The 72089-nt window shown below is 44.9% G+C and overlaps 1 pseudogene; it reads right to left on the bottom strand.

The window, feature by feature from the left end:
* Window positions 1-45372: 45372 nt before the first annotated feature.
* Window positions 45373-47784, bottom strand: LOC127677919 (60S ribosomal protein L19-like; annotated as a pseudogene).
* Window positions 47785-72089: the final 24305 nt, after the last annotated feature.

Genomic DNA, 72089 nt, shown 5'->3' with positions numbered 1-72089 from the left:
CTTGCACACACTGAACTAAGTAAACAAGCGTGCAAATTTCCAGCACTAGTTCACATGTTGGAGCCTTCCATGATCTGCACAAAAGAAGGAAAACACACATGCTCACATGTGTCTGCCATGCACAGCCATAAACCAGCTCACATGGACACAATACTGAACAAGGGATTTTCCTAGGAAAGGGGAAAATCCATGCCAGAGCCTTGGAGACTTACAGCATGGTAATTTTTCTCTAAGTCATATCCAACATCCAGTCTAGAACAATCTAGACCCAGAAGTGGGCCATGGGTCTTCTTTCAAAATGTGATGTCAGATGCCAGGGAGCTGAAGACATAGGACAACACCCCAGAGCCCCTGCACATTCACTGCACATTCACCCCAGCAAAGTCTGTGTACCATTTATAGATGTAACTCAGTCTGTCTCAGAGAAGGAGGGAAGGCACCTGTTTGAGAAAATTGCTTGTCACCAAATGATACAAACAATGACTGTTCCATCTGCTCTGGTCAATACAACTGATTTCATTCTACCAAAGAGGATTTCTCACAAAAGACTTGCCTATCAAAACTGTGAAATGCACCTGCCGTTGCCAACTCCTCTTGGTAGTCTGCTCACGTCACTACACACAACCGAAGTGGTGTGTAGCCACTTGCTGTAAGTGCCACTGTATCAGATGCCGCAATCAGGACAATAATGCGATCCGCTCCAGACTTAACCCACCCATGGGAAACCTGTCCTCACCCAGCAGTGGGAGGATGAGGAACTGGGCAGAGGTGTTGTGGAGATGAGGTGGGCACCTCCTGACATCAAACTGCATCCCTCATGATCCTCATGGAAAACATTGAGTTTAAAGAATACAATGTGCCGGGAACCCCTGCTGTGTGAAATGCAAAATGTTGTTGATATGTATCAGAATCCAGGGCTAGAAGATTGGGTCAGTTTCACAACTACTTGGCCATCTAAAAATTTCAATAATTTAATATTTTTTCCAAAGCAAACACCTTGTTAGGTTTGCATTCCTATAAAGCAACAGTGGCCCCAGTGCCTTCTATCTATTTATTGCTCTATAGCAAAAATACTGCCATATTAGGGGTTTAGAAAAATTTATTGTTATATTCTACAGTTTGAACATCCCCTCCAGAGCATTACTGAAATTCAATTGCTATTGACAACTATTCAGTCATAACATTATTTAAAGGTGGGACTTTAGGAAGAGACTGGGTGATGTGGGAGGGGCTATCCCAGTAGGAGTGGCTTGTTGCAAGAACAAACTAAGTCCCTCCATGTTCTCTTGCTCCCGCCCTCTCTTTTGAGCACATGCTATCTGGCCCTGACACACCAAATCATAATGCAGCAAGAAGGAAGGAGGGCTGCAGATTCAGTCCTGTGATGTTGGCTTCCACAGCACTAAGACACCAGTGCTGCCTCTTCCTGAATGACCCAATCTGTGGTATTTGGTAACAGCAGCAGAATGAAGGCTAAGACGAGATATTTCCTGTTTCTGAAGGTTTACTGGGCTCTGTTGAGCTTTTCTTTGCTAGGGATCTTGTATTAGTCAGGATTCTCCAGTCAGATAGAATAAGTTTGCACGGGAGCATATGTGAGCTTCAGGTGCCCTGTGATGGTTAGTGTTCTAGATCAATGGATGAGTCATGATGACTAGATTCCCAAATCAAACTGTCCCCAAAGTGACTGGTTCCCTACCGTGGCGGACCTCTGGTAGCTGTTGGCATTCTGTAGTGTGGTCACCTGTCCCTATGGTCACGTCATTGCCTTTTCTGCATGTGCTTTATCTCATTTATTAAAACATAAGCCCAGGAGCATCGTCCCATATTCAAACCATTATTACATTACTGCCAGAGCGAGCTTTCAATTGCAGTGATAAAAGACCATGGCCAAAACAACGTCAAGAGGAGAAGATTTGTTTTAGCTTGTATGTCTTGATCACAGTCCTTCACAAAGGGAAGCTGGGATAGAAAGCTAGAGACTGGAACCAGAGCAGAGGGTGTATACTGGCTTACTGCCTGCTTTCTAACAGAACCCAGGACCACCAGTCCAGAGGCGACACCATCCACATTGGTCTGGGCCCTTCCCCATAAATCACTGATTAAAAACAAATACCCTACAGGCCTGCCTACATCCCCATCTTATGGTTGCATTTTCTCAAATGAAGTTTCCTCCTCTCAGATGACTCTAGCTGTGTCAAAGTGACATAAAACTATCTAGCACAATTACACCTGCAAGGGACTAAAATGCACCTACCTTGGGGGAAGAGTCATCTTAGGCAAATACAATAAGTGTAGCACAAATTTATTTATTCTAACTACCATCACATTAAGACATTATGCTATCTCTAGGCATGGTTCTCATTTTCTCTGTTTTCTTTCCTCTAGCATACTTATTCATAATTTCTCTCTACTACATCCCTGCTTTCTATTGGTGAGATCAAATTTTCTTTTGCTAATGTAATGTTTACAAATGCTATCCTTAGTTTTATAGTGCTTGCCTTGGGTCTCTCATCATTAGAGCTAATAAGATCTCAGGTCTTAGGAACAAGCTAACCCTAAGCACAACAACAGCTCATAATCTGCAAAAGTCCTGCCTGTCAGAGTCCCCAGCCCCCTTCCTACCTTGTTTCCTCCTGGAGTAAATCCCATTTGAGCTGTGTTAGGCAGCAGGCATCTTGCTAGGCTATAACTTCATAAGTCCCTGCATAGATTTGAATGTCCTCTGTCTTTAAGTAAGGAAATTAAGGATTCAAAAAGATTGAACTTGGCCCAGATTACAGAATTCTGTACATATACATATACATACATTTAAATTGTAGTATTGGACTTCCAGCTGCTAGACAGCCCTCAGCTTTTTTCAAGTGTGTTGTTGTGACAGTGTGAGATGGGACTGTGCACAAAGCCACTCTGAAGAGTAGCTTGCTTCTTTCACTCACGTATCTTGTCTTCAAATAACAACATGCACCCTGTTCAAAGATGCCTGAAACAGTCTAATTGACTTTTCCAAACTTACTTACGATAGTGTATTACTCAGTGTTTTCAAGAGGAACAGAACAAAATGTGTGTGTATACATACATACACATACACAAACACATACATTGCACATACACATACACCTACTCTACATATACATACACATACACATACACATACATACATTTAATGTATTAAACTGCCTATGGTCTATGTCCTAACAGAAAGGCCAAGAATATGGTACAAAGCTGGATGTCTCAGCTGTTCTTCAGTCTGTTTTGGAATCCCAATGAGGACAAAGCTTCCTTTTTCCCTTCACATAAGCTGCCACCAGAAGGTATGGTCCAGATTTAGTAGTGTGGGCCTTCCTACTTTCAAGATCCAAGTTTATGGTGGGTGCCCACCTCTAATGATCTGATCAAGAAAATCCCCTACAAATGTGCCCAGCTGCTTGAGTTTTAGTTGATTCCAAATGTGGTCAAGTTGACCAGATTAGCCATCACAAGTAAAGATGTCATACATTTCAGAATCAAATACCTAAATATAATCTCAGCTCTGTCACTTCTTAGAGAATTAATTTAATACTAGTCACATGATTCTCCTAAGCCTTATTTTCTGTTCTGTACAATGAGGATAGCAAGAGCACATCAGTTACTTTGTGTCTCTGTGATAAAATGTCTGCCAGGAACTACTTAAGAGAAGGAGAATCTACTTCACCCCACCACTTTAGAGAATTCAGCACATGATCTCATGCATGTGGGTATGACATCTGGTGGCAAGAATACATGGCAGGGGAAATCTGTTTACTTCCTAGCTAAGCAGGAAGAGACTAGGGATATGACTTAGTGAGCGTTCATTGCTGTGAAGAGACACCATGACTACAGCAGGTCTTATAAAGCCGAACATTTAATTTGGGGTTAGCTTACAGTTTTAGAGGTTTGGTCCATTATCATCCTGGTGGCAAGCCCGGCAGTGTGCAGGCAGATTTAGTGCTGGGGGAGTCGGAGTCAAGAGTTCTAAGACTTAATCTGCAGGCAGCAGGAGGAGACTGTGCCACACTGGGCATGGCTTGAGCATAGGAGATCTCAAAGCCCGCCCCCATAGTGACACACTTCCTCCCACAAGGCCACACCTAATAGTCCCACTTCTACGGGCTAAGCATTCAAACACATACATCTGTGGGGGCCATTCCTATTCAAGGGACCACAGGATAGTTTATCTCCAAAGCCCTGCCCATGGTGCCTGCTTCCTCCAGCTGGGACTTGGCTGCTGAAGTAAAGACGAACTCCCAAAATAGCCTCCCCAGCTAGGACCAAGCATTTAAATTTAAAGCCTGTGGCAGACACTTCAGACTTAAAGTAATATCTACCTCACGGAGGTTTAATGGACATATTTATAACCATGCTTTCAGAACTGGATATATGTATTTAAATGTTGACTGTCTGTTAATAAGTACAATGAAGAATCACTGGTGTACATGGTAATCCCTGGGGAACCTTGATAGTTTAACAATTAGGAGACTGTGCTGTTTAAAGGTATCTTTTGCCACGATGTCCACCCCACTCAAAAGTGGGGGCTAAAATGATCTGTGCGGCGCCTTCCTGCTCTCACCTTGGGGTCTATGTGCATGGATCGCCTTGCAGTAGGACCTGCTTTGCAGGCCCTGTTTTGCTTTAGTGCTGCAAAAGAGAGAATATTTATGAAGATGAATAAAAGCAGTGATAGACTGTGTTTTTCATGTTCTTCTTAATATTGGAATGATGCCCAGAATGAGATATTATATTAAGCTTTATTGTCAGGACACTGCCCATTGATCAGAAAGTCAGCCCTGAGCTCACGTCTGTGGAAACGTTAGCTGTAGCTCAGCTAAACAAGGCAAGTAGAAACATCTTATTAAGTTTTCATTGGAGTAGACTGTGTGTGTCCCTGTTCATTCAGCTGCAATGAGGCCTTCAGTTAAGGGTCCAAATCATAATCTTCGGGACTGGGTCAAGAAGTGCATTCAGTATTTCAACATAACTGAAGTCTAACAAAATGGTTTCTGCTCTTATGGTACAAAAAATTCTGTGTGGCTGGTAAAAGGTGGTTCATATGTCATTCAGGGATGTAGGAAGAAGCGAGTCTTATGGTTATTAAGGAACACAAATTTATAGGGTTGAGGGATACTGCTTTGGAGAAATAAAATAAGCAATTCAGTTAAATGTTTTGACTCGGTGAGATTCCATCCAACTACCAATCCAAAACAATAAAAATTAGTACACACTGAATGTGCACAGCATTCAAGAGGGGCACTTCAAGCCAGAAACATGCCTCGAAACCTCAGGAGTTGACTGATGGATCAAAGGACTTCAGCACTAACAATCCTTACCTGTTCCAGAACCATGATACCCAGCACATTTGTGATTTCCTGGGTGGAAAAGTTTATTTCCAATGTCCCCTTTCTTCTGACATTCTGAAAAACATTGCCTTAAAACAGCCACTTATAAAATCTATGGCAAAAAAAAAAAATCAACCATTGAAACAAAAGATGTTCCTGGCTCTCAGAAAATCCCCAAAGATTCAAGAGCATTGGGTAGATGCTATCACCTATCACTCAAGAAATTTCAGAAGACTGAGACCTGAATTTTAAGAATGGAGTGAACAAAAACCAAAATCATATTCCTTAAAGGCGGGGCATACGGGCTGGCTCACAATGTAACTCTACTCTGGAGCTAACTTCTCTGGAAATGGCACAGCCACTGCAATCAGCAGCTGTGGTTACATGCCCTGGTCCTGTCAACAAGGACAGACAGGGGAGGGACCTGCTGATCTATGGAAAGAGTCTGGGAGAGGAAGAATTGTTGTCATCAGATGACAATCCCCCGGGAGTGTCCACAAAACTCCAAAGGACAGTTCTGAGCCCATAGTTACACACAGATGACCCTGCTTAAATTCAATGGGCCAGAAAATAAAAGAAGCTATTAATGGGAAAAAGGACCAGTAAGGAAGAAGAGGGTTGGACAGGAATGGGAGAGAGAGGAAGGAGGGTGAGTGTGAGAATTAGAATGTAATATGTATATCTATGAAATTGTCAGATTACACTTAACTAAAAACAGCAGAACGGGAGGGGTCTGTGCAATTAGTTGCAGATGCAATTGTAAAAATATGTTTTTACCAGCCATGGCTGATTGACTCCTCAGACTCGGGAACCAGCAGTTAGAGAAGGCTCACTGTATTCCCTCTTAAAAGTGTTTTGTATTCTCTAAAGGTAGCAACCTTCCCTGTTACTTGACAGCATCTATAAAAAGTAGTCCTTGAAGGGACTTTGGCCATCTCCAGCACAGCAAGCGTGGCCCTTGTTGGGGTTTTGTCTAAGCTCCACCCCACACCTACCTGGCAATAGCCAGGTATGCCCCGCCCCAGAGATCTGACCCACTATAAGAGGGGCTACTTGCCCCTCCTCTCTCTCTTTGCTCTCCGCTCTCCCACATACTCTCACCTCTCTGCCCGTGGTCATGGCCGGCCTCCACTCTCTCTCTCTCCTCTCTCTCTCTCTCTCTACCTCTCTCTCTCTACCACTAACTCCCATCCCCTATTCTGAATAAACTCTATTCTATACCATGTCTGTGTGTGTGTGTGGGTCCTTCAGGGACAGAGGTGCCCAGGCAAGGGCCCGCCTGGACACCTTCCCCCACACCGCCTAGCCACACTCACCTAACCCCCTATATTACCCCCTTTAAGCCCCCTCATCATCCTGCTGACTCCTTCAGCCCTGGCAGGCCTTGCCCTTCCCCCATTCCCTCTGCCTCGCTAAAACCCTTTAGATTACATTTCTAAGGGAACACCAAGGTCTGCTCCCTTATTTGGCCACTTCCTCCTCCTGAGGCTGACTACCAAATCCCATTATCAAAGTATTGAAGTCCAGCAATCAAAAGCCCCCTTTAGCTCACCTAATTACCATGCCCAATCAAAGCAAACCAGCGCATCCTAACATGGGGGTCTCCCCTTTCCCTTTATAAACTGCCATTTTCCTGTGGGCCACATCTGTCTCCTCTATCCAGAGGCAATCCTGGGTGTTGGTATCAGGATCTGCTCGGAACCCAATAACATCACATCTAGGCGAAAGAGACCCCCACAACTGTAGCTATGGCAACCGACACACATTCCCAGAATCTACTTGGTTCACCTCCCACCTTTACCTCCAAGCAGCACTGGCTCTTGTCTCTCTCTCTCTCTCTCTCTCTCTCTCTCTCTCTCTCTCTCTCTCCTCTCCTCTCCTCTCCTCTCCTCTCCTCTCCCTCCCTGCCCTTTGGCCTGTCCAAACATGAACCGTGGGCACTGTGCCTCTAACACAACACAGGACAAATACCCCTTCTCCTCTCTCTGTTCCCTTCCCTTCTCCCTTGTTCCCTTCCCCCTCTCCCTGTTCCCTTCTTCCTCCCTGATCCCTTCCCCCTCTCCCTGGTCCCTTCTCCTCTTCCTGTTCCCTTACCCCTCTCCCTCTTCCTCCACCTCCTGTTTTTGTCTGTTCTCCACCCTTTCTCCCTCTGGACCAAATACATCTCCTTTCTGTTGAGAACTTGGTCTTGGGTGCCTTGTGCCAACACTGGTCCTTTCACCTGGGTCTTTTAGTTTAACGCCAGTCTGTCCCACACAGCCCAGAAGTTCCTCAAGTATATGGATCGATCCTATCTGTTTATCCACTGCTGTCTAATGCCTGCCACAGTGCTGAGCCCTCGTAACCATCTGTGGAGTGAATGCATGAGCTAGAGATACAGAAGCTGCTGTGTGTGTGATACTTCGATCCAGGAGTCACATGAGCCGTGTCTCCAGGCACCCAATCTGTATAAAGTAGCTCAAACAGCAAACTGCTATTCAAGCATCTGGATTCAGACTGAATGTGGCTAACGACTTATTTAATCTTAGTTTCAGAGTGTTCAACTGTAAAAATTAATGTTGTTTGAATTTTCATTGCAATAATAAAATAAAAATAAGTAATAACAGCCTGGTACTACTAGAATAGCAAAAGTTATTTTTTCTATCTTATTCTTAAATCTTATGTTTAGATCAGGTCAATTGACAGTACTTTCTTGAAGTGCTAGCCTGAGGATGGTAGGGTTCTACTCAGGTTCATTGAAAGCTTAGCAACATCTGCCAAGGGCAAATAAAACAGGGAGATGTGTGTTCTGTATGTAACAGCTGGGGACAGACAGTTGGCAGACATTTAATAATTGTTATGTTTCTTCACTACTACAAGTTCTAAGTAAACCTAAAATGATGATTATCATAAAATATTTCAAAAATCTAAAGCAAAGAAAAAAGTGCTTAGGTAGTAGTAGTTGTTGTGGTTGTGTTTATAAAAAGATAAAGAGAGGGGGGATATGTTCTATGGAGATGTGGTAAGGTGTGGGGGAAGGGGGTACCTCAGGGGACCCATGCTGAGGCATCCCTTCCCCCTGAGGGACCAGCCACAGGACGATGGTATAGTATAGAACAGAGTTTACTCAGGGAATGGGGAGGGGAGTTAAGAGGGAAGTGGAGGCAGAGAAAGGGGGACACAGAGAGAATGAGAGTAGAGAAGTAGAGGAGTAGAGGAGCAGAGACTGGCCATGAGCACATGGAGAGAGAAGGGGGAGGGAATGGGGAGAGAGGAGGGAGGGGGAGAGCAAGAGAGAGAGGAGAGGGCAGGGCAAGCAACTGTGGGGCGGAGCTTAGACAAAATGCTATCTGTAGTAACAGTATTTATTACTACTACTACTACCATTAAGGCAAAATGAAAAAAATGCCTTGTGAAGACAGAGCTGCTTGTGAATTCAAACAACATGAATTTGTGGAAGTGCAGGTAGGGCACAGGCCAGGATGCCTGGATCCCTGGGACTGCTCTGTGGACTGCTTCAAATGACTCACAAGCAGCTCCACCCTCACTGTAAACAGCATCAATCTGGGCAGATGTCTTGTGACAAATAGAGCACAAAATCCCAAGGCTTTTAGGGATTCTGCCTCCATGAAGATAAGTGATGCGTTGTCCTCGGTAGGTTAGTAAGCAGCACGTCTGACCGTGGCACGGGTGTTCTCATGCAAGGGTAGTGATGAGCAGAAGGTAGGGTTGAAAGAAAGGTACCTTTAGAAGTGTTCTCAGAGGCTTCAACAAAGCGCCAACAGGAGGTAACAGGATGGAAGAGTGAAAGCTCAGTGGGAGCCACAATGCTTGGCTTTCAGTGTGTTTAACACTTTTACTAAGTATGCACTGCTGAAAATTCAGTGTGAGAGCAGAGGATTTTATTTGTCTCCCCTGGATCTTTCTGAGTATTTCCCAGGGTTAGTCACTAAGAAGCTGTAAGACCATGGAGACAATCATGGGATTGTCTCATTCAGCGGGGACAGCAGTATGCACCTACCCAACGGCTCAGGCCACCCCATCTCATCCAGGCAGCCCCGCCACCCTGTCTCTGTCCCAACACCAACCGCCTAGTCTAGGAAGCTGTTCTGGTGACTTTGTGCTGCCCTTGACAGCAGGGCCAACATAGCAGTTCAGTGCTATTGGTGACATTCCGATAGTGGAAAGTGTAAGACATGATCTGAGGGAAAGTTAGTGAGTGGCAGCACACCCATAAGCTGCTGGCCTCCACTTGGTGAACGCATGAGGTCCCCATTCAGAAAATCCAAGCTTTTCTCCACACCAAAATTCTAGCTAGCTATGACTGAGTTCCTGGGGAAGATGTAAGCAAGCATTTGTTCACCCTGCAGAAAGCACCAAGGACAGACAAGAAATGGTTCCACCAGCTTGGCTTGGTGGACCAATGAGTTTACTGGAGTTAGTTACTGGAAGGGATCACCTTTTTTTTAGCCACATATGGGCAGATACACCATGGAAGAAAATGTGTCCTTCTAGAAGTGGTGATAGCTTGTGTCTCCTCGGGGAGGGATGGTCTCACGTGATACATTGTGACTCTCATTCCCTCCACAAAACAATGTTCATGGGCCACTCTTATGAAGCTGTTCTTAGGGTAGTCGGGGCCACTGTTATTTCAAGATAGTATTAGCCAGACCATGCCAGAGGAACAGATTTCCACAACTGACCGCAGCACGAGTGATGCCCCACCCCTTCTCCCTGCCCGCCACAATCGAGTTAGAAGGAGCAGTTAGCCTGGGGCTTCACAGGAGCCACCTGCCTTTCCAGCCGAGAGCTGCGGCTGTCTAGACTGTGCTCACTAGTGGCTTCATCTCTCTGGTTAATGAAAAGGTTAGGACAAGCTAATGTCCTAATGTCCCCCTGAAATGAGACACTCTCTATTCTATGAAGATTGATCCAGGTCTTCTGTTTCTTCCCTAACCTTTGAAGAGATCCCCAGCTTTCAGGAACTCCAGTATTCTGCTATATCTCTTCCTTAAAGACCACCCTGACATGCCCCTAAAGAGGCCCCTTGGAAAACAACTCTAGTTTTCTGGGGTTTTTTTGTTTTTGTTTGTTTGATTGTTTGTTTTTGGTTTTAATTCACATCACTATAAACATGTCAGCTTCTTCCAGAACTTTATGGAACTGATCAGTAATACATGGAGAGTGCCTCACAGAGCCTCAGCTGCAGCACACGTCCCAGGGTCCCTGCCTTTGTACCTGTACAATATGAGGTCTTCACATTGGACGTGCTCTTTAAGTTCCTAATCATGCAGGGTTGCTGTCTTGTTCAATAATGCCACTGAAAGGTCTTCCTAAATGTCCTTTTGGGTTCAGAAACTCATTACACTTTATGAAGGGTTCTACATTGCATCAGTGACTCAAGGTAGTGAAATCTTAGTCCCAAAGAAAGCTATGGTCTTAATGGGTGTGTGATCCACAGTCCCGTCCATTAACTCAATGGAAAGTCACATGAGGGAACTTCATGTGCTGAGTCCAGTTCCTAAGTGGCATCATGTTCATACAATGCATGTGTCAAGTATACTTTGATATAACCTTGCACCTTCCAACACACAGGAAGCAAATTAGAGCACCCTTCAATTCCAAGATGGACAGAATTAGAAATTAGTACATTTATTTCACTTGCAATTGTGGCCAAGCATGGTGAGCTGCTTAAAATTTGATGCCATTCCTGTTTCCAGAAAGATGATGCACTAAGAAATGCTTTCACATCCTATCCCCAAATGTCCCAAGATACATGAACACTGACTCCCCACATCTGCCTGCAGGCAGAGGAAGCACAACACAACCCTGAGCTAGAGGAAGGCAGCAGCTCCCAGCAGCTGTGAGTCCAGTGGTGTAAACAACTTGAAGAAGGAAAGATGGTAGCCAATCAACAGTACTTTCACAAGACAGTCATTCCTTGGATGGGGCCAGGTTACAGCATGTTGTATATTATATGATGTCCTCATTCAATGGAAGATAAAGATTTTCTCAACTGCCAAAGAGCTGTGCTGACTTCATCATGGGCTTTGTTGAATCTGCACACAGGCAAGGGTTGTGGCTGAACACCCCATTTTCAGGGTCTCTAGGAAGAGAAGTAGCAGTTGGTGGGAATGAAGATCTATGCACCCAAACACCATCACGATCTGGTGATAAAAGGTTTCACCTTGGCTATTGGTTCATCTCCCTTTACTCGGATGACTCCTAAATCTTTGTTGTATCCACATTTGTCGTGTTCTAGGTCATTAGCTTGCTGGGCTTTGCCACGTGTCCTACTGTCTCACTGAAGCAGAATCCTCTCTCCTAACCTCACTCTACCCCCTGTACTGATCACCATGACTTGTGGCATCGTGACTAGACAGCTCAGCTCCCCCTCTCTTCTGCTGTCACATCCAGTGAGTCACTAAACCTGCAATCTGTCTCCAGTGTCTCATCCAGTCACTCCGCCCAGCCATCCCTTCGGCAGCTGCATGCGTCCAAATCGTGTTCTTGCCTCTGATATTATCTTCCTACTTCTTAGCTCATCTCTATTCCAGGATGACCTTTCTGAAGTGCAGGTCTAATTCAGCACTCCCCTGCTAGAAAATCCTCCCTGGTGGTCCGCGTTGGATTAGCTCAACAATATTGATCTTGTCTATTACTGACTCCTTGTGACATCTCCTCCTCCCACAAACTGTGTTAGTCTAGACAGTGAATGGCTTCTCTTGACATATCCCCCCACAAACAAGTGGAAGAATTGATCCAGAGTTGCAATATTGCAGGCAATCTAAGAGGCTGGCGGTGCTGGGTCTCAAAGCCCCAAATAGCATCTTTTAGGCTCTTCTCCTACCACTGGCCAGTGATGCTCAGTCAGTCTTCAGCTCTGCGAACCAAGGTCATTCTATCCTGTCCTCTAAGTGTCCTGGGGAACTTCCCAGCTAGGAAGAGCAGAATAAATGGAGCTGGGCTTGGAGGTCGCAGGCTGTGAAGGGTAGGAAGCTCTCATTACTGGGTGAAATCTCAAATAGCGGCAACTGAACAGGAGGGGTTTGCTCAATACTTATTCTTTAATGCTAACCTTCATTGGCCTCATGCCCATTTGTCTCTGTCTTACCATGTATTTCCTGTTTCCCTACTCTAGACTCCAAAAAGAATATCTGGAATCTCCATGTTTGGGACTGTCCTATACAATTACGAATTGTTCACATGTTGACACTTAAAGAAGGATATATATTTCAGGGGACCAGATGGCTCCCTCTGAGTCCTTGGGGAAAGTGGAGCGTGCACACTGTAGGCTAGCCAAATTTTCTAGTGGCCATTCTGAATCTGAGACTCATACAGCTGCTGGTTAGAAAAGGGGCTTAGGAAGGCCAGAGTAGCCTGTTAGTCTCTCCCCAGACATGACCAACTGATTATTCACTTCATTTAAAAAAAAAAACTACAAATGGAGGCCAGGCTCAGGGTCAGCCCTTGTGACTGTGCACATGGCCAGACCTGACAGGGTCCATTTGCTAATACCACACAGCTACTATTTTGTTTCATCAGAGTTTGAACTCGAGAATCAAAAGCTAGGCCATTAGTCATCTGGGAATATAAATGGAATTTCATGTTCCTATCACTGATTGGTCTTAATTTATGAAAAAAATAAGGACTCTGTAAGGACAAACAACAAGAATCAAATATATACCCTAGCCAGGGCTCATAAAATGGGCTGTAATTGGCCCGGGCCTCTGCTCTTTTGGTGCTCTGAGCAATCTTAATATCTTTAAGAAACTAAAAGCTAGCTTCTTTTCTAACCTGTTTGGCCTTAATTGATGATCTCAAGGTCAAAGACAACGTATTTATGTTTCATTTTTCCCATTTGCAGACCAAACGGCAGTGCAAGCCCAAGTACTCACATATATATCAAATGCCAGGTTTAAAAACAACATATAACTGGGCAGATGCCAAGTCCTCTGACGTGCGCGTGCTTGGCAAAATGAGTCTAGGACATTCGAGCATGGAAACGTGCATTTTCAACATCTGTATTATTAAAATTGTCTTTAAACAAATGCATCACAGAATATGGTATATCTTCACTAACTCTGTAAAGGGTATTTTCAAAATATAAAATTAATATTGGCACTAGACAGTATCACATGTCCTGGAAAAACCATGTATATAAAAATAATCAACCCTGAGAAAAATTATAGTTTCTTTCTACTGACTAAAAGGCTCCTCTGTACTTACAAAATTGCTATTGAGTGTTATTATACAAGGAGCATCAGCCAGGAAAAACAGTAGGTAAAACAGCTGCGGTCACTGTTGCCACGGTGCAGCCATTCAAGTGAATACAACTTCAAACAAACAAACAAAAACTTAAAAGAGGCAAACAGTCTCAAGTTATGACCGGTGCCTCAAAGAAACCAGGGATGGCTCAGAAAACGGAAGCAACATGAACATCAGCCAGCTCTTGCCTAGCATTCTATGGATAAAGCAAGAGCTCTCTGGTGAGGTGGCTCTCCCAAGGACACACGGTGTCTTAGTCAGGGTTTCTATTCCTGTACAAACATCATGACCAAGAAGCACGTTGGGGAGGAAAGGGTTTATTCTGCTTACACTTCCACACAGCTGTTCATCACTAAAGGAAGTCAGGACTGGTACCTCAAGCAGGTCAGGAAGCAGGAGCTGATGCAGAGGCCATGGAGGGGATGTTTCTTACTGGCTTGCTTCCCCTGGCTTGCTCAGCCTGCTCTCTTATAGAACCAAGAATACAGACCAGAGATGGGACCACCCACAAGGGGCCATCCCCCCTGATCACTAATTGAGAAAATGCCTCACAGTTGGATCTCATGGAGGCACTTCCCCAACTGAAGCTCCTTTCTCTGTGATAACTCCAGCCTGTGTCAAGTTGACACACAAAACCAGCCAGTACACACGGTGACCATCAATCCCCTTGTTTAACAGATAAGAAAATGCGTTAAAGCTACATTCCACCCAAATGCAGAATTTCAGCACAAACCAAATGCCTCCTAGGTTTGATTCCCAAGAGTGTGACTATAGGACCAGAAGCAGTGGGAGTCCTGGGCACTGGCAGTGGCTGCCTTCTTAGGCTAGTAGGCAATTCCAGGCTTCTGCTCATGGAGTGGAGTTGAAAACCTGGTCTCCATAGAGACCATCCAAGATGTCAGCCCTGACCAGGTGTTGTGGGCATACCTATACTCACAGCACTTAAAAGAATTGGCAAGTGTAAGGCCAGTCTCAGCTACAAAGAAACTCTGAAAAATAAACAACAGTGAAAGGACCCTCTGATGGATCCAGCTGGTGTGTGCCAGCACAGGCAGGCCAATGAATCCTGTTCAGGATTTGAAAAACTCATTTTCAGCCCCAGAGTATCAACGACAGGATGCATACCCTATTTGTATAGCATTTTCCAGCTCGCACGAGGCTTTTGTCCAGCCCTTCTGTTAGCATCCCACTTTACAGATGAGTGAACGGATGCTCAGAATTATTAGCTAATGTACCAAGTCACTGAATGAACAAGAGCCAGGGCTAGGATTAGAACCTAGAACTTCAAACTCTAAGATCTGTGTTTTCTCAGTACAAGTTACCCCTCAGTAGTGGTTGTCTGGGGAACTGCCTCTAATATGGGCTTAAATAATAAAATCATTCTCATTAACTAAAGGTTGGGCTTTAACCTACACTATCTCGTACGTTGAAGTAGAAGGTGAGTGATTAAAATAAAATCAACATGAGAAAGAGCAGCTGGAAAGAGAAACTGCAGTTAGAAGCAACTTCCATCATATGTCCAATATGGTAGCCACATGGTATGGTAGGGACAAAATGCATCCAGGATGAATATCCATAATAACAGGCCACTAAAAAGCACCTTTTCTTTAGCCCCCACCTCATTTCACATATAGTAATTCAAGTCTGCAGTATACATACTTTACAGATGGAAAAGGAGAAGAATGGACAATTACCGGAACTTGGATGCAGATAACTAAAGTGGGCTTTCTGTTTCCAGTGTCCTGATCTCGGTGGCTGTGCTACACTTCTCTGGCCCCACTACGCTCTTAACCTCACGCCTCTGTAGCCATCCAGCTTCCGAGGATGGCACTGTTTTGAGAAAAGTCGCCTCTCTCATATCACAGGTAGTCTGCGTGAGCTACCTAGCGAGTTGTCCTTTAAAGTTTCGTCAGTCTACTCCTTTCTCCCAAGAACTGAGTGAGGGGAAGAACGGGAGTAGATGGCTCCCTTGGCCCCAGTGACCCCGAGGGCAGTGCTTCCTGCCATCTGGATCCTGAGAACTGCTAGTCCAGCTTTCTCAGTTCCATTCTTCAGGTCACCCCTGCCTGCAAGACTCCATACCTAGTGCTCTGTGAGGTAGGTGAGTCAGAGCCCATTTCTGTTGCTCACCAGCAAACTCAAGCACATTGTCATCAGTCCCTGGGCTGCAGCCAACTTCTGAATGACTTCACTCTACCCCCTCAGAGTCCCAACTGTCTGAGCTTACTAACTAAATTAGAAAGATCGCCATTTATAATGCTTCTAAAAGTCTTCAATTTTATTCTGTGATTCACAGGTCTCCCTGATTCTCACTAGGTCTATCACGCCTATTCCCTGTGTAGGCAGAGATTCCTCTGCTTTCTCGTCCAGGCCACAGAATGCTTTCCCTGAAGATCTGACTCATCTGTGCTCATCTCTCTGGCCTCCAGGCTCCCTCTCCACAATAGACACTCAGACTTTCTCCTTTCTCTCCAGTCTCCCCTTTGCCCAAGGGGCGTTCTGATGTCCGCTTTAGTAAGAATATTGAAACGACTCATCACTCAGCCCACAGCCCAGTGTGTGTTCCCAGCCCCTCAGCCTTAGCTTCCTCTCACTGCTTGCATTCGTTTCCTTCCTAGGATAGAACGCCATGACCCAGGCAACTTACAGAAAGAAGGGTTTATGCTGGCTTACCGCTGCAGAGGCTTAGTGTCCACGAATCAAAACATGGCGGCCGGAGCAGAAAGCTGAGGGCTCACGTCTTAAACCACATGCACAAACCAACCAGAGAGAGTGACCTGGGAAGAGTCCACAGCTTGGAAACGTGAAAGCTTGCCTGCAGTGACATAACTCCTCCAGCAAGCCCCACTTCTTAAACCTTCCCATACACGCTGCCAAGTAGGAACTAAGTATTCAAAGGCCCAAGACTGTAGGGAAGATCCCCTGAGGATGTAAAACACAATTCAACAAACCAGTAGCTCCCTTCTAAAACAAAAATATCATCCTTTGTTAAGACATAATTAACAAAGAATCACACATTTGGTGGGTGCAGTTTGGTTTGAATACATGCAAATACTTGTGATAACCATCAAGGTGATGTATATATCCAACACCTTCCTAAGTTACCTTGTACTATTTTGATTTTGAGTTTTTAAATTCTATCTACCTACCTATATCTCACTCTGCCTCTGTGTGTGTGTGTGTGTGTGATATGTATGTGTACATGGAAGTGAGGTACACACACCTCTGCAATCTGAAAGCAGAAGACAGGATGACAGGATGGGGACCCGTAATGAGGTCAAGGAAGATGGGGAGGTTAGTAGTCAGGAAGAGGAATACAGAGTATACTGTCATGTATGTATGAAAATGTTATTATAATTTAAGCCCATCACTTTGTATGTTAACTTAAAATTTTTAGTTAAATTTTAAACGCGATCTCCTTAGGACGTGCTAATTCACGTTTTTGTGGCCACACCTACTTCTCAGTGTGTTCTCCCCTCCACGGGCCTTCCTTGCTCCCCTCCACTCTCAGCCCTGCTCACTCACCTCCATCCTTATCTCTTTGCTCAGCATCCTCTTCTTCTTGGCACATGGTTCATCCCTGGGTCATGATGGCTGTTTCCGCCCTGTGACGTCCATATCTATCTTGTTCCAGGTCGTCTTCTTCCCTTTACACCCAGGAAGTTTCCTCACTGGTCCGTGGTTCTCACCGACATCTGTCTCCAGCTCCTAATCCACAGCCGGCTGAGTATTCAGCAACTTACAAATGCCCCAAGCACAGTTCCTGTGTGTCCAGCAGTTCAGCCATTTCTGATTTGTGAGAAACTGTGAGAACCATTATTGACATGTTGGAATCATAATAATTAGATTCTTCTGTGTGAATTTTGTGTGGTGTAAGTATCTACAATCGACATATTTGCTTTCAATATTTGTTCAGGAGTTATTTTTACTTTTTCAAGAGATGACTCTCGAACATATACTCAAAGGACTGTAAGTCTTACCACAGAGAGATTTGCATATCTTTGCTCACTGCTGCACGATTCACAAAAGCCAGGAAGTGGAACCGTCTAGATGTCTACCAACAGACGACTAGTTAAAGCAAAGGTGGTGCGCGCGCACACACACACACACACACACTGAAGTTTTATTCAGCAAAACAGATTATAATGTTTGCAGAAAGTGAATGGGTGAAAACTATTAAGGAAAGTTACCCAAACTCAGAAAGACAAATACTGCGTGTTTTCCCCCATATGAAACCCTTAGATTTTAGGTTTCAGACATGCATATATGTGTGGATGAGTATGGATATAAGCTGTGAAACTAGGAAAAGGACCATGACAAAGGAAAATTATCCTTAATGAAGGCTCGGGGGAGGAGGATTATCTGTAAACTGACAGCAGAATGTAGCTACTTGGATATTCATGAAAACCATTACTTTATGTGCTAATCTTAAAAAAAAATAACAAATACCTATGCTACATTTATTATCTTCAAGCCAAATCCCTCCATCCCCCATACATGGGCACTAAATTCGAGTTGACTCCAAGGCCCATTTCTCCTACATAATCAGTCACATGGGGAACTCCTCCACCTCTCTTTGGGCGTTCCCTTTGATTTTATCCCCTGCCTCTCCTTGCTCAGCCTGTGATTTTTGCCTGGACTGCTCACTCCTCACCACTAGTTTATCAGCTAAGCTGGCCTGCCTTCTGCCAGAGCAGACAACTCAAAATCCCAATGGCACTCAGTGGCAAAAGCCTTTCTCTGCTCTCATATTATGGTTAGGGTCTGTGCCCTGTCTCTATCCACTCCAGAAGCTACTAAGGCTTACAGTAATGCCAAATCTGAGCATTTTAGTCTCAGGGCAAAAGGGGATCAGAACTGGAGAGGATTGGGACAGAGAGGTTGTCACTGCTACTTGCAAGTAATGTATATCTTGTTCATCATTGTCCAGAATGACCCACACAGCCTCCTTCACTACCCAGCAAGCAGAAAGTGGAGTCGTGCTGTGTTGATTGGTAATGGTAGAAACTGGAAACTCTTGGCAACAAGAACTAATATGTTCCAAACTATGCAGGCTTCTCAAACCGCTGGAATTAGTGTCACAAAAATTGGGCCAGGTCCTTGCTCCCATCTGTTAGTTCAGTGGCTATAGCCATTTGATCCCCCTCAGTCTCAATTTTAAGCACTTCTGTTCCCTAGCTAGACTCCCAAGAACATAGTCAATACTGCATAGGGACCATTGCACACGTCTATAGTAATGAGAGGACTGAGCCTAATGTGACACTAATTTGGTGGTTGGTTTATGAAGCTGGGAGCATTCATAATGTCACTTATGAAGACATGTAAGATGAGCAGATATGACAGCTGTGGGCACGGGGTCTCTCCTGGGACCTCTGCAGAGCCATCACGCTCTTCCTGTGCTCTGATGCAGGTGTCTTCCATCCCTGGCTTGGATCTCTTCCCATACAGCCAGCTCTGTGCCCCCTATGTGCAGTGAACTCCTCAGTAGATCCTTCAAGGAAACGCCCCCCAGGAGCTAATGGTCTTCTATGCTCCCTCCCAATAATGTCACGGTTTGGCAATCAAGCCTTCAACAGGAGGAAATTTTTCCACACCATACCAATTCCCAACCTACCTTTTACCTTTCAAGCTCCTCCCCTTTATACTTTTCTTGGCCGCTGCAGGCCACGCAGGGAAGCTGGTTTTTCTCCCTGAATGGAGGCCTTTATTTCTCTTCCTTTCAGATCACTACACATGTGATTATTTTGTATCTCTAACAATTTTGGTAGCAGTTTCTAGCACATTCCATTCCTAAAGGCTGCCTTAATCTCCCTTCAGATAGAGGGGAAGGTTTACACATGGTCTGAGAAAGGAATAATTACTTTAGTCCCTGAACACAAGAGAATAAACTATTCAAGGGACCAGGCTGCTCACCCTACAGGCAAGAACATTTTAAGCATCACATGTCATCTTGAAACTTAACCCAACAGCCACATCAGATGAGTCATCTTTGAAATTCAAAGGAAGCAGCAGTTACTTCACAGGGTGCCACGACCCTTTATGCCACCAGCTCCCCACCCCATGGTTCCTAAAGGTTAGGCTGGAAGAAATAGCGGCTCCTCACATTTCAAAGTTAGGCTTAAGGGGTAGCCCAGTGACAGAGCATGCATTCAACATGTATGAGGCTCCAAGTCCAATCACTAAATAAATGAGCAAACCAACAGGATGAGCTAACACCTGTTTTGGTGTCCTAGACCAACATGAACACAAACTATTGACTCAGAACCCTTAAACACAAAACCCTCGACTCACTGCAGCGGTGATAGGTAACTAAAGCAGAGAGAAGCTCTCTCATCTCAGCCGGAACTTGTCGCAGAGGGAGGCAACCATTACGGAAGCACTGCAGAGACGGACAGATCAACATCGGGGCTGAAGCTCTTAATGCAATCTACTCAGCTGGAGGAGTTCTTAGGACCCAAACCTGGTGGCACACCATAACATAACAAGCACCCAGGATGCTGGTGTGTGTGTGGGGGGGGTGGCTGCAGGCACCCTAAATGAACAGATGGAATGTGGCGGAGGCATTGGAAGCGCCTCAGAGACACATGATCATCCAGACCTTGCAAAAGGAGCATTTGATGACAACTTTAGAGACACTGCATCCTCCACCAGGTGCCTACGTGGTGGAGAAGCCTACTCCATTTAAGGGAAGAGGAGAAACACACTCTGGTGACAGCCGGTTATTTGAGGGGGACTGTATGGCCCTTCCTTTGCTCCTTCCTACCTAATTCCCACTTGCTATCTCTGAGGGTCCTTTGTGTCAGACAGGAGAAGGATGTAGGCATCAGCTGTGTGCTTTCTGAGCTGACAGCCTCATCAGGGAGCCACACACAGACACACCTTCCTAATAGCTGCCACTCAGCTCCAAGGTCGATATCTTGAACCTGACTCAACATGATTTTTGTCTTCATGTTTTCATTGTGTTTGTGAACACATTAGCAGTTTGGGTTTTATTGAATTATAATTATTATAAGATAAATTTATTTTATGGGATTTTATTGGATATTTTCTTTATTTACAATTCAAATGTTATCCCCTTTCCTAGTTTTCCCTCCAAAACCCCCTATCCCATCCCCCTGCCTCCTGCTCTCCAACCCACCCACTCCCACTTCTCTGTCCTGGCATTCCCCTTTGATGTCCAACAAGGCCATCCTCTGCTACATATGCAGCTGGAGCCATGGGTCCCTCCATGTGTACTCTTTGGTTGGTAGTTTATACCCTGGGAGCTCTGGAAGTATTGGTTGATTCATACTGTTGTTCCTCCTATGGGGCTGAAAGCTCCTTTAGCTCCTTGGGTCCTTTCTCTAGCTCCTCCATTGGGCTCAGTCCAATGGTTGGCTGAGAGAATCCACCTCAGCATTTGTTAGGTACTGACAGAGTCTCTCAGGAGACAGCTATATCAGGCTCCTGTCAGCAAGCACTTATTGGCATCCACAATAGTATATGGGTTTGGTGACTGTATATAGAATGGATCCCCAGGTGGGGCAGTCTCTGGCTGACAAAGATGTGGAGAAAGAGGAACACTCCTCCACTGCTGGTAGGACTGCGAGCAGGTATGACTACTCTGGAAATCAGTTTGGTGGTTCCTAAGAAAATTAGACATCGTACTACCCGAGGACCCAGTTATGCCACTCCTGGGCATATACCCAGAAGATTCTCCAACATGTAATAAAGACACATGTTCCACTATGTTCATAGCAGCCTTATTTATAATAGTCAGAAACTGGAAAGAAACAGAAGACCTTCAACAGAGGAATGAACACAGAAAATGTGGTATATTTACACAATGGAATACTACTCAGCTATTAAAAACAAAAGTCTTAGGCAAATGGATGGAACTAAAAAATATCATCCTGAGTGAGGTAACCCTATCACATGGTATGTACTCACTGATAAGTGGATATCAGTCCAGAAGCTCAGAATACCCAAGATACAATTCACAGACCAAATGACGCTCAAGAAGGAAAACCAAAGTATGCATACTTTGATCCTTCTTAGAAGGGGGAACAAAATACCCCTGGGAGGAGACACAGAGACAAAGTGTGGAGCAAAGACTGAAGGAAAGACCATCCAGATAAATTTATTTTAGAAAGATTCCAGTTGAGAGAAATTGAGACTCCCTAACCCCCACAAGCACACACACACACACACACACACACACACACACACACACCCATTTATGGTATTCTTCGTTATTTGTTTTTTATTGTTATTGTTTTTGGCTTGATAACTCCAGTTGAATTTTCTTTTATCTTTTAATGTGCTGAAGTGAATTCTCAGTTGTACACAAATCACTTAACAAAAACGTACTGCATTTTGGTTGGTGGTTCATTAAAGAGGAAGCATCGGAGAATAGAATGGGGAATACCTAAATTGGATAAATTTACACTTTCAGTTTTTAATTTTTCTTAAAGGTTTAAAAATAGAATTGTAAAGAGTTTTTGTTTCATAAATTCACCTTTCTGGTTCTGGCCTTCCAATTGTTGCCTTAGTTAGGGTTTCCATTGTTGTGATAAAACACCATGACCAAAAGCAAGTTGACAATGAAAAGGATATATTTGTCTTACACTTCCACATTATAAAGATGCCCCGTCATCTTTAGTGACACCAGGGCAGGAATCAAATGGGGCAGGAATCTGGAAGCAGAAGCTGATGCAGAGGCCATGGAGCAGTGCTGCTTTCTGCCTTGTTCCCATGGCCTTCTCAGCCTGCTTTTTATAGAACCCAGGACCTCCAGCCCAGGAGTAGTCCCACCCACAATGGCCTGGGCCCTCCCCCCATCAGTCACTAGCTGAGAAAATGCCTTAGATGTATGCCTATAACCTGTCTTACAGAGGCATTTTCTTATTGAGCTTCCCTTCTTTCAGATGAGTTTAGCTTGTGTCAAGTTGACCTTTAAACTGTCCAGTACACATCTCAACTTATCAGTCATAAACACCAGATATATTTGGCAATGACAATTTCTTATTTATGTACACTATGGAAGGACATTTATAGGTAACAACTGGGCCTCTGTCCCATGAGCCACAGAAACACATGCAGCACGCACAATCCCAGGAAGCCTCTCAACACCGAGGCGCTATCTAAAAGGCAAAGACGTTTTAGAAACAGCCCATCTGGCTCCACTCTAAGCTTTTAATACTGACAGTCAGCGACAGCGAGGCAGATGGTGGCATAGGTAGCATTCCAGCATCGTGAAGCTTCTTAATTAAATTAAAATTTTACAGGAGAAAATTTAAAATGTAATGTAATGACATATAATTACCCTAGGAACTTCATGCTCATAATGGTACCTGATGTTCATTTTTGCCTTCTTCTGTGGTACAAAGTTATTAACTGAGACCATGGATACAACCATATCCTTGATAATGTAACAGAATGTGAATTATCTAATATATAATTATAACAGAGGAAAAGAAAGTATAATTAAAATATCTTATGCTAGACCATCAGGTAGACTGCATACATGAGATATATGTAGATGTATATTTGAGCATAGAAAAGAATGCTTAAAGAAGAAATTTTCATTTAGGGAAAGAAATTCAGAGCTTAGTGCTCCAGGATCATTTGAGGTTCAAGGCTCTATCAACCCTCCCTGTCTTCATTCTAAGTGTTCGGCTCTGTCCTCAAAAATAGATGCATGTGTGGTATCCTGGCTGCATCAACAGCAAGGGAAGACCTCAATCAAACAGGAGAGCACAGTGAACTGCCTGGTTTTGTGTGTCAACTTGGCACAGGCTGGAGTCATCACAGAGAAAGGAGCTTCAGTTGGGGTAGCGCCACAACTGGGAAGACCCAGCTGTGGGGCATTTTCTCAATTAGTGCTCAAGGGGGGAGGGCCCCTTGTGGGTGGTCCCATCTCTGGGCTGGTATTCTTGGGTTCGACAAGAGAGCAGGCTGAGCAAGCCAGGGGAAGCAAGCCAGTAAGAAACATCCCTCCACGGCCTTCGCATCAGCTCCTGCATCCTGACCTGCTTGAGGTCCAGTCCTGACTTCCTTTGGTGATGAACAGCTGTGTGGAAGTGTAAGCAGAATAAACCCTTTCCTCCCCAACTTGCTTCTTGGCCATGATGTTTGTGCGGGAATAGAAACCCTGACTAAGACAACAGGACTCTGAAACTTCAGGGGCAGAGGATGTCTCAAAAAAGAATAAAGGGCCCCCCTCTTCCCAGCTAGAGGATGATAGGCAGTGCTAAAGTGACACACCTCCCCTCTAGGTCAGTGCCCTTCACAAATTCCAGCCAGTGACTTCTGCTGGTGCCCCATTGCCCATCCCTGACAGCAAGGAAAACTGACAACTTCATTCATTTCACCCAAAGGCATTCTTGCCATCCAAACACAAACCAGCAGCCAAAGCACGGGGTTCGGTTCATAAGAAGCAAAGATACCAGGGGAGGGGAGGACTAAAGGTTTCTGCCACAAAGTGAAAGAGATGTGCGCAGGGGGTGGAGACCAGGAGAGCAGCCTGGCTGCATCCACAGCACAGAGCAAGGGAAGACCTCAAACAGGAGCGCACAGGACTGTGGAGCTCAGGGTCAGAGGAGGTCTCAAAAAGAATAAAGGAGCCATTTCTTGGTGGTCACCTTGCCTTTATAACATCTAAACAAGCAAACAAAACCATGATTGTTGATTCTTACTCCACATCAGTATGCAAAAACAGGAAAACCATGAAGTCTCTGTATCAAGTTAGAAATGTCAGTCAAACAAGGGACTCTATGGCTCCTGATCTCTGTATCTTCTTAAGAAGACAAACCTTACAGAGCACGTGAAGGCATCTAGAATAGTCTAAAGCAGGTACCTACTATGACATCCATTGTCTTCTGTACAGGACAACTGTCAGGCCTGCAGAGCTCTGTGTAGAAGGAAGAGCCCAGAGTCTTCCGCTCTTCCCTGACTGGCTAGCAGACTCCAATATTGTTGGGCTTCCGCCTTAAGACTGTGTACCTGAAGAGGCTGGAAGAGGTAGAGGTGGGCAGAGTGGGAAGGGATACGTTCTTTCTACCACAAGACAGTTTGTTCTTCCCCAGAGTTGCCTGATGTCCTGAGGACATGGGTTAAATTTGGAGTCAAATGCCCTGAAGAGACATGAATCCAGACTTTCCTAGCCTAAATCCAGGTGACAATAAAGGGAAGGCTGGAGGTGTCTGTACTCAAGGTGAGGGTCCATCATCCCAGTGTGCTCATTCAGAATGGGAGGGGGACCCTGAAGGTGTCAGTGCCCACAGTGATTCGTGAAGAGAGCAGAATGAAAGCTCGTACAAATTATCAACCTAGTTCAGACTCTGGGAAGTCTAATGTCCAGCAGCTCGTTGTCAGCATATTTAAAATGTAGTGCCATTTGACAAATATTTCCAGACAACAACCAGTCCACTTCTAGGAATACCGCAATGCTCAGGGTATGACCACATAGAAACTCCTTTACAAAGTACATGTGATCATTAGAGTGGGTTCTATAGCTAAAGGGCCTAGAATCAGTCTCTGACTGAGACAGCATAGAAGGCAGGTTATAAAGTATATCTGACATCCGCCCCCTTAAGGTTAGGTTCTATTAACTCTGGGAGCCAAAGATCCTGGTCTAAATAATAGGAGGTCTAAATAAAGATAATGGGAGGGAGACTCTGGGATAATTATTCTGGGTAATTTGGGTAAGGTCTGTATCTATAGCAAAAGGTGGGTGAGGTCTGTCTCCACAGACAGCAAAAAGATCACCAGGTCGTTAACGAGTTTTCTGGATGGGAAAATCGGTATTTTCTCTCCTCCATTGAGAAGAGGCCCCTGAGTTTAACATTCTTCGTTTCCCTAGTGACTCGTGGATACAAGGACCTTTGTGCCACCAACAGTCCTTTTTGTTGTTTGTTTGTTTGTTTGTTTGTGGTATGGTCATGTGTGACTCAACCTGGCCTCGGGTTCCTAATCCTTCTACCTGCGTCTCTGAAGTTCTGAGATTACAGGCACCACTGCCATTCAGAGCAGTAATCTGGCTGATCACATTTTATCTGCACGCAGGAAGCAGAGAGCCACGGCAGGAGGCAGAACATGACAATAAACCCTCAAAGCTTGAGCCTACAGTGACATACTTTCTCCAACAAGGTAGCACCTCCGAAAGGCTCTATCACCTCCCCAAACAGCACCACCAACTGGAGACCAAGAGTTCAAATTACAGGACCTGTGGGGGAACATTTCTCATTCAAATCACCACAGATGGAGTCTAGCTGAGTCAAAATGAGCAACTCAAAAACAGATTTGGTTAAATGGAGATTTTTCTTACAAAGTTGAAACATATTAAATAGTTGTGACTAAATATTAGTAAGTATGCTATCTTCTGGAATTAATGAAATGTTTTTTTTTTAAAGATGAAGTTTACCAGCAAGTATATGGACAGGCAGGGTGTGGTGGTTTGAATAAAAAGTTCATAAGGAGGGGTACTATTATGAGATGTGGCCTTGTGAGAGTGGGTGTGGCTTAGGGGATGGCTTTTGAGGTTTCAGAAGCTTAATCAAGGTCTAGTGTCCCAGTTCTTTTCCTGCTGCCTGTGGATCAGCTCCTTCTCCAGCATCTCATCTGGTTGTGTGCTACCATGCTTCCTGTCATGACAACAATGAATTAAACCTCTAGAACTGTAAGCCAGCCCCAATTAAATGTTGTCCTTATAAGAGTTGTATTCATGGTATCTATTCATGGCAATAGAAACCCTAAGACACAGGGGGAAATAGATAAATATAATTGTGATTAAAAAAAAAATTGCACAACAATCTTATCTTCAACAAACCAGATCAATAAAACTAAGCATAGAATCAAATAATTAAAATATTTCAATAGATAAATACTAAACTTAAAACCTAGAGAGAACTAACAATTTCTTCAAGAGTAAATTAAATTTTCTTAAAAAGCATAGACCTCAAATACTAAGTATAAGGGTTACCTCCTTAAATGCCAGGTTACAGAACATTTAAGTCACCTTTTCTTGTCACATAAAAGAACACTATAAATTATTCTTCAGGAATCAAAACAAAGCCTGAATTCTACAGAGCCCTGACTTCCACAAAACTACTTTTAAACACTGTGTATGCAACTGTTGATTCAAACAGGAAGTCAAACCTGTCAGAGCAAAGTAGGATCCTCTGGAGTTGGTGGCCCTGGTCCATGCTCCCTGTTTTCATAGTGGGAAAACAGAAGCTTGGAAGCTGTGGGCCTGAGAGGCTCCAACCGATGGATCGCTGACCACTGCCGTGTACCCAGGGCGTTAAACAGAGGGTCCATAAAGGTGGAGAAGAGAAAAAAAAAGAGAAAAAAAAAGGTGGAGAAGAGTGGAGAGGGAGCGATCTCTAAACACAGATCACTAAGCAGCAGTTACAGAGCAGTGCGCTGAGAGGTTTTCAGGTGTACAGGGGAGGGAATGGGGGTTTAACGCCTGCATTCGGGAGCCACCGGAAGTCATCCAAGATCCAAAGGGAGAGAGAGGGTCAGCTAAAACCAGGTAGTACCAGAAAGTGTTCAGCAGACAATCAAACCAGAAAGAAAACCAGACACAATAGCAGGCTGAAAAACAGAGGGATGTGACACTTAAACCTAAAAGTAGTCCAGAGTTAACCAAAGAACAGCGCCCAAAGGAATGCCTAGGAGCTGTATCCCTGGGAAAGGCAAAAAACACATTCTCAATGTAGCAGGACCCGTACTCAGTATCCCACCTCCCACTCCCTTCTCAATAGAACCCTCTTCCCAAAGATACGACTCTATGGTAACTGCTTCACTGTCCATAATAAAAGCAAGGAGGAGGCTGGAAAATGGCTCAGCGGTTAACAGCACTTACCTGTTCTTGGACAGGAGCTGGGCTCAGGTCTCAGCACTTCCACAGCAGCGCACAACCATCTGTAACTCCAGTTCTAAGGGACCAGTTGCCCTCTTCTCGCTCCCGCAGGCACCTGACGTGCGTACGGTTCATTTGGATATATGCGGACAAAATATTTATATGCATAAAATAAAAATAAATAAATAAATCCTTTTTAGTCCCCCCCCCAAAAAATGTAAATAAGAGGAGGGAAGGGATTGTGGAGGCACAATTCTGGGTGTTGGCTTTGTGAGGAACTAGACAGTCCTCTACAAGATCAGGTGGGGCTTTGCTAGTCACTGAGGAATGCAAAGAGAAGCATTTTATGTTTAAGACCTGGTAAACCGTGCTTTTTAAAACAGAAACTGGAACTAAACAGCCTGAGTCCCCATAAGATAGTCTGTTATTGATATCGCCGCACCAGTAGGCTTTTAAAGAGAGTGTTTACTTATCGAAATAAACCACTCACATGAATACTTTTAAAGACTGTAGATATTTTTTGTTTACTCCTTTGAGATGATTTTCCTTAGTAGAATCTGGCTGAACATTTCTCTAGTATTTACTCAGCATGAAGCCATGAACCTCCCATCACCTCGTCAGCCTCTGACTAGCAGAGCTTCCCTTGTCTCCCTTCACCATTTGTCCTCCGTCCTGGGTTGCAGAGGAGACTGCAGCATCTGACACAACCTTGTTTAAGCAATCCTCTCTATCGCATTTTAGTCTTTTTAAATCATCAGGTGAAGTGACCTGAAGCCGTGGTTCTATATCCTAAGTGTGAGCCTCCCTTTTCTTCGTGGCAAAACAAGTAGAAGCAGGGAGCAGGGTTCAGAAAGCCATGGGTATGATAGAGCGAACCTCCGGGAGTCAGCTTCAGAGAGACAGCTCATTTCATTGTTCCGGGGTAGGCAGTATGAAGGCGCTGAGAGTTATGGGTAGAAAGGCCTGATTGGCCGTAACACAGCACTTAATTATCATACGAACAGGAAGGGCTGATTGGCCATAACATGGCACCTAGTTAACACATTAGGGTTGGAGGAAAGGACAGGACTCGTGCTGAGTTGTGCACAAAACACAAGTTTGCAGAAAGCTCTGTACAGGGTTATCCTCTAAATAGGGTCAGGCATCTGTGCTCAAAGATACTCTACAAACAAGGCCAGGCAGGGAACAGGAAGCCCTGAGGAGAAAGGGAGTCCTCCATTGTGTTCCAAGCTATCTAGACATAGTGGACTTCAACCTTAGCAGGGTTCTCCAACACCTAAGACTCTCTTGAGTACTGTTGTTACAGCCACCAGATTGTAACTATAACACAGATGTCTCAGATCTGATGCCAGTTGTTCATGATGGTGTTTGAAGTTCTTCCAGATCCATACTTTTAGCTGAGAGTCTTATCCTTTGTGTGCTGAGGGTATGTGTATGTACAAGTCGTGTGTATGTGCATGTCATATGTATGTATGTCATGTGTATTGTCATGTGTATGTGCATGTCATCTGTATGTATGTATCATGTGTATGTGAATGTCTGTGTATGTGCATGTGATATGTGTGCATGTCTTATATGTGTGTATGTCCCATGTATATTCATGTCGTGTGTGCACGTCATGTGTGTACATGTCACATGTTTGGTGTATGTACATATCATGTGTATGTGCATGTCTGTGTATGTGCATTTCATGTGTGTAGATGACATGTATTTCTGCATGTCATTTGTATGTGTATGTCATGTGTATCTGCATGTATGTACATGTCATTTGTATGTGTATGTCATGTGCATATGCATGTCACGTATATGCCATGTATATATGCCTATCATGCGAATATTTTTCCCACACTGTATCAAGCCTGGATGACTACAGTTACTTGCTAAATTATTTGCTTTTCTAACTATTCAGTGCATCTTTAACAAACATTCTTTCTTCCCTCGACTATCCCTCTGTTTTGAGTGACTTTGGTGTATTTCATTTAGCAATTGTATAAACTTCAAGCTCATTACCTTCTGTTAGATGAGAGAATTTTCCTGGAGAGACACAACACACATACACACACACACACACACTCACACTACTCACCTCCACAAAGGGAGCCCATGATAGACCAAAGTAAAATTGCACCAAAGTCCTACTTGATGAACCAATTTTTAGGTCTCAAACCTAGGACAAAGCACTAGGTGCCTATTTAACATATTAAAGTGATCCAGCCACTAAGTTCTCCCAGCATTCATCCCTCAGTCCCGACCTGTTACAGGGTACGGCTGGCATAACCTGCTCCCTACCCTAAACTTCTCCTACCTGTTCAAGGGGAATGTGACCTCTTGAACTGAGGCCAATTAAAGATGATGGCATCTTGGAGACTCTCCGCCTTTGCCTGCTCCTGTCGGTGTGAACAGGAGTAGTGTTGTTGATAGAAAAGGATGGACTATGAGCAGGAGCATGAGGAGGAGCACGAGACCTGAGTCAGGTTTAACTTAGAACATTGCTGAGTTCCACAGTTCACAGCTGACTACATAGTCAATGGAAGTTGTTATGAGCCTGCCAAGTAATTTCAGGCCCCTACATTTTGTTTCTGTGTTTGCATCATAGGACCTCAGAGGCCATGTGTACAGGTATACTTTATGAGACTTGAATAAAAGATGTTCTTTTAGCTTAAAAGTGAGTTCAGAAATGCAGTTAAAGTGTTTCTGAAGCTAATGCCTATCCCAAGTCCAGTCCATGAATCTCCTTTCACAGGTTCTGTAACTTCATAGCTCTTCTCCTGACATCCTGTGACACGTGACAGATTTGCTGATAATGAGATGTGAATTCGACTTTGTAGCTTCTTGACCTGAGTGATTTTGTGAGTTCTTCGTGCTGTCTTTATTTGGGTAGAATTTCTTCCACCCTCCTTACAAACAGCTGCCTCATTTGGAAACCTCTTAAGATGTTCATTACTTATAGACACACCCAAGTCAGTAGAATGCACAAAAGCTGCAAACAAAGTCAGTGTGACTTGTACCCTTTGGAGGAACAAGAACAAATCACCCAGCACTCAACTCAATTGGAAAGCATCCAGGAGAACCATTTCCAGAACTACTGTTCTGCCTGCCAGTGCTTCATGGTGTCACTGGGATGTCCTGGTGCTAACATCTGAGGTACAGCACCATAGCAAGGTGTCACCTCTGTGTCTATCCTCCTACAAACTTGACCTTGCCTGAAAGTTGCCCGTCTCTGAAAAACAGAGTGGAAAGTAACCAGGAAGTCTTGGAGTGTTGGTCTCCTCATCTGAAGTGACAACAAAAGAAGAGAGAGGAAAAGCTAGCAGACCAAAGCTAGCTAGTGAAACACACACACACACACACACACACAAAACTTAAAAAAAAACTTTAAAAAGCCTCCTGTAAGCTTAAGTCCTCAACTAGTTAAATATTGAATAGTCTGAAATCCTGAGGGGTTATCTAAAATTCCATGACTGTTTTCATCTGCTGGTGGTGATGCTGTAATAAGCCCCTGATGCCTGTTGTTACGTGTGGGTTTTTTTTTGTTGTTGTTGTTGTTGTGTTTCTCCCTTATTAGATAGGTCTAGGAGGATTCATTACTATCTGGTTATATTAGGTTAAATGCTTGGGTCAGTACTTTGACCATGACTTTGTAAACATCCTAGCTGCCTTGCCCCCAGCTGTCTTCACTTCATCCCCCCACCATAGCTGTGACAATACAGATGAATCCAGAGGACATTATACTAAGCAAAATGAGTATATGATGCATATATCATATACATATACATACACATACACACATATACACATTCACATACACACACACATACACACACATACACATACATATACAAACACACATACACACACATACACATACACATACACACACACACATACACATACATATACAAACACACATACACACACATACACATATACACACACATACACACACAGTCATACACATATACATATACACACACATACATATACAAACACACATACACACACATACACACACACACACACATACACACACACACACACACACATACACATACATGTACACACTTCTCACATTCCCTGCTCTGGAAGTCTTTTTGCTTTTGTGCAATTTAAATCAGGCTCTGCATTCAGCGAACTGATGGATGTGCACAAACACATTTTCAGAAAGAATTTGTAGGTGGCACTTCACAATTTTAACCCGATGTATCCAATCATGACTCTCTAAAATCCTGAGGAGGAGTGCCCGGTCAGTGCCTTCACACACAAATCTACATGGACATGAAGTTTGCATAATCATTTCCATTGTTCCTGGTGTAGGAGAGCAGATTTCCACAGAGGCCCTGGTATTCTGCTTTCTGTTTTGATTAGTCAAGGATGATACTCACAACACTCCACAAGTGACTCTGGGGTGAGGACTGTGTTAGGAGGCATTGTTATAGGCAGGCCTCTGATTGCTTTGGTGTTCTAGGTGACACAGAGTCTAAGAGCAGACTGGAGAGGTTTCCTTTTCAGATAGTGTCTTTTCTCATCTGGCTTGCCTGGATTTAAATCTAAATGCTATCACTTAGTGTTGTATTTGTGGGAAGTATATGAAGAACAAAGGGTTTACTTCTTTCCTTAGTTACTGTTCCGCTTCTGTGAAGAGACACCATGACCAAGACAACTTATAATAGAGGTGTTTATTTGGGGCTTACAGTTTCAGAGGGTTAGAGTCCATGACGATCACAGTATGAAGTAAAGCACCAGGCAGGCAGGTATGGCGCTAGAACAGTAGCTCAGAGCTTACATCTGGATCCACAAGCTTGCAGCCGAGAGCCTACTGGGAATGGTGTGCACTTTGGAAACCTCAAGGCCCATCCCCAGCGACAAGCCTCCTCCAACAAGGCCATACCTCCTACTCCTTCCCAAATAGTTCCATGAACTGGGGGCTGAGCATTCAAACATATGAGCATGTGAGAGCTGTTCTTATTCAAACCATCACAATGTTGTTTTACACTGATGTTGTAGAAAGTCATCATCATGCTTAGTATCCAGCAAAGAAGAAAAGATTAATAATTCTTGTACTTCACAAATTTCAACCAGATATATCCAATCATAGCTCTCTTACTCTTGCCTGGAGTACACTGGGTTTTTTATTTTGTTTTTGTCTTTGAGGCAGGGTCTCACTCCATAGATAGGCTAAGTTCAAATCTACAGCCTCCCAAGTGCTACAATTACAGACATGAACCTCCATACTTGGTATCAATCCTTACATTCCAATATAAGGTTTCTGTAAATCAGGAGTTTTCTTCTATTACATCTTACACCTCAAGTTCATTTTATTAGTGATATATTCTCTGATCAATGTATCATTCATAGGTTGGGTCTTTATGAGGTTTATCCATTTTCTCACCTTCTCTGTCTGTCAAAATGCATCATTCACAAGTTAGGTCATTGTGGAGACTCCTCTCAATTTCTCACCTTCCTCCCACTTTCAATTATTTGTATTCTGGAAGGGCCTCCTCAGTTTTAGCTTCTACTCGGTGGTTTACGGAACTATGAGAAAACAATAGTGGAAGTTCTAGAGGATGAAAGTGGAGAAGGGTGCAGTGGAGAGGAGTACAGTGGGGAGGGTGCAGTGGAGAGGAGTGCAGTAGAGAGGGTGCAGTGGGGAGGAGTGCAGTGGGGAGGGGTGCAGTGGGGAGGAGTGCAGTGAGGAGGGTGCAGTGGGGAGGAGTGCAGTGGGGAGGGTGCAGTGGGGAGGGTGCAGTGGGGAGGAGTGCAGTGGAGAGGGGTGCAGTGGAGAAGGTGCAGTGGAGAGGAGTACAGTGGGGAGGGTGCAGTGGAGAGGAGTGCAGTAGAGAGGGTGCGGTGGGGAGGAGTGCAGTGAGGAGGATGCAGTGGGGAGGAGTGCAGTGGGGAGGGTGCAGTGGGGAGGCTGCAGTGGAGAGGAGTGCAGTAGAGAGGGTGTGGTGGGGAGGAGTGCAGTGGGGAGGGTGCAGTGGGGAGGGGTGCAGTGGAGAGGGGTGCAGTGGAGAAGGTGCAGTGGAGAGGATGCAGTGGGGAGGAGTGCAGTGGGGAGGGTGCAGTGGGGAGGAGTACAGTGGAGAGGGGTGCAGTGGAGAAGATGCGGTGGGGAGGGTGCGGTGGGGAGGAGTGCAGTGGAGAGGGGTGCAGTGGAGAAGGTGCAGTGGGGAGGAGTGCAGTGGAGAAGGTGCAGTGGGGAGGAGTGCAGTGGGGAGGAGTGCAGTGGGGAGGAGTGCAGTGGGGAGGGTGCAGTGAGGAGGAGTACAGTGGTTAGGATGCAGTGGGGAGGGAGCTCTACCAGCTTTCCAACAAGAAGCCTTCTACTGCTGTGTCTTGTTTGTCTTATGCCTTCTGCTAGTGAACTTGCTCTCTTCTCCCTGTAACCTGAGTTGTCTTTGGAGTGTGGTAGCAACATTCCAGTAAACCTCTTCCTAAGAATTCTCCATATAAATGACAATCATCAAACATGTGTACCCTAAATTTTTCTTCTAATTTTCACAGTAAGTCTAATTTGTGTTTGCTTTTCTCCCCTTGTCTTTAAAACATCACTTACCTCTTTTTAATTCTGTAAGATTTTTTTTTTGTTCAGTTACGTTTTTCTGTATCTTTACCCAGGATCCATCCTGGCCACAAATCGGAGTATACACTGTGAGCTGCATTCACCATAACCTGTTTATCATCCCTTCTCAAACTGGGAGACTTAGCCATCAAATATAAAACCAAGGCAAGTAAGGTAGGGCTGGGCCCTTCAACAACGCCAATAGGATTCTTGCTCATCCTCCCCTAATCATGAGAAGAAAACCAAGTCCCAAAGCAACAGGCCGGCTCTGGGCCGGTGCTCCTTGACGGGAGTGGTGAAAGCAAGAGCTATGGCTTTAAGCATCGCCACTCCTCAGAGCTCTCAATGGCACCTCTGCCCTCCTCCTTAGCCACACACATTCAGACACTCCTGCCTTAAACAAAAGGCTGCTAGTACTCAGAGAGCTGACAGCATACCCTGCTGGGGTTTGTTTGTTTTGTTTTTGTAAGCTCTGTTTTTGCATGTGCTGAATACACAGTCTGAACCTCCTGCCATGCATGACTATATACCAAGCTCCACGATGGCCTCTAAATCTCTGCAGAGTGGTCTTCTCTAAGAAGACTCCCTTGTTCAGACAATGATCTCTGCTGTATATACTTCTACTTGGCTTATTAGCTTAAATGCCTGCCTCTGCTGCTAGACTGTCCTTTGAAGCTAAGAGATACAGTTCCCAGACAGGTTCCTCTTCAACAGTAGGTTGCTGTATTAAACTAAGGGGCTGTAGAACAAAGACTCATTGCAGTTACTGCAGAAACAGCTTTTCTTCAGACAGAAGTTGGTGCCTGGCTTTTTGGTTTCTAGCACTTTTATGTGAAAGACCTGGGTAGGGTAAGGTAAAGAGTTATCTTTATTAATATTGCATAGGTAAACTATTGGTGTCACAGACATCATGGTCAGAGTTTCTTAACCCAGCCCCAGCACAAAGAAAACAATAGGAATTCACCATGGACAGGGAATATACCTGAGAAACCTGCTAATTAAAGTCGAAGTCTACCATTGACTGGATAGCCTTCTGGGGCTTGGCTCATGATATAGGAGTCTCTTAGTTAGCAGAGTTTCTCCTCTGACCTTGTCTAGGGTAGTCTAAGCCCCTACACTTGCCTCTACCTGGGGAATGTAACATAACCTCAATTAGTTTATAGGATCAATTTAGTTTCTTCTGACAAAACCTATTCAGCCAGCACCCTAGATTCCTGAAGTGATTTCTCCATGCTAATGAGGCATTCCAGGTATCCTAAAGCCCCCAGCCAATGACCTTTGCCCATCCTGGATGCTCCTATCCTCAGTACCCCAAAATATTTTAAGCTGTCCATCACCGTAAGTGAAGCTGATCTGCCTACTGACAGGTGGCTCCAATGTGGTCTTTCACCACAGGTACTCACAGGGCTTTTGACCCTCCCACTCACTTTCACAGCTCCCTGTGCCTTTGGGGACTGAATTGGCTGACAATCCACGAGGACAGGGAGATCCACAAATATGTCAATTTTTGGTCCTAATTTTTAGAGTAATTGCAAAGGACAAGGTTATGATGCCAAATGCATACATTCCTAAAAACAGAACCAGCTATTCCATGACTCAAACAATTATGTTATCCATGTGTGTTCATGGGTGTTTAATAAGCATTTGAAGGAAATCCAGGCAGAATGAGTCAGATTACAATGATTTTGCTAAAAACTGTAATTCAAACAAGAAAGCTAGTGTAAGTAAAAGCTAAGAAGCATAGTGAATAGCCTTCATTAGAGGACCATTTAAAACCTGTTAGCAGCTCCCCAAGAATTGCGTAAAGCCAGGATCAGAAAATAGATGGCTCTCATTGTCTTCATCTGCATTTAAAAATACTCCATCCATACACTAAATGCCCTTGGCAGGAATTTTTGCCTACTGTCATAGTCGAGTGTTGTCCCAGTACTGCTGTGAAGAGATACCATGACAAAGACAACTCTTATAAAGGAAAGCATTTAATTGGACAGGCTAAGCATTTAAACACATGAATCTATGGGGGCCATACCTATTCAAACCACTACATTCCTCTCCCTGGCCCCCATAGGCATGTAACCATAATACAGTGCAAAATGCATTTGATCCAACTTCAAAAGCCCGCAGAGTCTATCACAGTCTCAACAATGTTTAAAAGTCGAAAGTTCAAAGTCTCATTTGAGATTCATGCTGATCTCTTCTGAAATCGAAATCCAAGAGCAGGTCACATACTTTCAACATATCATGGCACAGGATATATATTACCGCTCCAAAACGTAGGGAAGGGAGCACAGTGAGGAAATAATGTTTGTGACTTAGTTTCATTTCTTTTTATGTGGTAAAATATCTTAATAAAAACAACCTCAAGAAGAAAGTTTATTCCATTGTACAATTCCAAATTATAATCCATTGTAGCAGGGGAGTCAAGGCAGGAGCTAGCTAGTTATATCAGAGCCACAGTCAAGAGCAGAGATGAATGGATGCTTGCTTGCTTGCTCGCTTAAATTCAGCTCAATTCCTCCATGCTTAGAAAATTTGGTCCCCCTCTTCCTAGGGAATGATGCCACCCACAGCTGACTAGGTTTTCCCAAATCAATTAACTTAATTAAGACAATCCCTCTATAGCCATATCTACGGGTCAATCCAATGTAGATAATCCCCCATTGAAACTCTTTTCCCAAATAAGTCTAGGTTATATCAACTTAACAATTAAAGCTAAGCACCACAATTTCCAACCAAAAAGTCCAGATATGTCAGGGGACCCTGACATAAAACACCACTACTCATCTACACTTTCTTAACATACTCACAGTCTCTGAGAAAGACAAGGCTTACTTTGTGTGGGGGATCAAATCCATACACATCAAAAACCATTCTGTACCTTATTTATTTTGAGCGCTTATGAATTTTGTGGCACAAAGTTGGATAAATGTTCTTTGCTCATCCATACAGGAGAAATAGCAGAAAATTCTTTTTGATATTTACTAGTATCAAAGTTTTTGACGAATGCATAGTCACCACTTGGTCCTATCAAGGTGACATATAAAATTAGGCATCACAGAACTTGTCAGCTCAACTCAGGAGACAGATGAAGCATGGTTGACTTCTCCAACCCAGTAATGCCGGTGAAGCCAGGTGCCTAGGAGGGGACGGGGACTTGCTGAGCAATGATGGAGACCAGAGTTCAGAGCCCAGTACCCACTTAAGAAGCCAGGCTCTCAGAAACGCCTTACATCAACTCCAGGGGATCCAACACCCTCTCTAGGAGGTACATCTGCACACAAACGCACACATACAAAGACACACATATACACGCATACAAACAAATAAAAGTCACACCTTTTCATCTCCCTTTGACAAGTATGTCTCTCAAGCCAATTAAAACCCATGGTGAAGGGTGGCATGCATAATTATCAACTCCCATCAAGCTAACTTCTATAAACTTTTTGACATATACCTTTTCAACTTTTTGTGGTCCTTCCCCTCTTTCTGTCTTAAGAATTCAAAGAGAGAGGGCTACTTATTTACTCTTCATCTATTTAAAAATCTCTCCTGTCTTCCATGGCCCAGTTCTAATCCAGCTGTGCTTTCTGAAACTGTGGTAGGGATAAACAGACATCTAAATGCTGAGGTGGGGCTGAGAGACATTCCATCACCACTGCCTTGATAGCCCAATGCAGAGACTGGCCTCCAGCTTGCAACTGTCTGCACTAAAGTGAAACTGATTCCATAAGAAATCACTTTGGCTTTGGGCACTGAATATATTCCTATTCCCCTTAAGAACATTAAAAAGAAAACCTTAGAAGACAAAAGTGATATAATTAATACGGTCTATTTAACATGCTTATCAAAAGTCTTAATCCGAATCTATCAGCCAAGCCTCCAGGCTTAACTTCCCATTTTTCAGGACATAAAAGGGGCTGATGGAGCCAGCAAAATGCTCCAGGAGGAGATAGTCAGATCCGAAATCTATAGGGTAATCAGGCTGGACTCTTCAAAGAGTAGAGAGGAGCTTCTGAAAAATTAATAAGAAATAATAACCAAATGTGTGCGAAGTTAGCCTGAAACCTAATTTTAAAAACATTACAGAGGCAGTGAGGAAGGAAAAAAGGGGGAGCCAGAGAGGGAGCAAAGAGCGAGATCAGTAGCTCTAGCTTTTCTATAGATTCATTTTGAAACAACAGTGGAAAGTTTGAGTCTAAACTATAGTTTGATAATATAACAAAATTACAGTTTACTTCCTAAAGACAACTGTAAAAACTAAAATCCTCATTCTTGGGAGAAGGATGTGGGAGCATGTAGGAGAAGGTGTTGCAAAGGTTACAAATGACACTCAAAACTTACACCTAACAGCACCTGAAGACAAAGCCAATATGGTGGCCTGTTGTTAGTCAGCCACTGTTGGCTCCTCCTCTCACAGGAGATGTGGACATTCACAATGCAGGCTTTTTACGTCCTGTATGTTGAATTTTTTCATACTAAAATGTTCATAAAATACTTGAAGGTTTAATTTGTTGTCTGAATGTTCAGATCAGTTGTGCGATACATTGAAGCAGAGCCCAGTAGAGCACTGAACAGTGACCGTCCAGCTATGTGGCGGCCCTATAGCCCACACTTTGGGAAACTCCACAAGGTTGATCACTGTGAGTCCATCTGAGTCCACAACCTTCTTCCCCACTCTGATGGGATCTGGCCCCATGTACCAGGAGCTGCTTCTATGTCTTTTTAGCCCTCTTCTTCTATGACTTTTTGGAAGACAATCTCCTTAGTCTTTGTCTCATAGCTTTGTTAGTGATCAAAAGTACTTAATAATTTACTGTGAAATGAGTTAGTGGTGTGTCTCTTTCTTTAAATATCTTGAAACACCAATTTGGAACAAGAACAATGGCTCATTTTGACTTGGTAATACAATTTAGCCCATTTCAAAACCATTTGGAAATTAAATTTATGAAGAGCATCATCATTCACAATCGGCCCAGTGTCCCCTCAGAATATCACTGTCACCATTCTGGTTTACATGATCAACTCAGGAGTAGAGAGAACAGAACACTGAGCCACTGGGAAATAGCATTATGCGTGTATTACTCCCTGGCTTTCTGAATTGAATGATCTGACCACACCCTGACCTCAGAATAGTCTCCTAACACAGAGTCTCAATGTAAATCATGGATTTTTCAGTCTCTTATTCAATGGGCTCTAAAGATGTATTTTTCCTCATTTCCCCTGGTGATTCTAGTGACAGCCAGCTCAGTGAATGACCATTCATACACCAGTTTCACATGCTCACACACACACACACACACACACACACACGAGTTTGCCTGTGGCTTGATACTGCTCATTTCCCGTTTACATCCCCATATTTCCTTCATGCCTCCATTTTTATCCCCACTTTAATCTGATGGGTCAGCTTCACCCTTCTTTCTGTTCTTTAGCTTGTGGAATTTGGCCACACTGAGGTGTTTGGTGGCTTTCTCTTCTTGTCTCTGTTACTTTGTTGTTGATTTGGGTTGGTTTTTTTTTTTTGATTGTTTGCTTGTTTTTTTCCCAGAACTGCAGAGCTTACTCCAGCCTTCTTGCCTCCTTAAATCAAGGCAGGTCTCAATCACCATTTTTCCTCCCCAGGAGAAGAAGGAAATTTAAGTAAAGGCCCATCAACAGCCTCACCAAAACTCCAATCTATTACAGATGGTTGTGAACCACCATGTGGTTGCTGGGATTTGAACTCTGGACCTTCAGAAGAGCAGTCAGTGCTCTTAACTGCTGAGCCATCTCTCCAGCCCAAAACTCCAGTCCAATACTCAGGGTTACAAGCGAGGTAAGGGAGCTGGCTACCATCTTCTGTGAGATGGGAGAGCCCCTCCCAATCAAACACAGTCCTACTTTCATTTTCCTCTCATTACACAGGTGACCAAGGCAGGTGACCTCATTGTAAAAGAGATAATTTAAAAGAATTCAGGGGAGCTAAAGCCACAACATCCATTTCCAGTCCCCACTCTCAGAAGGAATGTATGGGAAATGTATTTCACTTGCACTTTGCAGTGTCTTCTTGTATTGATGTACCTCAAGATAAGTAAGTGCTTTTCACACTGTAAGATAGGAGCTTGTCCTTTAGGGTACATTTGGAGATGACGTCAGATAATTGGGGTGTGATTGTAGATGGTACTAGCACCTAGTGTGTAGTCCAAAGATGCTGCTACACATCCTAAGAGCACAGGACACTGCACACCCATACCCTAACAAAGAATTATCTAGCACAAATACTAGACAAAGTCCCAAAGTTGGGAAGCCCTGATTGAGTTCAACTGCATGACATCATCAGTGACCAACTGTTTTTTTTTTTTTTTTTTGAAATTTAAAAGGACAGTCTCTAGTAACACAAGTGAATATATTTGTGTACACATGGAAACACAACCTTTTGTCTGTGGCTGTTTTACACTAATGCGTTATACCAGTCCATGACTTGTTAGAAGATTCTCCATGTCAGGGGCCAGAGTTTCCACGTGACTTTTCTAACTGCAATAGCCTTGCTGAGAAGTTTCCATGGGTCCTTTTATTCTCTACGTCAGGGGTGATGTTGAAGAATTCTGGCCTTGTGTGGGGTGAAGGATGCTGGGCACGGAGAATCAGAGAAAATGGCTCTGTGCTTTGAGGGGAGCGAGGTGTCTTACTGGCACCTCCTTGGCCCTTCTTAAGCAGGGATTGCTGCTAGGTCACATTACTACCTGCTACCTTGTGTGGCAGAGGCCATAGCATTTCCTGCTGCACACACTTACAACAGAACACTATGGGCTCTGAAACTTCTTGTTGGGATTCCTCCTCTGATAGTCTCCCAGGATGCCCTCTCTCCAGGAGTAATTTGCCAGCTGCCTAGGTCTCTCCAGCAGCCACTGGGAGTTTTGGCACACCTCTTTGAACCCTATTCAAATACTGGACCTGTCATCACTCAGCAGAACAAACCCCCAGGGTCCTTAGCAATCAGTATTGTTACAGTCAAAGATGCAGTGACAGGGACCTGAGCTTTTCCAGAGGGTTTTAATTATCATGGCAAGCACTGACCCGAGACAAAAAGACACCCCTCCCCACATGTCCTGGGACAACTGCATATTGTCATGTGAGAGAGTAATTTATTTCCACATAATTGATTCCGTAAAGGGCATCTTGGGCGACTAGTTCCCTAAATAACTTGGACCCACCATTGCCAGCGCCGACCCTCGAGAGGAAGGAGAGCCGTAATTAATTGACTCCTTTATGATTAATGTAATCCTGCCTTCCTTTACTGCCAGTCTCCAAAGAGGTAATTGTCTAGCCCTCTGACTTCACTTCCAAGGAACTAACTCATTTAAAATAAATAAAGAAATCTGGTTGACAAGCAAGGAGTCAGTTGTTCATAGACGCTCCTTGAGGCTGCACCTCTGCCATGTGCCTGTGTCTCAGGAGCTTGTCTGAGGAGGGAGTGCATGTAGCTCTCAGCTACAGGCATCGCATACACACAGGGAAGCCTTGCTTGAGTTTAGTTTCCTGGTTTTGTTTTTGTTTTTTAATCCTTTAGGTACCTAAGGAGGAGGCACAGATAGGAAGTGGAGGAGGAAAGGAAAATTGGAAGAAAATAATCCACAACCTGCCCCCCCCTCAGTCCTTTCCAGTGCTGAACTCCTTGCTCTTGACTGATTTGCATATCCTGGACCACTCCAGCATGACCGCAGGATCCCAGAAGCAGCAGAACGGGGTCTTTCTGTGTCCAGGTTATAGTTAGAGCCTTTCAGAGTCTCTTATAATGACAAACTCCACGTAACTCATGGCTCATGTCTAAGTTCACACCCACAGCGGGGAAACTGTCAGGGGTCACATATAATCTCTTTTAAGAAGTCTATTAACCCACAGGGACCCTTTTTCATGAAACCCTGTCAGTGTCAGTGACACAACTTCACTGTTCACAGATTAGAAAATCTTTAATTCTGTTTCCTTCGACTCTTCTGGGGGTTGGCTGTCCTGGAACTCACTCTGTAGACCAGGCTGGCCTCGAACTCAGAAATCTGCCTGCTTCTGCCTCCCAAGTGCTGGGATTAAAGGTGTGCGCCACCACCACCCGGCTTTTTTTGGGGGGGGGAGGGGTTGTCCTTTCAAGTTCCTTCTGAAAGTTCCCTGAAAGCCTTCCAAACTCACCTTCTCAATCAATCTGAGTGTTGGAGCACACTATTGAGAGGACTATGGACAAAAGGAAATGTTTTTGTATACATATTGATCATTGAAAGGTTTTATTTTATTTATTTATTTTTTTTAGCACAGGCACAATTCGATGAAATACAGAATTTGAGATTTCCTTTTCTGGCGTTCAGCTGCTATGAGCACTGTTAGTCATGTAGTTTTATATGCCTCTGTTTAACTGCCTGTGAAGTTAATAGGGAGATGCAGCGCTGGTTCAACTCTGAACTCAATATACAGCTTCTAAAGAAAAGAGCGATTGTCGCCTCAAAGATTGCAAAAATCCAATTAAGTATCCCTTTCCCCTGCTGCTAGATAGGCACAGACCCTGGCAGTAATGCTAATGACACTGCATGAGCATCCCTGACAAGCACTGTGCCCCCTTTACTGAAATCACACCCCAGCCAGCAATTAAGAAGAAAGCACTAGAATTGTAACACAACCCCCTGGCCTTTGGTTGTCAAACAAAAATATTATGAAAGTCAGGGGATGATGAGGCCCAGAGAATAATTTTTATTAAAGAAATATGTACCATTATTCTGTTTTGGGTTTTTTTTTCCTTCAAAGAGGAGGTATTCAAGGTCAGCAAAACAGATTACACAGAGATTTTCCCCAAAGATGTATCATTTTGGATTCACTGCCCCAGTCTCTGTGCCCCTCCATGTGTTCTCCAATGTAATTAAGATATATGTACATCTCTGGGCTTCGGGGACTGCTGACAGACAGCTCCACTGCCAACAAAGTGCAAGTTGCCAAAGGCAACTGCTCAATGTTAGATGGCGCCCCGGGCAACGCTGAGTTCTGCCCGCACTGCAGCTCCTCCTGGGACCTGGGCAGACTACAAAGCAGGGTGTTAAATTAAACAGCTTCCAGACACACAGGAACTGGACATTTGATTTAGACTGTGGCTTTTCCTTTAAAAGATAGGGATGAAAAGGACTCTGTCACGATGGGGTAGCTTCATCTGATCCCTGCCACCCGTCCCATGGAACCCTCTGAGGAGCTTTGTCCCCCCATTCTGAGGTAGATGGGTGGTTTCTTTTCTGCTCCAAATACCTCCAAATGAAAAAGGGCATCTTCCGTGGACTAAAATCCAGTACCTCAGATCATGACTGTTTGGAGACAAGATGATTTCCACGAGGCCATCCAGGTGGGTCTTTTTAAAAGTCTGATGGGTGGTCTTAAAATTGGAGGTGATGTGGATTACAAAAGAGATCTAAACGATGAATGGAATACAGGCAGAAGTCAGGGTGAGGATCACTCAGAGAGCAGCCTCCAGCAAACCAAGGAAAAGCTGCAGGAGAAACCAAAGCTCAGGCCCAGGGGGCCTTGAACTTGCAGCTTCCTGAACTGTGACAAGCCACCAAGTCTGTGATAGTGTTATGACATCCCTATCAAACAACAGAATGGACTCTGTATTAGTGTGAATAAATGTTGTTGTATTCATATGCAAAAACTGCCCTCCAACTAGAACAATTTGGCCCTCTGCAGCAGAGTTCTGCATGAGCAGATTCCACTAATCCTGCATTGAAAACTCCTGGGGGAAACCTGTGTCTCTAAAAGACACATACAGAGAGGATTTCTTTCTTTCTTTTTTTTTACACTGCATTTTGTTTACTGTCAATATACTTGCCATTGAAACTTTGCATGACATAAGGACATAATCCATTAGCATATATTTTTAATTGGTTATTTTATTTACATTTCAAATGTTATCCCCCTTCCAGCCCCCCTCCAAACCCCCTATCCCCTGCCCACTCCCCTGCTTCTGTGATGGTGTTCCCCCAACCACCCACCCACTCCCACCTCCCCGCCCTCGAATTCCCCTACACTGTGGCATCGAGCCTTCACAGGACCAAGGGCCTCTCCTCCCATTGATGCCCATATGGTGGTCATCCTTGGCTACATATGCAGCTAGAGTCATGGGTCCCTCCATATGTACTCCTTGGTTGGTGGTTTAGACCCTGTGAGCTCTGGTTGGTTGGTATTGTTCCTCCTGTGGGGTTGCAAACCCTTTCAGCTCCAGAGACTATTGTGGATGCCAAAAAGTGCATGCTGACAGGAGCCAGATATAGCTGTCTCCTGAGAGGCTCTGCCAGTGCATGACAAACACAGAGGAGGATGCTTGCAGTCAGCCATTGAACTGAGCATGGGGTCCCCAATGGGCTCCCCAATGGAGGAGTTAGAGAAAGGACTGAAGGAGCAGAGAGGGTTTTTCTTGGCAGTATTCTCTGAGCAATTACAATCGTTGCCACCTCATCCCATCCCCACAGCTAGAGCTATTTTCACCTCTGTGCCTCTCCTATCATGATGGACTGTACCCCAGAACTGCGATCAGAGAGACCCCTTGTTCCCTAAATTCATTTGCAGCATGTTTAGTTGAAGCAATGAGAAAAGTAAGCACACAGGGTTCATTACTGTAAGAACCGGGTTCCCTTTTCAGCCTTCTCAGAAATCCAGTCTTCTGGGAACATTCCATTTGGAGGAGGGCAACTCTGACAGTTTAGGTCTGAATGTGTCCAAAGCACTTGTGCCAAGAGCTTGGTCACCAGCATATGGTGCTATGGTTGGTGGCAAAACCTTCAGAGGGTAGGGCCCAGCAGGAAGGAGGAAGTTAAGAGTTGTCCTGGAATGTGATATTGAAACTTGGAGCTATGCCCTCTTCCTGGTTTGGAACTGCTTATGGAAGCAGCTTTCTTTCTCTACAAACATGCTGCCATGACACCACTTCCCACAGACAAATGCAATAGAGTCATGGACTTAAACATCTCAATCTATGAGCAGAAGTAGATCTTTTCTCTGTTGTTGTTGCTGCTGCTGCTGCTGCTGCTGCTGCTGCTGTCATAGTTGCCTGAGATAAGGTCTCTTCATTTTGGAACTGGCTATGTAAATCATGTTGGCCACAAACTCACATAGATGCACCTGTTTTGGCCTCCCCACTGCTGGATTTAAGGCACGGATCACCATGCCTGGCAATCTTTCCTTTCAAATTGATTGTCTCAGATATTTTATTATGGCAATAAAAAAAAAAAAGCCAACTAACATGGGGTGCCTACGTTCTTTGAAAATTTTTTGACAGGTTTATAATCTTTAAGGATTGTTTTATTTTAATGACTGACCTATGTGAGGCCACAGCCACTATGTATAGATACGAGGGAAGATTATTTCTTGGTGTCTTCCTCCTTGAATAGAGTCTTGATTCCTTCCTTCTTGGCCCAGAGACACTCCTCCTGGCACTTTTATGTTTCCTTGATCTTATACTTGGGAGCCTCAGCCTGGTCAGACAGTAGCTTCTGCTGGGCCTTGTCTGCCTTCGGTTTGTGGATGTGCTCCTTGAACATTTGCTTGTCTTTTAGTACATTCCCTTCAGGTACAGGCCGAGATACAGATGGCAGTTAATCTTGACGCTATCTTCCCAGTGCAGGATCCTCTGCCTTCTCATCTAGGTCGCCTTCTTCTCGGGCATCCAAGCACTAGCAGTGCCCTTCTGCTTCCCTATGCCCACAGGCCTGCCCTTCCACCGAGCCAAGGTATTTTTCTAGCATCACGTCCTGGAATGGACAATTGCAGACTTCCAGATGATCGCCCATCTTTGATCAGCTTCCTGATCTGCTGCTGGGAGTTGGCATAGACAATTTCACTGGTCTCGTTAAGGTCCAAACAGACCATCCTTTTACCACAGTGGAGGATACTAGAGATAAATCTCTTTCATAGCCTGGCTACTTAAGGCTGCAGCTGCACCAATGAAAGGCAGGTTTATAATTTTTATTTCAACTTCTGTTTGCTTGTGGGAGCCACAGTGTGACACCTGATCCCTGGTACTTCACAGTTTTATCATTACTAACATGAGGCCTGGTGTCAAAGAGAGAAATTAAAGCTGTCACATGATAGAATTCATCAGTCACTTGATCTGACTTTATACTTTTCTCTCTGAGCAAGAACCCTGGCAAATACTCCTCAAAGTCAGATGGCTTTTCTTAACAGATTTGTCTTCAGTTTCTAAAACTCTGTCCTTGATCTACCAACAGCCCATGCTGGACAAAGCTGTATCCACAGTCATAGTATAGCTTGTTATTTTAAATTTACATTTGTATAACTTTTAATTTCTTGAACCTTATTATGTAGTGCTGAGACTTGCTGAGGACTCAACTTCCCCTAAGGGCATACAGCTAGGAAATTCGTCACTGTTAAGCACTGTCAAGAATACTAATAATGTTTGCCAGGCACAGTGGCACTCCCCTGCCATCCAGCATTCAGATACAGAGGTAAGGAGACTGAGCTCGATGTCACCCTGTGCGACACAGCAAGGTCCAGGCTAACATTTACAAAGTTAACACTAGTAATAGTTCTTTATATTTTAAGTTTCTTGAAGAAGTATTTTATATTTTAGGTGTGTGGATATTTTACCTACATGTATGCATGTATACTGGTGCATGCCTAGTGCTTCAGGAGGCCAGAAGAAGACATCAGAATCCCTGGAACTGGAGTTAAGGATATTGAGAGTTACCACACAGGTCTTCTAGAAGAGCCAGAACCATTCTGCCATCCCACCAGCTCCACGCTTTTCGTCTGGAAAGAGCTTCCATATTGAATTCCACAGTAGTTAGACTACTTTGTATGCCAGGGTATCAGGGTTGCTTTCCGGGCCTATCCTTGACTGCATTTGTTGGTTTTGGCTTATTTTCTGATCACTATTCTGACTGGGATGAGATGGACTCTCAATGCAGTTTTGATGATTAGGCAGCTGAGTATTTTTTCATGTATTTATATTCTACTTACATTTTATGTACTATATTATACTTGGTAATTCTATTGCCTTTATGATGCTGACATATGATTGTTCTGTTCCTGGTTTCTTCAGGGCTGTCTTTATGAAGTGATCATGAATTTTATTAGATTTTCTACATCTAATAAGATATCATGTGATTTTTGTGCTTAATTTTAATTGCATGGTATATTGTATTTATTATTCTATATACACTGAACGATCTTTGAATCTCTAAAATGAAACCAACTTGATTGTGGCATAATTTTAATGTGTTGCTGATTTCAGTTTGCAGGAATTTTATTAGGGGATAGTTTCATTTCTGTACATCCAGGCTATAGTTTCTCTTTTGCTATATCCATATCTAATTCAGATACCAAGGTAATAGCAGTTTCATAAAACAAATTCCTCCCTTTTGATGATTGTTTAACTGACAGCTGTCAGGCACACCTCTTGTGCCTTTCAACTGAGCAAAGCCGTCTCTATTTTCATCAAACAACCATACTGTCATCATAGCATCCTGGTCACTTTGAACACTACAAGGACACTTTGGGAAAGCCATACTCCAACTGGAAGACAGTGCAACCACAGGTGGTGTTGGGCCACACCCCTCTGCATAGGAGGCCGTGCTACAGTCACACCCACTCCCACCAGCACAGGGACTGTAATACTTCAGTTCATCTACAATCTCTGGATGGCCCTGGCTACAGCTGCTCTGAGCCTGGTACTGACAGTCCTTAGCAAGGCTGACCAGGAGGAAGAGCGATCCCACCCCAACCCCACTCCCAGGTCTCAGCAAAAGGCCCATGATTGACAGAAGAGGGGTTGTATCTGTATGAGGTTTGTGATTGAGCTTATGTTGTGATTATGATTGGTGGAATGGAAAACTATAAATATACAAGGCTGTGACTGGTGGAATTACACTCCAAGCCGAAATGTGCCAAGTCCCCTCTTCTAGCTCTATACTTTACGGTTAGTCTGGGAGGTCTCATAATCATCGACCACCACTGATGCACCGCTAGGCACAATGGAGTCTTTTCTTGAATGGTTTATCAGCTGGTGCTCTCTATCCCAGGCTGAGCTAGCTGAGTGAAGAGCGAGCAGGAAACCAGACCTACTGGCCCTGGGACAAGCAGTAGTGGTGGCACCAGTGGCTGGGGGACAGCTTAGATTTACCGAGAAGTACTACAGCTAGGCAGCCCAAGTCCCTAATGCCAAGAAGCAAGAGTTTCAGAAAGCCACCAAAAGCTAAAGACCCCATTAGCTAAAGCTCTAAGCTCTAACACCAGGAGGCAGCTGAAGAGTCTCCCAGAATGCCTAAGGATGGATAGACTGCAAGAGGCTGAACAAATGGAGAACAGTGGGAAGGCAAGCCCACGGGGCTGCAGATAAGCGGAGATGAGCGCTCGGGTGGGAAGGATGGCGAGCCTCGCTCCTGAGAAGTGTTTGAGGGCAAAGCCAAGGGTTAAAGAGCTAAGAGTCCCAAATCTCAGAAGCTGTGGGTGTCAGAGTTCCTATCCCAGCGCAGTAAGCCTCTGGTTTTGAAGTGTGGAGCCATAAGCCTCTAACTCCTGTGTGTGGCATTTCTAAACCTCCATATTTAGAAACCCTGTGTAAACACCAGGGACCGGGGAACTGTCCTTGTGTGATTTCTTGTGTGAACAGAACAGGAGAATTCCCACCCAGCCATTTGGAACAATAACCACAGATTTCCTATTTAGCTGGGGGTATAACATCTTTACCCTTCTTTTCCTAAATATTTCCCAGCTGTGATCATTCGGGTAAATATTTTTTTAAGTAAATCAGACAAAATACTACCAGGATCAATGAAGATGAAGTAACTGGAGGCTCAACAAAGGGAACTGAAGTCAGAATTCAAACCCAGGCAGTGGTGGCAAAGCCTGGACTGTGGGCTGCAAACCATTAGCCTGAGGATGGCAATCAGGGAGCCAGAGACATTTAAATGAGTTCAAGTGACTCTAGATGTCAGCCTAGGCTAGGGACTCTTTAGCATGTAAGGCACATCCACTCAAAGTGACCTGAGAGGGGCATGGCTGGATGCTAAACAGACAGACAGAAAGTGATTGAGTTGGGCTCTGTGAAGAAAAATGGGCGGATAAAAAGTAGGCTGTTGTATCAGTGTTGCCTATAGTTAAGAGTCCAAAAGCAAAGCACTGTCTGTGTGTAGCCAAGGCTGTCAGTAAGAGAGACCCAGGGCCAGATCCAAGGCTGAACATGAGTGTAGCAGTCATGTGCAGTTATAGAAATGCATGCTACCTAGGCGCATCCAGGAAGCACTTCATACCAGGCTCAACTGCTACAGTTCTGGCCCAGGGACAGGCAGGGCTGCTGTGAGGGTCCTCAGATCCGAAGCCAGGCACGGCTGGATGAATACATCAGCCATATGCTACCTTATTTAGCCATACTCCTTTCCAGAGCAGTCACGTCATACTATACCTGAAGCATGGCTGTCTACTTTATACCTTTATACTTTTTTACCTGACACAGGCAGAGAGAGCAAACATGCAAATGAAGTAATGGGCGTCTTTCCCAGCACTGAGAATTGAACCAGGGCCTTGAGCACACAGGTAAGTACTCTACCACTCAGCCCCGTCCACAGCCCTATGTTTACAGTGGTGTGTGTGTGTGTATGTGTGCACGTGTGCACACATGTGTATGTGTTGCTGCTGCTGCTGTTTAGATTTGTTTTGTTTTGTTTTACACAGACTATATGTTGCTTTTGATATAAAAGCAATGCTTTATCATAAGTTTTGTTTCTGAACTTTTGGGCTGAACATGGTGGTGTATGCATATATCAGAGGCAAGACAATCAAGAATTTAAGGACATCCTCAGCTACACAATGAGTACAAGTTTGGGCCAGCCTGGGCTACATGAGACTCTGCCTCAAAAACCTGGGAAGAGGCAGTGTATCTCTGACGTGACTGTTAACTCCCATGTTTCCCACCCCTCCAGTTTTGACTCTTAGGTCCATACATCATGTACCCCTCCCCTGACTACACATTGACTCCCTGTAGAAGGATGGGACGTCTGAGCTGTGTTGCTCAGACACTGTGGAATTCTCTCAAAGCAGTTTGAAAGGGTGGACTCCTCTATTTCTTTGGTGCAGATTCACATTTAAAAACCACATTATCAGGTGTCATGGTGTCTTGTCAGGAGGACTGAACATCTTGAAATCCAGTATGTTCACTAAGTGCTTGGACTATGGAGTCAAAAGTCCCATCTGAATCCAACTGGCAAATGAATCTTTCTGTACCTCAGTTCCCTAGAGTGAGAAGGAGGGTGGTGGAGAAGAGAAGTCCCAGGCAGAGGTGAGTCAAGGCTCCAACTGGAAGCTATGAGATCAGGGACACATCTCGGCCTCTTGAAGCTTCAGCTTCCTGTCACCTGACCACCCCCATCAGCTGATAATCAGAAATCTGCTCTCCATTCTGAGTGTGAGGCCCAACCAAGACGGTCATGGGACTCCAGGGCGGGCAAGCGTCGGTTACTATTTTTACAGCACTTTTTATTTCATTCTGCCAGGCCATGAGCAGGACTGTGCCATCTCAGTTTTAGGAAAGCAAAGAGACCCAGAGCCTCCAACTACTCTTGTCACTGTCAAAACAAAAGAGTGACTTTGGCAGCATTTCAGCCCCATGGTGTGTTCTCAGCCCTGGAACTTGGCAAGGCACAGCCATCTGGGCTTGTCCCTGTGGTGACTGCTGAACTCTAGAGCTTTTAAATAGAAACCCACACAGGTCTGCACAGATGACCTGGCTGCAACTGTAGGCGTGGATGTAACTCCAAAACACTTGAGAGTTTTAAAATGCCATATTTTTACAGTTCTGGATCAAATAGAAACTGCTCTGCACATCCACCCGCCAGGTGTTAGCAGAGAAATGCCATCTCTGTCACTGCAGCGACACCCTGCTTCCCTCCATGGGTCTCACAAGGCGCATGTGGAGCACCTCACACAGGTCATCTGCTCATTCTGAAATAACCGTTGCTCCCTGCTGCTGCCACGAAGGCTCGCCCTCCAGCTTTCTGATGCCGTCTGTCTGCGCAGACTATGAGGTTCCCTAGCCTGGGTGATAACAAACATAACCCCATGGCCTCAGAACTAGATGCAAACTTTGTTTACTAAAGCTAGCTGTGACAGAGGAGCAGGGAGACAGAAAAATAGGAGCCTTGCTAGCAAGAAGTCAGGATGATACCACACAGGGTTCCCTAACAGGCAACACAGGGGCCTTCTGTAGGCACCGAGACCTGTGAGGCTTGTGACGTCATACAAGCGACAATTAAAACAATGTATAGGTCTGTTGCCAAGGCAACAGCCGCCGTATACCCAGAATTCAATGGCCCACCTTTACCTGTAATTACGTCATCATCCGTATATAACCGGGCAGCATTTCTCCCCCTCCCTCTTTTCTCTCTTTCTCTTCTTCCTTCCCGCCCGCTACCCCTTTCCCCATCTTAAATAAAGTCCCACGTGGAACTGTTTGGCCTGGTGTATCTCATTGCAGCCCACATCTCCACCGCATTCCCGCAGCCCACATGGGCAGACAGGTAACCTGTGCTGCAGGAGGTAGGCGGACCTTTGCGCAGAAAACCAACACCTTCCTCCTGTGTCCCAGTAGTATCGGCCAGTGTCTAGTTTAAGCCAAAAATTTAAACCTGCATGGACCTTTCAAATTAGCAAAGAAAGGTTAGTAAGCACGTGCTTGCACACGTAAAGGTTAGTAAGCACGTGCTTGCACACGTGGTGAATACCATGCAAGGCTGGCAACCATCTAACCAAGTGGTCAGCCTGGGTGCATGCGGGCGTGATGATGGGATACTTCCATTTGGAGAGATGTTTACTTGTGCCAAGACCGGAAGTAGGGGAGAAATGGTGTCCGGGAGTGGGGATAGAAGAGATAACTCCCAGGAAAGGCTATATACTCAATGGGAGCCCACCTTGCTAGTTCCAGAAGCAGCAGGTACAACAGGCAGGCAGGCGGGCATATAGATAGGGCTCTGTATATTATGGGAAAGACTTGAGATACCATCCTAGGTGCAGTTGCAAATTTCTAGAAGGGAAGTGTCTGTCAAAGACCATCGCCAGCAATGGAAAAAGAGACCAGTACTAGAGCAGCACAGGGGGCAGCAGGTGAGGTGAAGGTGATGTTCCAGAGCAGGCCAGGCCTGCACCAGAGTCACAGGAATGAGATGGAGAAAAGCAGGGGATTGAGGAGAGCTACAGGAAGAATGTACAGGGCTTACACTGGCAGGCTAGCAGACAAAGGCAACTTTGGCTATTTTTCCCTCCTGTGCAAAACAATACACATTGTTATTTACTGAGAGCAGAGACTTGAACCAGCTTGAAGAAGCATATGGTAAGTTCTGTTTGGGCAGGTTTATAAACCATCTTGTAGAGAAGCCAAATATGGAATTGATAAACAAGGCTGGAGCTCACAGTAAAGGTCTGTGCTCTGTTGTTTCCTAGACAATAAAGATAATAGATTCTAGAGTATTCTCACTGGCGGTGTTAATTGAATAGTCAGCATTTGCTTTTAACTTAAGGTGAAATATACAAAGGGCAGAGAGACTTCAAAGCACTAATAGGTTATCTCATGAGCCTAGTGACAACCAGTCAGTGCTCCCAGGCAGTGCTCCCAGGCAGTGCCCCCAGGCAGTGCCCCCAGGCAGTGCCCCCAGGCAGTGCCCCCAGGCAGTGCTTCCAGGCAGTGCTCTGTCTATCCTTTGGTCTCCCAACAGAAAGCACCAGATGAAACCAAATGTCAGTGGTTCGTTTGGAGAATTGAAACACAGCACTATTTGTTTCAATCTCCTTTTCGGTTACCTAGTGATCAACTGTGATCTAAAAGTATTGAAAAGAAAAGTTCAGAAATAAACAATTTATATCTTAATTACAAGCTATTCTGAGTAATGAACTGAAATCCCTTGTCATTCCACTGAATCTCACCCAGGATGTGGCTGTCCCTTGGTCCTCTGGGACCACACTGTATATGTTACCTCCCATTACTTACGTAACAGCAATCTTGGCTTCACTGACTACAGAGATTTTGTAGTACTTGAGTTTCAATAACCTTGATTTATCTCATTATGGTATCAAAGCACAAGAGTAGTGATGCTGACCACTGTAATATGTCACAGAGAAGCAGAAAGAGGGTTTTCTTAAAATGAAGATATAAAGGGTCCTGACGTAGCAAGGAAAGAAAGCACAGGGGGGAACTTATAAATAACATGATAAGAACAACCCTACCTTTATAACTGGAAAGGAAAAAATAGTTAGTTTCCCTGTAGCATTTCAAATTGCAAAAATCACACAGCATGTGGATGACCTTAAGGAAATAATTGTGGTTTATGTACATGTGTACATGGAAGTCAGTAACCTCTGGGTTCTCAGGAATCTACTGGGATCTTGGGATATATCTGCCACAGAAAATGGAGAGAGAATGTGCCAGTTACCTTGTTTTTTTGTTTTTTGTTTTTTGTTTTTGTTTGTTTGTTTGTTTTTTGTTTGGTCTTTTTGTTATTTTGTCTTTTTTTTTTTTAAACAGAGCTGAGGACCGAACCCAGGGCCTTGTGCTTGCTAGGCAAGCACTCTACCACTGGGCTAAATCCCCAACCCCAGAGAGAATGTGTAACAGCTATACATAAAAGCCCTATAATGTTATTGGTAACATCAGGACCTCCATTGTTAGTAGCTGTTGATCGGCCTGCAGTTCAATCTACTTATGCTCTGTTGTTGTTATTGCTTTGTGAGACTTCACTCAATCCTCAAAACAACTCCAGGAAGTAGACACGACAACCACCCCATCTTACACACAAAGACTAACCCTCAGAAATGTGTGTGTGTTGCACACCTTTAGTCTTAGCACTAGAGAGACAGAGGTAGATAGGTGGACCACTGTGAGTTTGAGGTCAACCTGGCCTACATAGCAAGTTCCAGACCAGTCAAAGCTTCGTAGTGAGACCCCATCTCAAAGGAGAAAACCCATGAAGCACTGACCCGAGATCAATTGAGCAGAGAGAGCCATGACACAAACCCAGGCCTGTCTGGCTCCAGAATCCCACTTTTGATCTCCAGGCAATGAGTTTCTGGGAAGCTACCACAGCAGATGGGTCTTTTCTTTCTAAGGTTTGGGAAATAGGTTTCAAGGCAAAACAACTAATCACTCTGGCAAGTACCCCATCATTCTGCCAATACTGTCAACTCCTGCTAAGAGATTAGGTTTAGAGAGGTGCCATTCACAGAAAAATATTTACTTGAAAGTTGTTAAAGATAAGATTTCTATAGCCCTCTTTAGCATATGGTCCTGTGGAGCCCAGGCTCAGAGACAAGTCCAGATGGCGTGTTTTTCAAACTTGCCCACCTAGGAGCAAGGTAGGAAAACAGACAATAGTCTCAGTTAGCACAGAAGTGGGAGGCCATCCCTTTTTTTAGTATGTGACCTGAGGCAGATGACTTCATTTAAATTTTTGTTTTGTCATTTGGCCAGTGGATTAATAGTGCTGTCACTCTGTATCAATAACAGGTATCACAGGCCAAACGATAAACTGGGTATAGCAGCGAAAGTGTTACGGGTAGCCATCACGTCCCATCCTCACGATGCCTCGGATGGACTGCATAGGAACCACGAGAAACCCCATTTTACAGATCATTTATTCTTGAATAACTTGCCCAAGGTTAAAGAGCTAGAAATGGCAGAACTAAGACTCAAATACAAACCATTTAAGAAGAACTCACCCCACCAAAGCCTACAGCGTGTTCATGGAGTGAGGATTAAAGTGTGATGTATTGCAAAGCCTACCAGCACAGTAAGTGTTCAGTTAATGCTATGCCATTAGTTTTATTATAGGTACCATTTTCTAAACACTGAAGAAGATGGTGACATTTAAAACCAAAGCAGAACAGTACCACTCAAAAGAGTAGACTTCTGACCTTTTTAGAACTGTCTTGTGAAAAAGGAAACACTACTTACAAAACAGGAACTTACAACTCATCCTGGAGGGATGGTGCCTCTTAAAGCATCCCCATTGACGCAAATGTTTCTGTAAATGCAAAGAGGCTGAATGGCCCTGTAGACCAACTGCAGAGGGAATTCCCCAGAAAGGTTCCCCTCACCCCAGCATCGTTTAGACGCTCACTCTAGGCTCATCAGCACACTAATCTCGAGGTCTCTGCCTTCCTAGCAGATGAACTTTAAAAATCGCCTCATCCTTTTGTAAAAGAGAAGAAAATCAAAAGTAATTGGAAAAACTCACATTATAATGTAAGTCCTACTTTTCATGCTAGAACCTGTCAGAAGAGGAAGACAGGACGGAAAGATTGTAGAAGGGCCTTTGGATGTTCTGCCCACATCAGACTCCTCCTCAAAAGACAATCCCTAATTAACTCATGGAATTTATTTCTTGTCTCCATCACACACACACACACACACACACACACACACATCCCTCTATTGAAAAGCAAGTGACTCTATGAGTCTGTAAGTCTAAGAGGCTCTAACAGATTTCATAGTGTTGGGGTTTTGTCTAAGCTCCACCCCACACCTACCTGGCAATAGCCAGGTATGCCTCACCCCAGAGATCTGGCCCACTATAAGAGAAGCTACTTGCTCCTCCTCTCCCTCTTTGCTCTCCGCTCTCCCAAACTCTCATCTCTCTGCCCCTGGGGCTCTTCCCCCCTCCACATGGTCATGGCCGGCCTCCACTCCACTCTCTCTATTCTCTCTCTCTCTCTCTCTCTCTCTCTCTCTCTCTCTCTCTCTCTCTCTCTCTCTCTCTGCCTTTCTCTACCACTAACTCCCATCCCCTACTCTGAATAAACTCTATTCTATACTATGCCTGTGTGTGTGTGGTCCCTCAGGGGCAGAGGTGCCCAGGCAAGGGCCCGCCTGGACACCTTCCCCCACACCGCCTAGCCACACTCACCTAACCCCCTATACTCTCCCCTTTTAAGCCCTTTCACATAGAGTAGGATAATCATAAATCTTGACAATTTATTTCCACAGTTTTCAAGGCTTTGAAGTCCAAGATCAAGTTATTGTCCAATTCCTGGTGAGGGTCTTACTCTTAGGGTTCATAGGCAGCCCCATTCCCTCTGTCTACACTTGAGACATCTCTTTTCAGCTCTTTTAAAGGGAACACATCATTCCCCAATGACCCCACCTCCTAATACCATCACCCTGGGGATTGGGATCTCAGTATGAGCTTTGAGGAACTAGTTAGCATTCCAACTACAGCATTAAAGGTCTGTCTTGCTCCTCGTTGTACCCCTACCACCATTGATGCTCAATAAATGTTGTTTACATAGTAGAGGAAAAGTGTCATCTCTATTAATGTCCGAAAGCATCTTATCTCTTTCCATGCCTCAGCCCAGGACTCCCCTCCTCTTCCTCAAGAGGTGCCTTGTCACTGGTCAGGCCCCCAGCCTGCCTCATTTCTTGTATGTCTGTAATTAAGAACTGTTACATTCATTATAATTGAAATCCCATGAGACAAGGACGCCAGGGTCTTATACCTGACATTCTGTGGCCAGCAGGTATCATGAATGAACCAATGGATGAGGCATTAGCACCACCCCTTTGTTGTACCTGCCCTCCTAGAGGACAGAGACATAGTCACCAAACAGTCAATCTTCTGGGAAGTGTGAATTGTCTCGGGCCCCAGCTGCTTTTGCTCAGGGGTTTTAATTACCCTTGGGCCATAACCCCTATGGCAATCTGTAATATCTATGCACTTTTCTCAACATAATGTTTTGAAGTTATAAAATAAAATCCACAGAAGCTAACTATATTTAATTAGCACTGGCAACTTGTTCTTCACACTGTGGCATGGTAGCACAGTCCTATCAATGTGGTAGCCGCACTCACCTCCCAAATCACACAATACCGAGAGCCATCAGTGACCTCTGAGGGGTCTTTCAAACCTTGGGCTGATACATTTGTAAATCTTATGGACGACAAAGTCTTAGGTGCTACTGATGTACCCTTTTTATCATTGGAGGAGATTCTACACCTCAGTCAGAGAACACAAAGAAGAGGGCTTCTTACTCAGCAAATTTCATACATCCCATTGGGGTCTAGAGACCCCAGTTAAGAATTCCTTCAGTATGAGAATCAGCCCCCCCCCCAACCTCTCTCCTCTCCTACTGCCTGTCCAGGTCTGAGAAATTAAATAGAAGGCACTTCAGTGTTCCTTTCCCATTGCAGTCTGGGATGGGATGGCAGGTACCTTAAGAGGAAAGACATTCTATCCAGGATCCATGCACTAAGTAAAAGCCTGTGTACCAGATGTGCACACTGGCTGGGCTCCTTCACTCCCTGGCTTTACGACCCTGGCAAAGATCAGCCTCACTGATGAAGAGACTGCAAGAAACGGCTCAGGTGAACCTGTAAAAAAGGACATTCCACACAACATCCTCGCTACGGAATGAACTACAGTCATGAACTTACCCAAAGCAAGAGGCCACACGTCCACTTAGCTCGAGTCACCTTGTACCACTGTCATGTCTACCTGTGCATCGTCTCACCCCATCTCTCTCAGCGGGTACCCCATACTAAAGTCTCCCACATTTTCCAGTGCCAGCTTCTTCCAGAAGGGGAAAATAAGGGGAGAAATAAAACTAGGGGGAAAAGGCGCTGCTTGTGACGTAGCTTGCTTCTTCTGCTTCCTCTGCTCGCCATGTTTGCTATCGCTTCATCACCCACCCACCCCACCCCTGCCCTGCAAGCGGGATGAACACACAGCCATTAAGCACAAAGTCCCCTCCTGCAGCACAGACAGTATATGGTGACAAGGATGGGCTTGGAATCGGCTAGCACAGTTACTTGCCACCTGGACAGATTTTAGAGAGGCTGATTTTCCTTTGAGCCTGTCTTCCTCATTGGTAAAACGGAAGTCCAACTGGGGGATTCTAAGGCCTAGAAACTCAATATATCAAGCACCTGGCATACAGGAGGGCTCTGGGAAAGCAATAACAAGAAAAACAAAACAGATAGTATTACTCACTGTGGGCCACAAAACTTGAAAGGAGGGTACAGGTTCCCAGGAGGAAGAAGGAAGAAGCTAGGACAAATGAAGGGCTAAGCAGGAGGAGACAGCCCAGGTGAGAGTCCTGATCACCACAGGAGGGCTAAGCAGGAGGGATCTCAGCCCACACAGCACTGCTGCAAACTGGATGATAATGTACAGATGATCACAAGGTGATTCTATGTGATATAAAAGCAACAGCTGTGTCTTTACAGGGCAGGAGATGAGGCTCACACAGGAGGCCAGTTACAGTCTGCACCTCAACTACCCAGCAGCAGCCTCTCCTCAGTCTCAGGGCATGACACCCCTGACAACCCAAGAACACCCTCAATCAGTCACCGAGAGCCTAGGGGAGAAGTCCCCTCACAGATGAAGGCAATCATTAAAATGTCCAGAAAGGGAGACATTTCCTTGGTTATCAGATTATTTTTAATTTTTCAGTTATTCTCCCTCAACCTTTATGACCAAAACAACCTACACCTCTCAGCTGGAGTCCATTCATTGTTCATCATCTGGCCATTTATAGTTTCTATTTCCCTTAGATATAATAGGAGGCTGGCCTCCCAGTGGTGAAGGGGAGGGCGGGCTTTACTCTCCAGAGCTCTTGGAGGCTCTTCGCCCTAATTACACTAACAATAGCCAATTGTACCTCCGCCCACCTCTCAAGGCCTACAGGGGCTCTGAGGAAACCCGGACCTGGGACCTCTGGAAATAATAGAAGGAACATATAGAAATGATATCAGTCTAGATCCCTGGGGGAAAGATGTGGCCCCTGGGGTCACAGTGCCCTTACATAGGGACCTCAGGTGACCTTGCAGAACGCTCTCTCTCTCCCCCCTCCCCCCTCACCCCCCTTCCCTGGGCCCTGACCTCATCTCTTGTTTCTTTTGTTCCGCCAATCAGAGCACCATGGATAACTCCCAGGTCCAGGTCCTCTTGCAGATTTGTGCTCCCTCTGAAACTGCTGGCAAAGCCGGCTTGCAGCCTCTCTGACTGTAAGAAGCTGGCGTGACCTGGGTAATCCTATTGTCTTCTCCGGGACTTGGGTTGCAAAACTCGGCTATTACTTTCAGGAAATCCCACAAATAGGAAATGAAATGATAAATGTCCAGTGTCCCGATACCTGCCTCCTGAATTCGGATAACTTCCCACCACCGGCCGCTCGCTTGGGCCCGCTAGGCTAGATCTGGCTAGGGCCGAGGGATAAGGGACGGTCCTCCCTGCTTCAAACCTGGCTTCTCCCATATTAATATACCAATAAGAGATTCACTTGTGTCAACATGCTCTTATTACAAATGCAAATCACCCTTGTGTCGAGCTCCTCAATTCCCACCTTAGCATGAATTATTTAAGTCAGATCAGTTCCTTCAGGGTTTGAGGTTTCAGGCTTGTGATTATGATGCAGAGGAAGGTTATTCCGCACCCTTTCTAGGAAGAGCAATCACAGTGAGGAACACTGAGCAGCCAGGGCTTGGCAACTAGCAGACTAGGAGCCAGTCCTGGGCTGCAGAGGAAGGGGGGGCGGGGAGTGGGAGGACCAGGGGGAGGGCCCCGCCCCCTGCCCCCTGCCCTGCCCCCCCCACCCTCACCCCCATTCCCCCCCCATCCCCCCCCCCGGGATGAGAAGAGAAGGCTGCTGTGTGTCCCGCTCTGTCATCATGGTTCTGCTGGCAGATGAAGTACCACTGACAGGCACCCGGCCCGCTGCCCTTGGCACAGTAGCTGTGGCCTGAGACATCAAGGCACATCTGTCAAGCTGCCCTGTCAACCTTGCCCTGGCTTAGCCAGACATCTCAGGACAGCCTCTTTCTGCTCCCATCTAGACCAGGTATCTTTCCTGGGGGACCCTTCTCCGTCCCCTGCTGAGGTGACATTAAAATGGGATGAAAAGGAAGCAAGAAAAAAATGAGAAGACGAACACATGTCAAAGTCAGTCAGACTCCCGTCCCTCACTCAGCCATCCTGCAGCAGCTGACAGTGGCCCTGTGGTCCCACAACAAGGCATGATGTCAGCGTCCCCTGAGTTTCTCCATTGTCAAATGAGGGAGGTGTGGATAATCTCCCAACACTTAAGTGTATGTGTGCTTGTGTGCAGGACAGAGGAAAAGTGAGGGGGGATTGTTGGGAGTGGGGGATGGGGAATTCCCCATAATCTCAACCATCCACAGAAACATCCCATTTTAAACTCTTGGCGTCTCTGCACATCCCAAATAACTACAGCTTTGAGGTTTACTGATAGAAACCCTCAGCGAGGCCTTCTCTTTCTCACCCTAATCAGTGCTCTGCCTCATGAGGATCAGTTTTTCTCTCCTAAAGAGCAAGAGAATATCCCTCGGCCTCTCTCAGGCACGATACCAGTCAAGCAGATACCAACAGCCGGAGTCAAACACAAAGACACCTTGGTATCTTGGGGTCTTTGTCAGGACCCTCTCCCTAGTGGCAAGAATGTGAGTCCTCAGACTCTACAATAAGCGTCAGAAGGCATGTCTTCTCTAGGCGGGCAAATAGAAAGAAGACTTGCAGGAAAACTAGAGTGAGCCTTGGGAGCATAGACCCAAGGCTGCGAAGGGCCATTTCGCCTGATATCCTTCACCCTTCGCCTTCTCCAAGCATCTGCTCTCTGTTCCTGATGCTGCCCAAAACCATTCATTAAAACTTCTTCACGTAAAATTCAAAATAAAAATGGCATGTGCCATGTATCCTGTGATGATTCTCAAGCCGGTTTTTGTGAGTCTATCTTTCATGGCCTTTGAATAAAAGACACGTGATTCTCAAACATCACTTTTACCAAATATCAACCATAATTTAAGAGATAGGACACTTACTCAAAATAGACAAAAGTGGGAGCAACCCAAATACAATGGCTGACTGTGGTGGTATTTATACACAGCAGGATAATCAAGCACAAAAGGACATGTAATTCAGGCATCTACTTGGACTTTGAGAACATTGCGCTAAGTCAATCAAGTTAGACTCGGAAGATGTGTGATGGTGTGAGAGGAAGATGGAGTGTTTCCACTCAGCAGTGCGAGCTAGAACAGGCAAACACAGGGGCAGAGGTGGAGCCTCACAGGGGCAGAGGTGGAGCCTGCAGGGAGGGGTAATGCAGACATAGTATTTAACAATATGGTTTCTGCTCATGACATTGGAAACATTCTAGAACCAGATAGGTGACGACAGCATCTTGATGTTACTCTACCTAATGTCTCTGAGTGTCCCCTTGAATAACGAAAATGCTAACACTATATTGTGTCTTATCACTAAAACCATAAAATGTCTGCCAGTACTCCTGGGGCTTTATGGAGCAGAATGATAAAGAAAAGAAACCAAATCCCCAGAAACAGGGACACCCCAAAAACTAGGGACACCTCTTAAAGGGATGTGGGACGGCATTTCGGTAGTGTCCTGACGTCACCATTCTTCCCCGCTCTCCTCATGTGTGCCATGTGTATTCTCAAAGGAGGCTGCATTTTATATAAAATCTGTTTTTGTTCTGCACCTTCAATGCCTCCAGTAGAAGACACCAAATCAAGCATCACCCCAAGGCCAAGGTTAAACTCCAAACCATTTCTAAGTCGGTCCTGAACCTCTGATAGGCTTGGGACTTAGCACTGGAGTCAGTCCTGGGGGAGGTTCTTTTCAGTTCTCAGATCTCATGGCTTTTGAAATGAGCCCACTCCATCCACACTCATTGACAATAGACTTTCCCAGTGACTCTCAAAAATGACGACCCATTACAGACTCAACTGCTGAAGCAATTGTCCCTTTGTGGCTTTGAAATAGTCCCACACCATTTTTAGGCAAGTCTCAACGGCCACAGGGAAATGAGGACATCATCTAATTAATTTTTTATCTCAGTTATCTAGGCAACCGCCTGAATTCTAATCTTCCCTTTGTCCAGGGAGAGACGATGCGATTGGAGGGTCGGACGTGACAGGAATAGGCTCCCAAAATTTTCGTGAAGTTGATCCTGTCTTCAGTAAGCACCCTGTGCCATCTACATGTTTAACACTAATGTTTGCCCCTCGGAGTTTTGTCTTCAGAGTCACTCAGGAAGCCATCACAACATCTGAGACAAAGCCCAGACCTACTCGGCGAGCATCTGGGTCACAGTCTTCCTGGGATGTATGCACGTGTCTCCTGAGACAGTCGTAACAGGTTTCCACAAACTTGGTAGACATTTTGGATGTCCAAAATTTGCTTCCCTGAGCCAACATCAACATAGTGGCTGAGCTGTACACTAGGCTCTGGCTCAAAGGGAGAAGGCGACTCTCGTCTCTTCCACAGTTGCTGGAGCTTCATCGCCCTGGCAAAATTCCGCACTCAGCCATGTGGCACATTCTCTCTAACCGGGTGGCTCTGCCTTCTCCCCCTCTCCCTGCCCTCCCCTCATCCCCCCCTCATAAGCACTTTGGTGACTGCATTCACACACATACACTTAATCCAAAATAATTTCCTCAAGAAGTTTTTAATTTAAAGCATGTCTGGTCAAGACCCTTTAGACAGTAACATTTCAGGTTTCAGGCATTAGGACAGTGGCTCTCAGCCTTCCTAATGCTTCGACCCTTTAATATAGTTCCTCATGCTGGGCTGACTCCCCCACCCCCCCACCCCCCCACACCCCACACCCCACCCCCCACACCCCCACACCCCCCTACCCCCGCTGAAATTATTTCACTGCTATTTTATAATTGTAATTTTGCCACTGGTATAAATCATAATGTAAATATCTAATACAAAGGATGCTTCATGTGCAATGCTGTGAAGTTGCACCCACACACGAATCTTGGCCTCTCACCCATGAACATCTACCACAGAGAACAAAGCTGTGCTCCAGCTATCGAGTCACCCACCACAAATCACACCCCGCCTCCTGAGGGGTCCCTTACGTCAGCCTTCTCTACCTTAAGCTCAGTTAGTACCAGCCCCACATTTCCTTCAAGACCTATAACTTCAAAGGTTTGCTCGACCCCCAGCCCATGCTGGATTAGAGTAGGCTATCTTCCAAGAGGTCATACTGCTGTGTATCCCAGTCCGGTCTCTTACAGGAAAGAAAACTTGCTTTCTCACCTCCTCAGGATATGGCCAACCTACGTATATGAGCTATAGAGAGACTGTCTCCAAACAGGGAAGAAGAAATTGAACAAGTTAACACTGACCTTCAAGACCTATTTTCAGCAAAGAAGCAAAGGTTTCGAACAGCCCTGAGTCAAAGCCGGCAGAGTTTTATACTACCAATGACTCCAAACCACAGCCCCTCCCCTAAAAGTGACCGTCAGTCACCCCCATGCCCTCCTGACACCCGTGCAGCTGCGGTCTCAGGTGTGTCTGGATCCTTATTACAAGGCAGGCCCCTGGCTCTCACCAGCACCCACAATGCTGAGGCCCCGCTGAGGCCAGTCAGTCTCCTCCTTCACTGTACACTGCAATCATCCAGAGGAGATTTTAAAACAGCACTCAGACACAGATCTGCCCGGACCAGTTCAATCTGATCCTCTAAGTGGCCAGGCTTGAGAACGGCTGGTTTTGCCTACTTGTGCCCAGTGAGGTGAGCTAGCAGAGCCAGGCAGCCACTCGTTAAACTCCACCTATCCGTACTACTGCCCTATTCAGAGTGTGCTGAAGAGCCCCTCTTCACAGGATGGTCTGCGCCTGCAGAACACTGACTAATGAGGAAAGTGTTGTGGAAAATCTGTCTGAGAGGAGTTCTTATTCCCCAACTGTGAGCACTGACACACGAATCTTGGCCTCTCATCCATGAACTTCTACCACAGGGAACAAAGCTGTGCCCCAGCTATCGTGTCACCCACCACAAATCACACCCGCCTCCTGAGGGGCCCCTTACATTTCTTCTCTACCTTCAGTTCAGTTAGTACCCGCTGCACGTTTCCTTCAAGATCTATGATTCCAAAGTAATAAAGTGGAAGGGGAAAATCATCTAATGTATTTAATAAATTGAAATACTCACTATGTCCCTGGCTTTAAACATTGAAAGGTTTGGGCCTTTCTCTCTGCAGCCCTTTCCCACAGTGATTATGTTTTAGCTCAGATGCCTAAAGGTGAGGCAGAGACAAGTCAAGGCTCTGTAGAAGAGTGAAGGAAGGAAGGGCGGGGCCTGGGGGCGGGGCTCTGTAGGAGAGTGGCAGAAGGAAGGGCAGGGCCAAGGGGGAGGGCTCTATTGGAGAGTGGCAGAAGGAAGGGCAGGGCTGGGGGAGGGGTGGAGGAGGGGCAGGGGGTGGGAGGAAGGGGGTGGGTGGGGGTGGGGGTGGGGGACTCTTTCTCACTGCCAGAAAGTCTTACTCCATGGAAATGACACTCTCTACAACTCATCTTGTGCATTATCAGATTCTGAAACTATGCAAGCTGTTTTGTCAGCTCTGCAAATCATAGCCAATGTATCCATTGGCTACACAACACAAAATAACCCGTGTCTATGGACAAATTCTCTCCTATCCATTAAAGACTTTCCTTCCCACTTAATAGAAACTGACTGACATTTGCCTTCATTTGCATATTGTTATCAATTTTATATAAATTTGTGCTTTTTAATTTTTCTTCTAAACCAGTTATAATAAAACATGAAAAATATGCTCACTCCTACAGTGCTATGAAATGTCACAACTTTATACTACCTTGGAAATTATCTTCCAACACCAAAACAGGCAAGGCCCAAGGTGACTGATCCCTACAACACCCAGGTGTGCAGGTCAGGACAGAGTCTCCTGAAGTTTCCCAGGTCCTGATGCCTGTCTTTTCCTGGCCCCTTCCTCTCTCAAGGATGCAGTTCACCCCTAAGCCAATAACTTGTTCCGTGTCCACAAAGCTGGATGTGTTAGGTAAGATGAACTCTCCTCCTTGGACACTGACTGGGAAGACATCGACCCTCAGGTCATTCTCTTCCACAAGGGCCTGCATAGCACTCCTGAGTGCCTGCCACAGCCGGTGGCTTAGGAGACTGTCAGAAGCACCTGCCAGAGGCACTTTTCTCAGGACCTCCAAAGACAATAAAGAAGAAGGACTCCCCAAATAGACAAAGAACGATGGAGGAATTACAGAATCAACCTAAGTACTGAACAATCACCTAGGCAAATTATATTTAAAGCTTGGATCTGTCCATCTTCTAATCACCTAAACGATAAATAACTCATCAAGATGAGAAGCTCTGGCCCACCATTGCCTGGTCAAAGTGCCCCACCACACTGTGTTTGCCTCTGGCTACACGGTGACATTGGCTTCTATTCTCCCACTCTCTCTGAAGTCACTCTTGCTACTTTCACCACATGAGCTCTACACACAGCCTGGTTGTCGTCAAAGGAAGCCAGCATTTCAGCCAGCTGGCACCTCAGGGAATTTCTCTCTCCACAGCTGGTTTAAGTAATACCACAGGACCTTCCCCTGAACCCCTTGCAATAGCTCCCATCTAGTTCTCTGCCTTCTCCCCGTCGGTGTTCATCTTCTTCCTGTGTCACCTCCATTCCTTCCCTAGACATTAGAGTTATTTTACAAGATTTTTTTCTTATAAGGGGTAGAACCCAGGCCTTTGTACATTATAAACACATGCATTACCACAGAGCCAACACCACCAAACCCTAATTTTTTATCTCCATGGGTTATACGCATGTGTGTATAGATACTCTTGCCACAGATCAATGTCTGGTGTCTCCCTCGATTTATCTCCACCCATTTCTCTAACAGCCTCTCACTGGAAACTGATGCTTCCAGGCTCAACAAGACTGCCTGGTCAACAAATCATTAGGATCTGCCTGTGTCTGCTCCCCTCCCCGAGGAGCAGGGTTACAGACACACTCACCATGAGCAGCTTTTGAAGTGAGTCCTAACAATCAATCTCAGGTCCTTGCACTTGCACAGGACCTGCTCCTTGACCCATCGGGCCACCTCCCCAACCCATTATCATTACTTTAAAAATAGGTTTTAAAACTACCGAATGCTCCCTGCACCTCCGTCTTTAAATCCTAATTATCGAGCAAATTCCACAACCCAGATGAACCTAATTAGCACTTGCTCCTCCACCTCACCTTGACTGATGGGAAATCCCAGACATAGATGGACCAATCGCTACCACTAAAAATCGTGAAAGCCAGGCTCGAAGAGAGCCTCAGCTTGATCGCTGTCAACCTTAAGATATCTAGAATCTCTGAAGAAACTGGCCTTGGCTCTGTCTGTGAGGGACCTTGTTAGGTTAAGGTGAGGAAAACTCCTCCAGAGATGGGTTGGGACTACGTGGTGGACTGACATTGCACACTGAATAGAACAGAGAAAACAAGTTCACGACAGCATTCATCAGTATCAGCCCCTATGCTGCAAACAATGTGGCCCGTCAGGCCTTCTGTTACAAACCGCCAGGCCTTCCCTGCCATGATGGAATGAATCCCTTCAAAGGGATAAAACATTCCTTCCTTAAATTGCTTTTTGCCAAGTATTTTGGCCCAAAAGTGAAACAATTAGCTAATGCACGTCCATAACCCCACCCAGAAGATATCTAGACAATTCCTTCCCACTTCTCAACTCCACTTCAAAGTCTCTCTCCTGTCACCTCTTACTTGCAATATGTAAAAAGCCAATCCCACTTTGACTGAGGAAGCAAGTATCTTCAGTGAGAATGTCCTTAACTTCACACTGCCTGCCACAGATTTGTACACTGTCTGCACATCTGTACAGGACCCTGGGCCCATTCTCTCCTGCTCCTTGAGGATCGAATACCAAGTCCAATGCTCAGCACATAGGCATCTTTGATTTCTTCAGATCTACCATGTCCTCTCAAGAGTGAGCAAACATTCTTAATTTCTTACCTAAACACAGAAGAAAAGGGGGGAAAGAGATGGGTCATTGGCTAAGAGAACTTGCTGCCCTTGCAGGCCTGGGTTTATTTCCAAGTACTTCATGGGAGCTCACAAACACAATTCTAAGAGATCACTTTCTTCTGACCTTCTCAGATACCAGACATGCACATAGTAAACACACATTCAAGCATTCGCATATAGCCATAAGGTAAAAATAAATATTATTTTAATAGAAACAAGGAACTAGGGAAATGGTTCAGTCAATAAAGTGTTTGCTATACAAAGCTGAGGACCTGAGTTGAGAGTCCCAGCACCTAAGTAAAAGCATATACAGTGGCCCACATCTTTAATCCCAGCACTGGGACACCAGACACAGGCAGATCTCTAAAGTTCATTGACTAAACAGCCTAGCTGAATGTATGAGTTCCAGGATCAGTGAGAAACCCTGTTTCAAAACATAAGGTGGAGAGCAATCAAGGGATGCTCTAGCCATTAACTCTATCCTCCACACACATGCATGTACACACACACACATATATGCATATACACATACACAAACACACATACACATATGCATCATGCACATGCATGCAGGTACACATAAACATTCACATACACATATCCATGCACACACATGTGCACACGCACAACACACATATACACACATAAACCCCCCAAAATTCTTCATCACTCTGTCCTTCATCACTTCTTCCTAGCAAAATCTGCTCCAAACCCTCTTTTCATTCAATTGACTTGCCCAAGATTTCCAGTTTACTATACTAATCCTCTTTCTTGGCTCCTGAAGCTCCTGTAGCTCCTGATCCTTCTCTTCGTGGTCTTTATCTATAAAATGTCCTCAGAGCTTCATCTCAAGCAATCTCCTTTTCTCCTCTCCAGTCTTCGTCCACATGCTTGACTCTGGGCTTCATCTACCTTCATACTGATGATTCTAATTCAGCCTCCAGCACTGACTGCTCAAAGCTCTACTGCAAGCATCAACCTCTGATCATCCACCTTTTAGTTTCTTATATTTTAGTTTCTTCTGGGATATAGTTCAGTGGTAGAACACTTGCCTAGCATCCTCATGGCTGAAGGTTCAATCCCCAGCAGCACACACAGACACAATAAAGGTGGCTTTTCAGCTCCCCATTTTAATGGCTGTCACAATCTAGCTAAATGAAATAGAAAGTTTTAAGCTAGCCTCAATACTTCCCTTCCTTCAATCTATGCATTCATTTCATCCTGCATTTTTCTTCCTTTTTACATGTTAAGTTAACCCATATATCTCCACTCCTAGTCCAAGCTACTCCCATGCCTCACTTCACCTCTTAGTTAATAGCCAATAGTGACATATCAATCAATGCAAATAGCTTGTGTACAGGTGTTGTATATGACAGATCATCCAAACATGAAAAGAAGCAAGAACTCCTGGATTGCCACTGGAAAGAGTCCATTCACTCAACAAATACTTCTTTTACTGCATTTGTCTCTACTCTGGCCTAGGCAATGAACTAAGTATGGGAAGAATATCAAATAATCCTTAGCAAAGCCTTCCAATCTAGAAGGTGTTCACTCAGTCTACGGCAATAATATGCAGCAAGAGGCAGAGCCCTATAAGTTAAGGCCTGGGGCATAGAGAATGATGAGTGAACTTCAAAGGGAGGAGAAACCTCATCCAGTTAGACGGTTGGGGGAAGCTTCCTTAGGGAACCAGTGTCAACATCTAGAGACAGAGCCCCTGAGTAAGCAATAAGTACTTCTAGGAGGTGATATTCTAGGCAAGGAAATGAAAGCCAGGCAATGTAGGGAGAAAGGAATCCTATCCCATTAGCTGTGGACTAATGAGAGGAGGCGCTAGGTGGAAGATTCGTGAAAATTCACGAGAATTCACTGAGAGACAGAAACAGCTTCAAATACAGGAGTCTTCTTGCATAGCTTTGCTTTGCTTGCAATTTGCTTTTGTTAATGGCCTGCTATGGTTTAGAGATAGTTTGCACACAATGTGCTTCCCAAAGTTTTGTGTATTCAAGTTAACTTTTATTTTGAGATATCAAGACAGTGAAGAAACCTTATCAACAATGTTCAGAGATAAAGACAGAGATGGTTAGGAGTGAATGAGGTCATAAGGCTAAAGCCCTCATGGTTAGATGCTGACAACTCTTATAAGAATGGCAGAAATCAGAAAACACACAAACTCCCTTGCTCCTGGCAGATAGTGTCATGCACCAATTCAGGACTCTACGAGCTATCACCAAGTGTGTCTATCCTCTTGTCAGTGTGTCTACAAAAGTGGCAGTTAAAATAAGTGCACTTTGTTTTATAAATTTAGCTTCCCTAAAGCATTTCATTATAGCAAGGAGCAAGCCAGTGGCTTACCTAGAACCAGGAGACTTTCAGTTCTGTAGCTCTCCATGGAGACTTTGGAATAGATAAAGGGTTACTGTGGTGCTTTGAATAGGAATGTCTTCATAGGCTCATAGAAGTGGATGCTTGGTCACTAGGGAGTGGCACTGCAACAGGGATTAGGAGTGGTCCTTTTGGAGGAAGCATGTCCCAAGAGGTGGGCTTTGGGGTTTCACACACTCATGCCAGGCCATGTCTCACTCTTCCTCTTTTCTGCTGATCAGGATGTAGAACTCTCAGCCACCTCTCCAGCACCATGTCTGTCTGTGCTGCCACGATGATAATGGACTAACCCTCTGAAACTGTAAGCCAGCCACAATTAAATGCTTTCTTTTAGAAGAGTTGCCATGGTCATGGTGTCTTCACATCAGTAGAGCACTGACTAAGACAGTCATGTTGATAGCATCTCTGTAATTGGTTCCTATAGCCCTATAGTTTCTCACAGTGCACTTGAAGATAAGCCTGCAAAGACTGCACTTGTAGCAAATTTACATACTGCTTGGCAGTATGCAAACTTGCATACATACTTGCCGTAAGAATCCATGTATAGTAGCTAACAGACCAGCATTACCTTTACATAAATAGCTGTATCTGGTTTCTCAGATAGGAAAAACACTAAACTTCTCCATTAAAAATGGCAAGGGTATGTGCGTATAGCCGTCTCCATTATTGTAATCACAGCAGAAGAGATATTTATAGCAAGATCAAGACAGGAAAAAGGAAAAAGAAACCACGGATAAGCCTCATAGACAGTATTACTTATGAGCTTAATCTCTGGTCTGAGTAGAGACTGCAAAGAAAAGGATTATTGCACAATACAGGGAAGATTGCCTGTTTCTCAGGGCATGGGAAGTAACTTATCATGAGACTTTTTAGAACAAATCTCTACTCATCTCTGGTAAGGCAGTAATGGCAGAAAAAGCAATTCCATCCAAATTTAGCTTGGTAAACGCGTAAGTTTATTGAGATCACTTTACAGAAAGGCATACATGTGCTTTAAGGGCAACTGCATTGCTGAAAAGCTCACCCAGCATCAGAGTTAACTCATGAAAGTGGCATCCAAGGAGGTCCTCAGCTCCGCCAGTCTCCTCCCTGCCCACCCCTGTAATCATTTCCTGCTTCTACAACTTCAGAGTGGAAGCTTGTGAGCCTTTTCAATTTCATGAGTTTCCTGTACCTTGTATGTGTTGTTAATTTCCTGTGGATTCCAGTGTCTTCTCTCCAGGAGGGAATGTTCCATCTGGAGGAAGTAGATGCATACGACTGAACAGCACTGTGCAACCACACCTTCTCTTGTGTTGGTGACAGAATCATCAGTCACAACATTATTTCCTATGGAGTCAATAATGTTCTCAAATCATTTCTCGGCGTACCACTCCAAGCCCTAATGCTAGTCAATCAAACTTGGCCCATGAGAAAAACTATCTTTTCTACCCTATAATAAGATTTAAAGACACAATTCACATATCAAATCATTCTCAAGAAATAGGAAGGAGAGGGCCCTGGTCCTGGAAAGGCTTGATGCAGCATTGTAGGGGATTACCAAGACAGAGAAGCAGGAGGGGGTTGATTGGAGAACAGGGGGAGGGAAGAGGGCTTATGGGACTTATGGGGAGGGGGGAACTGGGAAAGGGAAAATCAACTGGAATGTAAACAAAGAATATAGAAAAAAATTTTAAAAGATTTAAAAACAAAGCAAACGAATCCCTCTAGGGTCTGTAGACCTGGGTTTTAGCCACAAAGCCATTAACAAATTCCCAACTCTTGCCATAACTTTCTAAGACTTTGACTAGAAAGAATAACTACTCCAACCACCTGCCAGGGTTGTACTAAGGTCCAAATGTGAAAATCTGTAGAATGCTTTGAAAAGTACTCTGTTGAGGTGGGGACCTCTCTGGGTAGGAGGAGCATACCGTGGGGCAGGAGGAACAGACACTCCTTGGCATGGGTTAGTTGTCTGCAGCATCAATGGGGAGAGAAGGCTTCAGGAGGAACGCAGCAGCTCCTGCTGTTTCTTGTGGTGTTTTTATCCACCCTTCTCCACCCAGAACAGAGAGTGCTGCCCAGCCACAGTCACTAGCAACCCAGAGTGGCTTCTATCCAATCCTGTGTTCAAGGAGCTAATGTTATTAATTACAAGCTAATGCTGTAGCTTGTTCTTCCTTAGGGGTTTATGACACACATACAAAATGAAACCACAGCTATAGGGGAAAAAAAAACAACTTACAGCATATTAAGCAATTAGCTTCTGAATGGTGCTTTTATATGAATTCCTTTTGTATCTGTAATAGTGCAGGAGCAATGGGTGTTCTGGGCAGACAGGACTTAGGAATCAGTCTAAAAGACGAGTTTGGCTAGAAATGCTGAGGTTTTCCTTAGAAAGCAAGAGCTAAGTGTTGTCAAAAAGCAAATGCTGGAATAATATGCAGAGAGCAGCATTAGGGAAGCTGCTGCCAAGAGCATCTAAGGAGCAGCATCGGGAAGGCAGATGCAGAGCAGATCAGAGCAGCAGTGGGAAGGTGTAGTTGGACCAGGGATGCTTCTGGAAGCAGAACCGAGCACATTTAATGATGGGCCTGGGGCAGGAGATGACTGGGAGGAAGCAGCTGAGAACTGCACTGAGGCTTTTTGGCTTGGATAGTCTGGTTCCAGTAGCAAGAGCTGTGGGGTACGGGGACATGGCTGGAGAGTCAGAGTGCTGCCTCGGTGCTAAGGCCTTCCATCCCGATGCCAAGGATGTGACATCTTTTCCTATGCCCTGTCATGTCTCCAAGGCTCCAATACAGCTAAGTAGCCTACGACCGAGCTCCACTCTGATACTGTGACACTGTGACCCAAGCTCACAGAGTCCCCAGATTTGAAGCTCAG

This window comes from Apodemus sylvaticus, chromosome 2 (genome assembly GCF_947179515.1).
Source record: "Apodemus sylvaticus chromosome 2, mApoSyl1.1, whole genome shotgun sequence".
In the NCBI taxonomy this organism is placed as follows: domain Eukaryota; kingdom Metazoa; phylum Chordata; class Mammalia; order Rodentia; family Muridae; genus Apodemus; species Apodemus sylvaticus.
This window is presented reverse-complemented; position numbering and strand designations above follow the sequence as displayed.